General features: G+C 45.0%; 2 protein-coding genes across 5 annotated transcripts; one reads left to right on the top strand and one right to left on the bottom strand.

The window, feature by feature from the left end:
- Positions 1–18446: 18446 nt before the first annotated feature.
- On the top strand, positions 18447–33418 carry LOC133928655 (mitotic spindle checkpoint protein MAD1-like). Of its 4 annotated transcripts, none has more exons than XM_062375081.1 (9): positions 18447–18828; positions 19063–19310; positions 19565–19661; positions 19911–20006; positions 20096–20299; positions 31958–32099; positions 32175–32297; positions 32662–32837; positions 32939–33418. In XM_062375081.1, the coding sequence occupies exons 1-9, from the start codon at positions 18640–18642 to the stop codon at positions 33218–33220; spliced, it is 1557 nt and encodes a 518-aa protein (XP_062231065.1). In that variant the 5' UTR covers positions 18447–18639; the 3' UTR covers positions 33221–33418. The 4 variants fall into 4 exon arrangements, with proteins under 4 accessions (XP_062231065.1, XP_062231066.1, XP_062231064.1 ...); XM_062375082.1 differs by having other exon boundaries at positions 19565–19640; positions 32169–32297; positions 32939–33417; XM_062375080.1 differs by having other exon boundaries at positions 32169–32297; positions 32939–33415.
- A 7679-nt stretch (positions 33419–41097) lies between these two features.
- On the bottom strand, positions 41098–48281 carry LOC133928654 (E3 ubiquitin-protein ligase SINAT5-like). The gene is made up of 3 exons (XM_062375079.1): positions 47799–48281; positions 41817–42203; positions 41098–41675 (listed from the first exon to the last, which is right to left on the bottom strand). The coding sequence occupies exons 1-3, from the start codon at positions 48108–48110 to the stop codon at positions 41316–41318; spliced, it is 1059 nt and encodes a 352-aa protein (XP_062231063.1). The 5' UTR covers positions 48111–48281; the 3' UTR covers positions 41098–41315.
- Positions 48282–72089: the final 23808 nt, after the last annotated feature.

Raw genomic sequence — 72089 nt, 5'->3', positions numbered from 1 at the left:
TGAGTGGGGTTCCAATGAATAGTTTGTGAGAGAGTGTACTCACCGGATGATCTAGTGTTAGTACTACTATTCTCAGTGGATCATCCGGTGCTAACAGGTTTTTAGAGCCATTGGGTTAACAGCTAGTGCGCCAGTTTGAGGCTATAAATACCCCTCTACTCAATCATTTGAGAGTTCTATAGTCTAGAGAAGTTCATATACACCTAAGAAGACATCCAAGCCACCAAAGTGCTTAAAGTGATCATCCAAGGTGATTAAGCACAAGATTAGTGAGTGATTAGTGCTTATAGGCCAAAAGAGTGAGTTTCTAGGTGATTGGTGCCTAGAGAGTGTATCAAGGAGTGATCCAACAGTGTACCGCTTAGTACGTCGGCACCTTGGAGTCTTGGTGACTCGCTGGAAAACTTGTTGACCCTCCGAATTGGTGTGGAGCGGCGGCAAGGTGATTGTGCGGGGATGCGGTGACCCTTGCCTTTGATGCTCAAGCTCCAAAGTGATCACGATGGCAAGGAACCAGAAGAGAGGCTAGTGGTGAGACCTTGCCTTGATGGCTTGGTGGCTCATCCAGGTGGAGGCCTTGTCTTTGTGACTTGGTGGCTCAAAGGCCATGACCGGGTGCCGACTGGGAGCATATCCTTTGTGAAGCTCCAACATTGACTAGGGTTGGCATTCATGCCATCGATACCACAGGAAAAAAAATCCTTGTGCCGAGTTTGCTCTCTCTACCTTATTTATGTTTCTGCATTTACTTACTTGCAATTTACCTCCTAGATAGGTTGCAAGCGCTTTGATCAGTAGAGTAGACATACTAGATAAACCTAGAGCATATTTAGATAGAAATTGATATAGGTTTATCTTGTGTTCTTTTGGAGCCAAAATAGTTTTAAGTATCCTAATTAACCCCCCTCTTAGGACATCACCGATCCTCACAACGGCATCAGTCCACCATGGCAAACTCAGCTGCATAGGACTCGATCGATGGCTCGGGTGGAATGATTGGTGGCGTGCGCAGGGAGGCATTGATGACGTTTGGTGTATGGGGAAGGCCGCGTCGGCACTGGGCTGGAATCCAAAATGCATGCACAAAAGGAGGAGGCTGACCCCATGAAGCTCATCAAGCGTATAGCTGGAACAGAGGGGCCATGGATTGACAGCGTGTTGGTGAGGGGCAGAAGGAGATGGCCAACGGTGGCCTGGCTCCCTGGGCATGGCCGATGGTAAAGAAGAAGAAGGATATGGTGATTTGGTTGGCTGAGAAAGGAAGAAGGTGCGACGAGTGAAGGGGAAGCCGACCAGGGGGTGCTCAGGCCATGGGCCTGGTCGTGGCCTGACTAGTGACGAGCATAGAGGGGTGGTGGCGGCTCAATCACCACGGAATCACGCCTCGGCGATAGGCCAAGACTAAAAAGGCCTGTGCAAAAGCAAGCAAGAGGTGAGGTGAAGCTCACCAGGTGCTCGGGTGGGGTGGAGGAAGCTTGGAGTTGGTGTTTCACCGATTAGGTCGAGGAGCTTGACGCCAAAGTTGGGGAAGAATACGTCGGCGCACAAAATCTGGTTAGGAGAGGACAGGGCATGCATAGGAAACGGGGCAGCCCAATGTGAATAGTGATTGACATAGCAAAAATATCCCCTCCCCTTCTATGAACCAAAAAAAAGGTCTTCACAACCTCCAAAATTGTAAGAAAATTTTTGTGGGATACAATAATTTGAATGCAACCCATTTGATTGGTTTGACCCAAAAATCTTAAGCAAAAAATAAATGAAAAATGTTTAAAGTTGCAACCTTTTACAGCTTGCTCTAGTTTTTAATGCTTCAATTTCAGTCCCTAAAATCTGAGAGAATTCACCAAAATTCTTCATATAACATGGACTACTTTCTAAAATTATTTCAAGCCTTATGTTAGATAGTAATTTTGTGAGTTCCTTCACAACGCATCACTTTTCATTAAACTTAACAATTTATGATTAATTTTAATGGTATTAATTACTTGCTCAAAACTTCAAATATGATGCTAATGATGCTCATGAATGCTTAATGATATGTTTAAGAATTTTGGGATATTATAGATATTATAATGATATTCATCTATGAAGTCACTATGTATTGAGATTGATTCTTGGACTCACCACATAAGTGATATTGGTCTTTTCTTTGGACTAGTCTCGACAAAAGTGGTATCAGGGTCATATCAATCTGGAATGTAGCCTTAGATAGCATGATGAGCCTTAAAAAGATGAAAACTTGAAAACCTCAAAGCTATGCTCAAAGACTTCGTCTTCCTCTCTTCTTTAATGGTTTACTTATCACACCCTATGCTTAAACATATAGATGGCCTCGGATCTCAATGAAATGCGCGACTCCAATGAATTGCACCAAGGGATCCTACCAAGGATGCTTTGGTCCGTGCTCATGGACATGGGACACCAAAAGAAGCCGCTATATGAGGGATCAAGACAAGCCAATGGTACGGAGTGGAACGTCACCGTCTTCATTTATGAAAGTCACGCTCATAAGAGAGAATTCCAAGCACTCGTACTTACTCAATGGAGACAAGAAGGGCTAGCTTTGTAGAAGCCATACAAGATGCCGCACACCAAGCTCTCTATCATGTGTGCTTGGACTATGGATCAACCATCAAGAACTCGCAATACCGCTACATCCCTATCTATAGCATAGATACCAGAGTTCGATGCTACTGCAATGAAGAAAGCACTATGCTCTAGATACATGTTCAACTCACTGTCACCATGGATTGACTCTATGAGAATGCTATGCTAGAGCTGAAGACCGTTTGCCACCACTTGGAAGATGCTAAAGAAGAGAACATGGGACTTCGTCATCACCTACGGGATGCTACACCTACACTAGCCTCACTTCCAAGCAAGAGATCGCACTCTGAGCCTCTCACCGACTCAGGATTAGAATACCATAACAGTGATTTAGATGAAAAACCTGCAACCCCACCATGTGTACCTTATAGAGAAACACCCATTAAGTTAGAAGAGCTCGATCAGTAGTGTTGCTTAGGTCGCTTTAGAGTTCATGGTTTTTGTCACGTCCCAAAAATGATAAGCTATAATTAAGCATCACTTAACCATAATCGCATGTGTTATCACCTGTGTTGTTACGTAATTTTCCGACAAGTTTAGTTCGAAGGTGTTTCAAACACCCTATAGATGGTTTAGAGCCCTTAGAAAATGCCTAGATCCTTTGGAGAAGAAAGGGAAGGGAAAGCGGGAATACTTAGAAAGATTCAGCACAAAACCCCTCTCGTAGTCTGACCGGGATCTCCCGTGGTCTGACCACCAGGTGGCAGCCACATGGGCATGCCACATGTGCTTGCTGCGGTCTGACTGGTACCCTATGTGGTCCCACCGCCAGTACACACAGAGGCTCGACTGAAGGTGGTCCATTGCCTCTCTCACTCTCTCATTTGCTCGTCCCTCACTCTCTCCACCCAACACTAGAAGGGACAGGGTTCCTTTTTCATCGCGTTTGAGGGCCAAAGATCAGAGGAGGGGACTCTCATGAGCTCCCGAAGGACTTCCCCAAGCATCTCCCCATCTTCTCCCTTGCTAGAGACCCACCGTTCACCTCAAGCCACGACCACCCCGGGAGCCGATCTGCAAATCGAAGGCTTCTCGAAGCCAACCCATCCACTAGAAAGCTTCAATGCACTAAGGTGAGGCTTCCCCTATAGTCTTTCCGTTGTTTCTGAGCTCAATTCGAGCCCCCCGTGTCATTTAGGCCCAAAACTCAACTTAGCCTAGATCCAATCCATGGGGCATTTTGAGTTTAGCTTTATGAAGGTAGTCAAAGTCACTTTAGAAATAATCCACTAGTCCCATAGAGAATTTAGGTACCCTCCATGGTCGAGAATCTCGCCGGAGCTCTCGCCAGCAACCCCCAAGGGTGCTGCTGACAAGGCCTAGCGGTCTGACCGCCACTAGGGCTGGTATGACCGCCAGTTAGGACCGGAAGATCTGAAGTGAGGGCTCTATACAGGGGCCGGACCGCCGCTAGGGCTGGTTTGACCGTTGGTGGGTGGTCTGACTATCAGATTGATGTCGGTTCGACTGCCAACCCCTAAAACTCTCTGCTGGCCACCGGTCTAACCGCCACCCCAGGGTCGTTCTAACCGCCAGCCACTGAAGGCTTGGTACATTTTAAGTTGGCTTATCTGGGGTTTCACGCTTTGAAGCCCTAGTCCCTTACTGGTCTTTTGTGAATGTTTTCGAGTCTCGGTGCTCCACTATTACTTGAGCATGCATTTTATGAATCTTTTTTGTATTGTTCATTTATTTATGCAATGCACCCGTGTTTCTTTTAGAGAGCATCGATCTGATAGTTCAGGCGAATGAGGGTGACACCGAGGCACCCACTTCTGTGAATCATGTGCGGGTAGCATCAGGTAGCCGACAGAGCAACAAAGCAAGTATGTAAGCATATTGAACCCTTGTGTTGAATTGAATGAAGTCAAAATTTTGATAAATTATGCTTTTGTATGTTTGCATGAGTAGGGAGTCGATGTCGGGCAAAAATGGGTAGAACCTATGTTGTATTGCATATCCTCTACCTTGAATTGTTGATTATCCTCTTCCTTGTCACCTCAATAATATTGTTGATGTCTAGCCTAAGAGTTGTTCAACATTCTTAGCAATGCATAGATCCTCGGTAGAAGTCGAGCGACGGTGATACCGTTGTTCGCGAGCTTGGGGCTTACTTAATGTTTCACACTATTGATTATGTTGTTGAGATGGTTGAGATGTGAGAATGAGACAAGATGTGGGCTATGTTAGGGGTATCATCTGCCCTACAGGAGGTTCCCGGAGTAGTTCGAGGAGGGAGCCCGGATACCGTAGACCACCTTGCATCAGTTAAGCACCGACCGTTGGCTGCCCTTAGCTTTGGCACTTACCGTACTCACCACATACTGATTTAATGGTAAGGTAAGTCGAATACCTCTTTAGCTGTGATCATTTGGCCCTGAACATCGACGATGTGAGCGGGCAGGCTTGTAGAAGGTATCTAGTTTGCTCCGGGAGTAGTTCTGGATACCTCTGCACTGAGTGATGCATGTATCAAATGGTTGGGGCTTATTGGGAAAGGTTGTCACAAGTAGTCCCTTGTATGGACCTGTGTGGTCATGCAAGTCAAATGGTCCTCGTGTCATATGGGTAAATGAGTATCCCCCTACAGGGTGTAAAAATAGTTCGAACTACCACGCTCTCCGTCATGAGCATGCCTTCTGTCAATGCACAGCATAGTAGAGTCATGAGTTGTGGTTTGTGGTTGGATATGTTGGTCTTCGGGAAGATGGTTCGTGTTACATACATGTTCATGTCGGTTCCAGAAATACATTTATGTGCAGTTGGTCATTGCAGGGTATAATGGTATTGTTGTTAGTTAGGTTTAGGTGCTCACACATGTGTCTAGGTTGCTTAAGCATATTAATGTACTTAACCTTGAGGTCTTTTTCTTGCTAACAGCTCAATGCATAATCCTCGGAGTTGAGCTATTTATATATGCTCTATATGGATTAAGTCTTGCGAGTACCTTCGTACTCAGCTGCTCTACTAGCTTCGCATGTGAGGTGAAAATGGTGTTTGGCTACTTCACAGCTGCCGAGGGTCGTGGAGGGCTTGAGTAGTGCATCCTACTCAGTTGGTGTACTTTTGTGATGGAGCCTAAGGGCATATGGCTCCATCCTCCTTTTGCCGTTTATAGCTTTAGCTTCTACTACGTAGTTTCTTTTGTTGGTTAGGAGTTGAGCAGGTTTTAGTCTCCTCCTAGCTCTCTTTTGTGGTAAATTGTAATAACTTCGTAGTGCTTAAGAACTTGTAATATAATGTTAATTACTTGCTCTTTCTTAAAATATGTTGTGATGCTATATGTTGTAAAAGCATGTGTTCCGATCTTGGGCACAAAACAAGTGCTGGGACTACCATGATGATATTCTGGTTAACCATCGAGGTTGTGATTATGAATAATGATCCTCCTGGTTATTAATTAGAATATTATTTGAACGGTTCCCCCATAGCTTTATGGATCTTATTGCTTGTGTGTGCGAGATGTGAGTTGCATGATCACCCTTATGCACCATCTGCATCCACATCTTAGAAGTAGGGTATGAGGATATTAAGTAATTAATATAAGAAGTGTTTTAAAAGTAGAACAAGTCTTTATCAACATAGACATTCCATAGAATCTTATACTTTTCTCTTTTCTATGTCCTATCCCTGCTAGATGGTCAACACCAGGAACAACCATGGGGGTAGTGACAACCGTGCAACATCCCCACCTCCACCACCACCTCTGGTAACTATGGAGCAGCTCATGGTTGTGCAAACCCCGATTTTACAAGGAATGGCCCAAGCAATGGCCAATATACAACAAGCATCCCAAACTCAATCTCATCATAGCCTCAACTCCACAACTAGTTCAAGTTGGGAGAGTTTATGAGGACTATGCCACCAACGTTCCCCCACACCACTGAACCATTCGTAGTTGATGATTGGCTTAAGACAATTGAGAAGAAGTTGTTTATCGCCCAATGCAATGACCATGAGAAAGTCTTGTATGCTGCTCATCAACTCACCAGTCCTGCTGCTGACTGGTGGGATGCCTTCTACAATGCTCATGAGGACCATGAGTCAGTCACATGGGTGAAATTCAAGGGAGCCATTCACCGCCACCATGTACCTGCAGGTACTATAACCATGATGAAGAAAGAATTCCGTAACTTGAAGCAAGGCTCTATGTCAGTAAATGAGTATGTGAACAAGTTCACTCAGCTTTCAAGGTACGCACCAGAGGATGCAGACACTGATGAGAAGAAGTAGGAATGTTTCTTGGATGGACTAGTCTATTGCATGCTAGCTCAGTTAAGCACCCATGATTACCCGGATTTTCAATATTTAGTGAATAAGGTACTAGTATTGGAAGACAAGAGTTGTATGCTTGGTGAAGATCATAAGAGAAGGATGGCTTCACAAGGTTAGCATTTCGGCAGCAACTCTCATCGTCACATCGTACCACATCAGGGACAGCAGCAACAATCATCCACTCAGTTTAGACCTCAAGCAACAACACCTTATCCATCATATCAACAACCTCATCCCAACAATAACAACAACTCACTAGCCCTAGCTAAGAACCCTAACCCTCATGCTATAGCTGGACGCCCATGCTTCAACTGTTAGGAGATTGTATACTTTGCCAACTAATGTCCTAAGAGAACGAAGAATCAGACACCAATGCCATTCAATTTGAACACTCGAGTAAAGACTCCTGCTCCAGCTCAGAACTGTAACTAGTACCAAACACCTGCTCCACCTAATAGAGTTTAGCAAAACCATATGAAGGGACACATGAACCATGTCACTGCAGAAGAAGCTCAGGATGCACCAAATGTTGTACATGGTATGTTCCTCATCAACTCAGCCCCTGCATCTATTTTGTTTGATTCTAGAGCTTCGCATTTGTTTATTACATCCAAGTATGTGGCCAAGTATAACATGCTAGTACGAATCTTGAAACATAAGATGGTAATTATCTCACCTGGTGGAGAAATGAGAGCTAGTCTCATCTCCCCCAAAGTAAACCTTAAATTAAGGGGGGGGGGGGGGGGCTAGACTTCCTAGCCAACCTTATCGTCCTAGAGTTAGATGGGATAGATGTGATTCTTGGAATGGATTGGCTAGCAAAGTTCAAAAGAGTGATAGAGTGTGCCAGAAGGGTAGCCACCTTGGTTAAAGGAGGAGGAGTTAAGGTAGAGTTAGTGGTAGACACACCGTCAGTAGAAGCATGTAAGTTAAATCATATGGAAGGATCAACAGTGGATCAAATTTGTATAGTCTGCGTGTTCCTAGACATTTTCGTGGATGAATTGCCAAGTATGCCACAGGCTAAGACAACGAGTTTGTTATTGATCTTGTGCTTGAAACTGCACCTATAGCCAAAAGGCCCTATAGCATGCCTGCTAATAACCTAGCAAAACTAAAGAAGCAGATTCAAGAGCCGCTAGAGAAGGGTTATGTTCGCCCTAGTGCCTCACCTTGGGGAGCACCCGTGCTTTTTGTGCAGAAGAAAGACAAAAGCTAAATGATGTGCATAGACTATAGAGCACTCAATGAAGTTACCATCAAGAACAACCCTTACCTAGGATTGAAAATCTGTTTGACCAACTTACTGGAGCCTATGTTTCCTTGATGATAGACTTAAGGTCAGGTTATCACCAGTTAAAGATTCGAGAATCAAATATACCTAAGACAACCTTTTATCACCAGATATGGACTATATGAGTTTACGGTTATGTCATTTGGTTTGACTAACGCCCCAGCTTACTTAAAGTACCTCATGAATAAGGTGTTCAACGACTATTTGGATAAGTTTGTGGGAGTGTTTATCGACGACATATTGATTTACTATAAGTGTGAAGAAGAACATGTGGATCACCTAAGAAAGGTCTTAGGAAAGCTTACAGAGCATCAGTTGTATGCTAAGTTCAGCAAGTGTGAGTTCTGGATAAAGAAAGTGTCATTTGTCAGACATATCTTATCTGCCAAAGGAGTCACAGTGGACCCTAGTAAAGTGAAAGATGTGCTGAATTGGAAATCACCTACAAGTGTTACAGAAGTATAAGTTTCTGGGTTTAGGTGGATACTATCGTCACTTCATATCACAGTTTTCCAAGATTGCCAAGCCTCTTATGGAATTACTTAAGAAAGAAAAGAAATATGTATGGATTGTTGCTTGTGAGGCAAGTTTTAAGGAGCTTAAGAAGAAACTGACACAACCCTAGTGCTAGTATTAACCTATATCTAGAAGAACTTCAACATATACTATGATGCATCTCAACAAGATCTTGGATATGTTTTGATACAGGAAGTCAAATTCGTAGTTTATGCTTTGAGATAGTTGAGAACTGTTGGGGGGAAATAAGCCAGCCTGAGGATAACGGTTCAAGATCACCATCCAGGTCCCTCCGAAGCCTTAATCTCCGAACCCTCTACTAGAAGCTCGATCTCTGATATCATCAAATCCTTTTTCAGTACCCCTTTGCACCTACGAAGCCTTCCCTAGGCTCCGCCAGTTCAACCCCCCGAAGCCTTCCAAAACACGACCTCCCGAAGCCTCGGTCCACCTTCTTTCTGAGGTCGAATATCACTTTGACTTTTGTTTCCAAAGGTCTCTTTTGATTTTGATGCAGGAGCATGCACTCTTAGCCCCTGACTTTTAGTCGAGAGGTGTGCCACCTTTTTTCTGAGGTTGGGCAACACTTCGGTTTTTGTTTCCAAAGGTCTCTTTTGCCTTCGGTGCTAGGGAAGGCACTCTTAACTTTTAGTCGAGAGTTGCGCTGCCTTCTTTCTAAGGTAGGGCAGCACTTCAGCTTTTTCATGCATTAAATAGATATGCAAGGGTGCAATTGAATAACAATTATCTTACTACAAGAGCGAAATGCTACCGAAGGACATCTGATTTAAAATAAAGACAACTAGGAAGTAACTTATATGCTTTGCACTTTTACCACAGGTTTGCACCCGCCTTAAGTCGAAAGGTATGACATCTTAGGCATTTTGTATCTCGACTTTTATGGTGAGGCTTCGGCCCGCCTCTTCTTGTCGATTAGCGTGCTTCCTTCTACTGAAGGCCTGCATCACTTCAATGACGAATTATGCACAGATTCCAGATGTACACACTTTCTTGGTGGTAACTACATATATATAAAATAGGGTTTACAAAGGTCACTGCCTCATTAAAAACATCACTCCATAACGAAGGGTTCCCCATGTGAGGAAAAGGGTACAACACCTGTACATTGTTTGAATTGAAATATAGAATTTAAAATTACATAAATGTAAAACTTTCATAGGTACTTCATCCATTAATACGAAGGCACCCCTTTGATCTTTGCTACACATAAAATTTATGAAGGTTATCCGCATTCCAAGTGGGTGGAAGCTCTTCCCCTTCGATAGTCGCCAGATGATAAGACCGGGTCTAACTGAACTCTTTACCAAGAAAGGTCCATCCCACTTGCTGTGCAACTTCCCCATAGTTGAAGCATTGGGGAGCCTTCGCAGTACCAGGTCTCCAAGCATGAACTCCTTTGGTGATATTTTCTTGTCCCTCCATCTTTTAATTTCTTCTTGATATTTTGTCAACTTTTCAATGGCCTGCATTCTAATCTCCTCCATTGCATCGTTGGATATCCATTCTTTGCTTTGAGCTGATTCAACCATGACTCTAAATGATTTATTTTTACATTCCTCCAGAGTCATTGCCTCTTTGCCGAAGAGCAAACGAAACAGCGTGAACCATGTTGGTCTCGTTGCCATTGTCCTTGCTGACCATAAGACCTTTAGAAATTCTTTGACCCATTTCCCTTTTGACAGGCCTTGTAGACGCCTTGTGACACTAGTTAGGACGATGCCATTCGCTGTCTCCACAGCTCTATTTGACTGTGGGTGATATATTGATGCGAAGTGGACTTTGATTCCCATGTTTTCATAGCATCTATTGTCAAATTGCGTGCCATTGTCGGTCGTCACTTCACGAGGGATGCCGAAGTAGCAGATGATGTTTTTCCATAAGAACTTTTGTACATTTCTTAATGTTATTTTCACCAGCGGCATTGCTTCCACCCATTTGGAGAAGTACTCTACTGCAACGATGGCATAACGCAAATTTCCTGGGGCAACTGGGTACTGTCCGATGATGTCAATCCCCCATCTGTCACGTGATTGGGGATTTGACCATCAGTGGGGCGAAGTGATGGTTTTGCACCACTTTTCCCCAATCCTACCAATCCTGGTATGATTTCCTCACCATCTCTTCTGATTTCCCCCATCTTTTGTTTTTTTTTGCTAGTACCTGAAAGCTCTCTGATTTGTGTGCATATTTGATGTGCTTCGAATGAACGATGAGCTTGTAACCACTGTTGCTATTCTGAGTGGTTCTCAGAGAGAAAAGTGTTGGGGGGGGGGGAGGATTGAGGCGCCCAAAAGAGGAGGAGCATAGGTGACGCTAGTGGGGTGTGGGAGCCAGCAGCGCTACTAGGAAGGGAGGAATTGGTACAATCTCATTGTTGGATTAGGGTCTCGATTTGACTACTACTACTCTGTCTTTTCAAAAGGTATGATACTAATCCAAATGGAGAGAGGATATTATTTGGTAGCACTTTCAGACAAACCCAAATAATCAGATTAGGTTTTCTAACAATTTAGATAACCATATCCATTTTCCATATTGACTCCATGTAATGAAATTCTGTTATTCAGTCTTAGTTGGAAGCATCTCTTTGGTTTTTTTTCTTTTCAGCTTTTGTCAGCAGATGACATCCCTTGATTTAAATTTTCCTCTATGACACATAGAGCTGCATCTCTCCCTCCTATTTTTCAAAAGGAAAAACTCGTAGGATTGGTTCTGGACCATTGCTACTTTCTCTGCTGCACAACATTATTGCTGAATCCTCTAGCATTGACTTCGATTTATTTTATGTCAAGAATATTACACTATAAACCTGGATATCAGAGTCATTTTAATATCACACATACTGTATAATTTATCTGTAATTATAATAAACACATCAGCAACTAGAGTGCCTTCTAAAATCTCAAGTCAAATTATGTAAGATACATGAAACTAGAAAACATATACTATTGCAATCATCTGACCTTCTCTGATTGAAACACAATTCCCAAAAAGCTTAAGGAACTAAACATTCTAATCAAGTGTGAAGTGTAGATTTATATGCCGTGTACTGAAAGTGACATCAAGTAGTAGTGGTAGAGACTCAACATATACCTGTGGATTCTAAATGCAGCTATATGCCAAAAACCATCAAAGAAGATGATGCTAATATACATGTTGCAAGGGCCTGACGACCATTTGGAGCGATAAGTCACAAAGTCACTCAAATCCCCAGTAAATCGTAACAAAAAATCAGGAGCCAAATATTTTCACACATAACATGTATCATCAACATATTTTTAAAGTATTGACTCCTCTAACATTGTTGAAAATTTAAAGTGTTGATTCCCCTAACATTTTTGACTCCTTTAAAACCAGCCATCATCATCGAAGTACCTTTCAAGCTATAACATTGTTGAAGATATATTTAAAGTGTTGACTCCTCTAACATTGTTGAAAATATATTTTCACGCATGTCATCAACATATTTTTAAAGTTTTCATTGGTAATTGAAAAATAGTTCTCTCTACATTTAACCTTGTAACGACATCTGGAATTCAAGAGTTTATCATGTCGCGTGATAAGGCTTTGATCCTCTAGCAATTAAGCATGAACGTGCATTCGATGATGACACCAAATATATGTGTGTCTTTGTAACACTTAGCTGTAATATTATTTTGTTTTACTATGAGCTTTTTCTGTAACATTGTAGGAGTAACATTACTTTTGTGTTACTGATATCAGTCTCTATAACACTTTTTTACAAAACAATCACTATGTGTTACAACCATTTTCTGTAACACATAACTATATGTTCATATGAAACCTCTTTGTAACATATGTTTTGTAGTAGTGTGCCTTGCACTCCATCGTTGTACGAGTATAGTCGGATCGTCAAAGTCGTCTCCACCAAACCAAAGAGTGTTATTTCATCAAAAGATTAGGACACCCAACCCCATATCAAGGGTATATCATGCGCAACTGAGGTTGTGCACAGCTCTATTGAGTTGATCTGTGGTGGTTCTGTAATGACAACATGCCCAATGAGAAGAGGTGCACGGCAGCGGAGCTCCGACACATGTGTGCAAGAACCAACAACGCGCGACGAAGTGGAGATGTCGGTGGCTGGGGAATCCATGTGCACGCAAGGAGGAGGAGGCAGATCCATCGGAGAAGATGCTGAAGATGGCTCTGGCGGCCTCAAGGAAGACATCAATGCACATAAAAAAACGTAAGATCCACCTCCTCCTTTTAGTTTAGAATTAGTGATTGTGAGGAACCGTCCAAATAGTATTCTAATTAATCATCAGGAGGATCATTAGTCATAATCACAACCTCGACGATTAACCAGAATACCATTCCGGTAGTCCCGGCACGTGTTTTGTGCCCAGGATCGGAACACATGCCTTACAACTCAAATATCACAACACAGTTTAATAGAGAGCAAATAATTAAACTGGATTACCATTGTTAAACAAGCAACTGCTTCCACAATTTACAACAAAAGAGGAACAACAACAACTACTATGCAGCGGAAGAAAAACCTATACAACAAAAGAGTATGGAGCCGTATGCCCTTAGGCTCCATACCAAAAGCGCCAGAGTTCGGAGTAGAAGATGCTACTCCTGCCCGCCACCCTGATCGGCAGGCACAAAGTAGCCGAACACTGCCCCTTCTTCGCCAACCTGCGGACCTGAAAACAACTTAAGGGCAGCACCCTTAGTACGAAGGTACTAGCAAGTCTTACACAGTATGAGTATATATATTCTCGACTCCAAGGATCATGCATTTAAAGCTGTAGCAAGGATTAATACATGTTTAAGTTCATTAAGCGGTAAGCAACCTAGACTCTAGGTGTAAGCAACTGACTTAACCAACCACCGACCCAAACCCTGCCAACCAACTGATCAAAACAGATATATAACAACAAGTGTATAAAAGCAAACCATTCCCACCAAACCACCAACCACATACCGACCAAACCACCCCAATCCAACCATGCCACAACCCACATCGAAACTCTACGACCAAAACATGGTCGCTCGGTGGAGATAAGCGATAGCGATGCTCATGACCGAGAGCGCGGCAGTTCGAACTGATTATACTCCTGGACCCACACGACACAGGGACCATACGGCTTGTGCCACCCGCTAAGATGCGCACAAGGGGGTACCCGTGACAACCTTTCCCAACCAGGCCCAACCATGTGGATCAACCATAGCTCGGCGAGGCGGTATTAGAACTACTCCCCGAGCAAACTAATACCGCTAAAAGCCCGGACTCAAACCGGACTCACACCGTCTATGACGAGGCCCACATGACCACGTCTGCGAAGGTAATCAGCTCGCCTACCATTATATCAGCATGTGGTGAGTAAGGTATGTGCTAAAGCCGACTACACCGATGATCGGTGCTTAACCGGTGCAAGCGGTCTACGGTGTCCGGGTTCCCTCCCCGAACTGCCTGAGGACTCCTCGTGAGCAGATGACACCCCTAACACCGCCCACACCTCGTCTCAACTCACCACTCACCAAACCGACTCATCATCAACACAACCATAAGTGTGAACAAGTAATAAGTCCTAGGCTCGCGACAACGGTGGACGCCGTCATCGACTTCTACCGGAAAGCCTAAGTACCACTAAGCATAGCGAACTAAAATTAGACCTCGATGACACCACTAGGCTCCTACGAACAACACATGACACGTGACCGAAATGGGATAATGCATCGGCATAGGTTCTACCCAACTCAGTACCCGACACATGCAATGTATACATAAGCGTAGATAACATATTAAAATTTCAAGTAGACACGGTGCAATATGAACGATGCTTGCCTTGCTGCCCTGGATCAGAAAGGTGGGATGCCTCACGATCGCCAACGGCCTCCGGGATCGACGGATCGGCGTTCACTACAGAGAGCAACGCGTGCAATGTAATGAGCATGTATGAAATGCGACCATGTAAGAAAAATATGCTCCACAATACATGACAACATTATTCCAAGATCGTACTGTCCAAACCAGAATTTTCCAAGTGGTCTCAAAAAGTTTGGAGTTCCTACGAATTAACTACAAATTTTACAAGCTATCAGCTATCAGGAAAGCCTGATAAACCGTGCTCGAGGTGCCCGGGATGAACAGTACTCACGGGTACCGGGGGTGCTCGGGTGAACAGTACCCGGGGGTTCTCGGGATCGATCGTGCTCGGGGCTCGGGGTGAACAGTACAGGGTGCCCGGGTGCTCGGATGAACAGTACCCGGGGGTCGTCGGGTGAACAGTACCCGGGGTGCTCGGGAGTGCTCGGGGTGAACTGTACTCGTGCTCGGGTGAACAGTACCCGAGGTGCTCGGGTGCTCGGGTGAACAGTACCCGAGGGTCGTCGGGTGAACAGTACCCGGGGTGCTCGGGGTGACTGCGCTCGTGCTCGGGTGAACAGTACCGGGGTCGTCGGGTGAACAGTACCCGGTGTGCTCGGGAGTGCTCGGGGTGACTGCGCTCGTGCTCGGGGTGAACAGTATCAGGGGTGCTCGGGTGAACAGTACTCGGCGCTACAGTAAAATCAGCCTCGCGCAGCTCCAGAACAGCAGCCATTACGAAGGGAAAAACTGGGCTAAACTAACCTGGGAGTCTCTCTAAATCAAAAATAAAAATACCTAGAAGGGTGTACAGGGTCTAGACTTTGCTCAACCGCCTAGCAACATGATTCCTAACTCAAATCCACATAAATCCTCATTTGTTCCCAGACTGCAGAACTTTAAGAACTTTGCAACCCTAGTTCCAGATTCAAGATCTATCCAACCAAAAATGAGCATACTTGCTATGGGAGCCTAGCAGACTCACCCAAGGTCCTTTGCTGAGGTTGGTGACCGCCAGTTGAAGGAGGAAACGACGAAAAATGGCTTGGAGAAGAGTGGAAAAACTGCTGCTTCCTTGCTTCACCCAAAGAACACCAAACAAGTTCAGAACCAGCTCGAATTCCTTCGGGGAAACTGAAAATGAATTGGATGGACGGGTAGTCCTTGAGCTGGTGGTCACGTGAGTACCACATACGTACCTTGATCTTGCTCCCAGAGGTAGGGATCCAAAAGGGGAAAAAGGGAGCCTAAGAGAGAGAGTGAGAGACAGCCAACTCCAACTTGCTTCTTCAAAAAGCCTTATCTGGTGGAGTGGGTGAGTAGTACGTATGGGCAAGCTTTTTAGGGGGAGAGAGAGTGTTGTTGCCCACCTATAGAGAGATATTTTCCACCCAAGTGGGCCCCATTTACCTAGAGGAAAGTCCAGACTTGCTTCTAGCTCTTTTATTTCTCTTAGTTTTTCCTTCTCCTACCTCATTGATTCAAAGTGAGGTGCTCCAGTGACCCAAACTGGAACATGAAGCTGAAATTGCATGTTTTTTAGGATTAAAACACACAATTACGGATTTTAGGACGTGACAGTGATTTGGGGATTTTGTGGGGTGTTTTGCTTAGGGTTTCAGATATGCCTAATTCCCCTCCTTCTCTATGTAACATGAGATTAAAAGCCCCAAAACCGAACCCAATTCGACATCAACATGCACATACACTCATGATAGAAGCCTACTTATGAACATGGAAGCATAAAAGCTGCCTAATGCACTAAGCCCAGGTCAATTTGGGCTAAATATCACTAAACATGAACAATTTGCACTAATCTATAAACAATTAAGCCCTAATCGTCATCAATTTGTGCTAATCTATGAGAAATTAAGGTTTAAACATCGATGATTTGTTCTAATAGGTCTGACCCAAGACTAACTAATCCAAATTGGATTCAATCTGGGCTACGTTGGCTCTGATGCTAATAGTTAGGAGCTAAATTTTATCTATTTAATATAAAGACATAGCCCTAGAGTTGAACACCCATAAAGCGAAAGCATTAGGACTTAACAGGTCCCAATGAAGCCATTAGAGGGTTGGTGATGACGTCTCGGGGCAGAGCAATGGTTAGAGTTGATTGGTTGGTGAAGATGTTGCCGACATCGGAGATGAAGGTGTTGACGACTCGGTGAAGTAGTTGATGTAGTCATATGTTGATGTAGACCACATCGATGATGATGGTGATGTGATCGCCATCGTCGGTGCATGATGAAGTAGCTCGGTGTAATCATTGTGGGTGGCGGTCCTTGCTCTATTGCAGCACACGTTAGGATCATATTAGGTTTAACGAATGTGCAGGGCGAGGCTAGTCCTCATGGGAACCATGGTCCCGTGAGGTGCCAACTCCCCCTTATGTATGCATGCTACATGGGAATGGAACCGCAACTAAGGTTGGTTACACCCCTGATCAGAGCATGAGGTGAGGATGGACTCCCCCTTATTTCTCAGTGCTTGGTTAGTCACTGAGATCAAATCCAACATCTGTTTCCTTCAATTTTGGGTATATTTGAGCTTTCAGTAATGAACTGTCTTGCAATGTTCCAAAATCAGTAACATTGTTTTAACAACCCTCTCCATAGATGATTCAATAGCTCAGGTAGAACCGATACAAATGGTATTGTTACGAATCAAACTAGAATTAGGGATAGGCAACAAAGAATGGGGAATTGGAGAAGGATCAGATGTACATCAGGAAGGAGGTAGAAGGGAATCTAGAGAAGGAAGAAGAACGGTAGAGGAGGAGGAAGACCAAGGAAGAAGAGTTTGTTTCCGGTTTGGTTGTTCGATGCCTCTCTCGTGTGTGGTTGCTCCTATCTTATATTATTCCTTAATCAATACACGCATCCAGCCCACACTTAGACCAATAATTATAGACCAGGGACGCATAAAGAGGCTCACCAGGGAGAGGAGGCAAGGGCGTGCTCGCTAGCGCTGCACGTTTCCAATGAGTGAGGGTTGTTGGCTCAACTCCAAAGGAAACACAACCATACACTCTCAGTTGCATTTAACCACTGGGTGGAAGTTGCTTCCTTTTTACTATCTGGCCCGACAGGCAACCATGGACAAGTAAGACATTAATGGTTTCGAACAACAATACACGAAAGTTTTCTCTTGATTGTACTCGTGTTATATCTATATATCTTTTTTCCATAACATTACAAGATCTTTAACTAATAGTTTTAGGTCCACATTAATATCATTGTTAGGTTGTCTTAACACTTAGATAAGTAACAACATCATAATGAACTTTCACTTCATACAAAACCAAGGGAAAATGTTGTATATACATAGAGTTATGGATCAAGTGTCATTTGTACTGAAATCAAACCTTATATTCATGACCAGTTCCTTGTTGAAGTTCATCCTAAATACCTTGTCGATGTTTCTCCAATGGGAAAATCTACGTGGTGCCTTAGCATTTCATATCTTTTACACTCTTTCATGTTTTCGTCAATTATGGTTGACGATATCCTTGTAGTTTGTCATTGACGAAGTTATCACCTTCATGCGTAATCTTCTGCTCAAGGTGCTTGGTCTAAGTACCCAGGTATAGAACCCTAAAACAAACAATTATTAATTATTACCCATGCATTAATTAACTCAAAATCAATATTTAATTAATGCAATTTTTTGGAGGGAATTTAATTAATGCTAGTTAAAAAATCTAATCGTGCACCCGCGCTGCGGTGCGGACGTGGGCTTCGATCCACTCGCCGACTGACCGTCTGGCACTTCATTTCCTTGACTGCAAAGGGGCCCCCGTCTCACACCCGGGCCGACTGTAAGTGGGACAGGCGAGTATGTGGGCGGGTACTACACGTAGAGTGGTCTCGCTCGCCGCGACCGAGAGACCACTGCGAACCGCTGGCGATTTCAATTTTCAGTTTCAAATCTCCTCCTCTTCCTCCTCCGTCCCCGACTTCGCGAGCAGTTTAGTTCTCCCCAACCCGCCCGCTCCATTCTGCTCCCCTCCATACAGCACCAACTCCGGAAGCCCTAGCCCTATCCCTTCCCCTCGTCTCGTCGCCGACGGCGGCCGAGGATGAGCGGTCCGGACTTGGGCACCTCCGCCGCGACGTCGAGCTGGGCCCGCTGGTCGGCGTCGGCCATGGTGGGGAACGCCGGCGCAGGGCGAGCCAGGGCGGCAGCGCAGGACGAGAATCGCGTCGCGCTCGGGGACCTCACCAACGTCGTCGTCGGCGGCGGCGGGAGGTTCGGCGCGGCCGATGCCGTATGGCTCCTCCAGCGATTGGGAATTTGGAACCTTTCTACCGTGCAATCCATTTCCTCACACGATGTTTTATCAATGTTTCATATGAATGGGATGGCATTTTCTTACATTTACTACTTCTTAGCGCCTGTTTCCTTCTGTTTTAGGCGCGTGCCCGAGCATTCATTAATGAACCGCGATGCGATTTTTTCAAAATCAGTGACACTGTTTACCCGTATGATTTTATATATTTAGGAAAAGGATGTGGATGAAGCTAGAAAGTTGAAATCGGCCTATGAAGATCTTGAGTGGCTAAAAGGAAAACTATTGGAGGAGCAGCGGCGCAGGGAAAGAGCAGAGATGGAACTATCAAGGCTGCAGGGTATTGAAGCTAGAGCACATCAGTTGGAGCTTCAATTAGCATCATGTAGAGCGCTGCTCAGCAACAAGCCTAATGGCTCTTCTTATGTCAACATACCTCAACACCTTGCAGATTTGGAAAAGTATGCATTCGCTGTCACTATTCCGATCCTATTTTTACTTCAATATTTTGTTATTAACACTGTACAGCGTATCATCTCATCTTATGAGCACAACCACAAAACTAGTACATTTCACAACTTGCAAAAAAAACTATAAATTGTTCACTTCTTTTGCTTAAACTTACATGAAAGATTGGTACTTTTGTCAAACACATTCAATTCTCGCTAGTCTTTTCTTCAGATAAAATTTATGCAGTCATCTGAATTGTTAACAGGCAAGCAGTGACAAATTTGAACAAAGTTGGTGAAGCAACCCTAGCTAAGGAAAGGGCTGAAAGTGCTACTTGGGAGGTCAGCCGACTTGAACATATGGTATTATTGTGTCGTTGCCTTCCATGCCCGGAATTTTCATATTTTTTCAGTTTTTGTTCTCTATGCAATGTCGTGCAAAAATTCCACCCGAGTCCCATAGCAGTTCCCCTGCCTAATATGTCTTGAGAGAAAATCTTCCGATACTAACTCGTCCTGTGTAGAATTTGTATATATGTTGAAATTCCATCTTGCCATGTGCCACCAATACATTATTTGACTTTCCTCTCTGTGGCGTGTTTCTTCAAACAGGTTGCTGCCGTCAGCGAAGAAAGTGATAGACTAAGAAATGACAATACTATGATGACTAAACAAGAACCTAGAGATGGAGATGATGTACCTTTGAAGGTTGGCAAATTTTTATACATTCTTAAAATTAGTAGCTTTGTGTCCATATCTGTTGCCTTCACAACATTTTTTCCGATGGAATACCACAGGATATGTTGTCATGTCTACCTGGAATGGATAATGTAGTGAGTGAACTGGAGAGTACTATAGACCAACTGAACGAACTGATTACTAACCAGCACACTAAACTGAATATGATGAATGAAAGACTGAGCATTGAAGGAAGAGAAACGGCGTCTTTGGAGCGAGAGCGAGATCAACTGAGCTTGCAGGTAGCCATACTAGAGTCAAAGGTAAGGATATCTGACATATGGTTTGCTGTGCCAACTCTGTTATTTGGAGCAGTTTCAGAAAAAAAAGGAAGCCTAAGATGCTCACCATGTTTCTTAAAATATGGTTTTTGCATGTATTGCTGAAATCTGTCTAAGAAATCTCAAATATGGTGTTAGAACCGATGTCCCGAACAAAGAGAACCTTTGCTTGTAGAGAAAGCCGAAGGCTTCTGGGTATGACACGTGTTTGGAGGTTAATAGCCTCAATTGATCCCGCCCATCTCAGGTACAGTATGGTCCTATTTATAGCCCATGTTCAACCACTTCACGCTAGGGTTTACAGTTTTACCCCCTCACCTGCTACATTCCTGGAATATTCGGGGGCATTATGGTACAATCAAATGTATTTACATAATTACAACTCTGCTCTGGGCAGTTAAGTGGGCCTCGACATCCAATCGTGGTCTTCGGCTAATCCCATAACTGCGCTGAAGGCTCTTCAGCTATCAGCTGGAGGTTCACCACGAGCTTCGCTCCTCCACTTAGGCACCATGAGTTGATCTTTGGCCTCCGGCTGAAGACACGTTGGTACCTTCGCCCACTTCGGTCAGCAAAACTGCCGGTGTAGCCTTCGGCTTCCGACCGAAGGCCCGTTGTCGCCTTCACCAACACGGGTAGTTGGGACCGCGGACGCACCTCTGGGTTTCGACCGAAGGCTCGTTCTGGCCTTCGCCCGTGGATGAAGGATTTAGGCCAACCTTCGGGCTGTGACCGAAGGTACGTCGTGATCTTCGCCTGCACTCCCTGAAACATCCCTGCAACACCCGAGTGCGTAGCCACCGGTAGACTTCTAGTTAGCCTACAAAGGGGGAGGGCGAGAGATCATCCCCAATAGTAGCCCCATACGGGTAATAGGTGTCTCAACGCCGTCCCCTTCGGTCCGTCGAAGGCTTGCGGCGGCGTATGCACTTCGGGAAACTTCTGGGTGAAGTGTTGGTTGCGGTAATAATCTACATTTAATATATATATATATATTTGGTATGACTATCTTGCCCCTGAACAACTGTTTCGTTTATGGGCACTAAATGTCTTCGCTGGACATCGAGGCGTCATTTCCCACTTTGTTTCGAATTCCGATGCACCTCGTTTTAACAGCTCTCCTAATTGCTATAAATACAGGTCCGTGGTGGTTTCTTTTTATCGCGTGCCATTGCTTGAGCTGCAGCTCTCGTACGAAGCGTCGCATTCTCACCTCCGAGTTTTTTCACCATCTAAGATTTTTCAACTCAGCCTGATGGCGCCAAAGGCTAGGTCTAACCGCCCAAAGACATTGGATTGGGCAATCGAAAGTGGATGACGAAGTGCTGGTCGGCCTGGTGAAGGAAGGACTGATCAGCGACGTCTCAAAGGTTAGGCTCCCTAGGAACCACAAGACACCGGAGCCTGTTGAAGACGAAGCTGTCGTTTCCGTTGCCTTGCGATGACATGGTGACCAAGGTACTGAAATTATTCGAAGTGTACCTACACTAGCTCACGCCCAACGCCATTGTGAGGCTGGGGCTATTTGCCTGGACTGCTTGATCTAAGGGGGCAAAAGCATCGGCCAGGGCCTTCGCTGCTGCCCACCGACTTCATCACCAGTCGAAGCCCGTATTCGCCCGAAGCATGCAGAGCGAAGCACATTACGGGTGCTTAAACTTCGCTTATCGCGCTAGGTTGTCCACTCCTGCCATCATCATGTATTAAAATAAATGGCCGAAGGACTGGACGTAGTGGTGGTTCTACCACAAGGTAGATCAACAGGAATTTCTCGTTTCGAAATGCGAAGATGTGAAGGGGAACTACGCCCCTGACGTGCAATTGAAGGCGTCCCAGCGGATTGCTCTCGAGGCCTTCGCGAGATGCACGAAGTATTTATCCACCCGGGACCTCGTAGAAGAGTTTATAACCGCCGGAGTGTAGCCCCTTCGCCGGGATTGGAGCATCCTAGAGTTCGGAGAGAAGGGGCCTGAGGGGCTCTGCTATCCCCATTCTTCCGTGCACGGCTTCACGGGTACACATTCATTTACTATTATTAATGTTTCTAGATGCACCTTCGTTTTCGTTTGCTTATGTTTTTTGATCTTCGCTAGACTTGTCGGTGGCCGAAATCGAAACGAAGGCTATGATGCGAAGCCCAGTTGTGTGCTGAGCAAGGTCTTGGTCGAAGGCTCAATCGAGTCTTGGAATACAAGGGCCTTTCCTATAGGGATAGACCGAAGATTAGCGCGCTCCTGCAAGGTCCTGGAGAGGGCTCCCCGGCAGAAGATATCAGCGAAGAACTTCCCACTGGTGCTAAGAGAAAACGAAGACACTCGGAACGCTTGCCGCAAGGAGACCGGAAGAAAAAGGCTCTGGCCCTTTGGAAAAGGCCGCGCGAGGTTGCCGTCGACGACGCTCGCGAGGAGGTAACTCCCGAGGGTACGGTGGCACTGCGCATCGTGCCCTTAAGGCAAGAGGTGCCCGAGGGCACCCAGGATCCCCGCCCCTCCCTGAAATCGGGGTTCTGCTCTCGCATGGACCTTCCCACGCTGATCCTGAGCAATGACGAGGAGGATCCGGCGGAGACACAAACCATCGTTGAAATTGCTGCCAGGGATGCCAAGGTCGAAGGGGCTGAAACTATCGAGGTTGTAGCCGACTCTTCGCCCTCTTTGTCCTCGAGCTCGTCCTCCGACATGGAGGAGTCCACGCCCACTGTGCCCCACCGTGGTGGGAAAGGGCTGATGAGCCATGGTGGGCTGATTGACGCGAAGGCTATCGAGCCTGAGGCGTTTAAGATTTCTTCGTGAACTAAGCTCTGGGGAGGTCAGCGATGCCAAGAAGATTTTTACCACCTTCGTCCTGCCCGAGCTTGAGATTTCCCTTGCCCGGAAGCCCGCCGCCGAACTTCTTGACATTTCCGATGTGACGATTGCGAAGGTATATCTGTATGTTCTATTATGTTTATGCTTCCTTGTCATTTTATTACTCGCTCTTATATCTGTGCGACGTCCCAGGCTGTGCTTATCTCGTGGGCTCAGTGCAAACCAGCGGAAAATTACGAAGCCCGCGCCCGGAACGCGAAGGCACAAATAGATATGTTGCAGAAGCGTGCGGAAAAAGCCGAAGGCCACAAACACGAATTTGCGCGCTGGGCGAGGGAAGCCGAGGCGCGCCTGGGACAACTTGAGAAGGAACTAAGCGCCCTCCGCTCGGAGAAACAGAGCGCCGAAGTAGAGGTCAAGTGCTTGCGGCAAAATTTACAATCATTCGAAGCGCAAGTCTCTGACCTGCAGGCGCTCTGCACCGCTGAAATCGCTAAAGCACAGCGGTTGCGCAAAAAGCTGAACGAGACGAAGGCTTTGTCCAAAGATGCCTTGAATGCAATTGGGGAGCTAGAGCCGAAGGCCGTTGCTGCATGCAAAGCCATTAGCAGCACCTTTGAAGGGATTGGTGCTTCGGCCATGCCCCGAACACTTGATATTGTCGGGCTGGGTGGTCTTATAAGGTGGATTAATGAAACTAGCGAAAGTCTTCTCCCAGCAGCTCAATTGTATGGTGACTTCTGCGCAATGGTCTCAGCCTGAAGCCTTGTACAATCAATTGAAATGACTGGCTGTGACCATCACATTGCACTCCAGAAGCACACCTTCCGGTATCCAACAGACATGTCTACTTCGGCCGTGTCGAGGGCATCGAAGGCCACTGCCCGATCATTCACCACCAATTATTGGTGCAGATATGGCCGCGATCTTTCCCTCCGGGAGGCGGAGATGAACCGCTAGTGAGTACGTTGTTTCTTATTACTGTTTTTATTTAATTGGTTCAGTCGCTTGCGCTTTTAAGAAATCTTTCTCTTGTAGGCGAAGGCGAGGGATGACCCTTTAGCTAAGGCTACAACCGCGGCGGCTGAAGAGACAGGGAAGGTGTGACGAAATAGCGCGAAGCGTCACATTGTCTATTGAAATTTTGTTATAACCTGGGGCGATGTAATATATATTAGCAATGTAATATATACTATTATTACTTTTTGCGAAATGTTTTTGACTGTTTGCGCTCCCTGCGCAGGTCCTCCCCTCGGACACTGCGCAGGTAGCCAAAGAGGCTATTCTCATTACTATGATGCGGGATAATTTTTTTGTGTCTTGGTCTTACTGGGACTCCTTTCGCCACCGCTATCCAGATATCACCGCTATCCAGATATTGAATTCGAGCGGTATTGGAAGGCGAAGTGTAGGGCATACGATGCGATGAATAACAGAACCAAAGCATTTTGGAGATCTTTTAACCCTTCAGCTTTGGTTACCCGCAGAGCTGAGCGCAACTCACGTCGGATTGCGCGCGGAGACGTCGAACCTCCACCTACTCTCATCAATCCGAAGCCCGAGCTTGAAGATGACGACGAACTCCTGCCTCACCAGCCTCAGCTTTGCTACCGTCGACGACCCTCTTCGCAGTTAGTGCAACACACCGAAGGCAGGGGCGTCCTTCATGCATCTCCCTCTGCTTCATCTTCTTATGTTGGGTCCCCACTGGACCCAACTATGCCTTTTCATGCTAGTCAAGGCATAACTTTTCAATTTGGTTTTAGTCGATGGTATAAGGATTTTGTTGATCCAGATATTGATCGCTTTGCGGAATAAAAAGTGTTTTTTACAATTAATGTTACTTCGTTTATGGGCGGTTGAAGTTGCTTCTTCGGCGGCACCGCGCTTGAAGTGTGATTTTAATAAAGACGTTTCGCAATGCTTTCAAAGGATAGAAACACTTCGCAATGACTTGAGCAAAGTCTCCCTCGGCGAACGCTATTCACCCAACTTTCTAGGGCCGCAGGAACCGAGTACCGTCTGCGAAGCGTTTACTCGAGTGTCATTCCCGATAATTTAGTTGGGGTGATGCTTTGGCGGTGATGGATGTTTAAGATTTGAGAACGCCATCCCCTCGACTTTTTGCTGTTGGTACCTTCGGCAGCGATGGAAGTGTTGTTCCGAGAACGCCCCCAACTTTTTGCCGTAGGTATCTTCGGCTGATGGAACTTTATTCTTCGGTGCGGCAGCATGCATTCTTAGCCCCCGACTTTTTGGCGAGAAGTGTGCCGTCTTCTTTCAGGTCAAGCGGCACTTCAGCTTTTTCTTTCGAAGGTTTGTTTTTCCTTCGGTGTGGGGGTAGACACTCTTATCCCTCGACTTTTTAGCGAGAAGTGCGCTGCGTTCTTTTAGTCGAGCGGCATTTCGGCTTTTCCTTTCGAAGGTTTGTTTTATCTTCGGTGCGGGGGCAGGCACTCTTAGCCTCTGACTTTTTAGTGAGAAGTGCGCCGCCTTCTTTTAGGTCGAGCGGCACTTCAGCTTTTCTTCCGAAGGTTTGTTTTTTAAGGTCGAAAGGGTACGATGTCTTGTCTTGACACTTCGCACCTCAAGTTTTGCCGTCAACTTTCGCCGTGCTCCCCGTCGATTGGTGTGCTGCCTTGTTCTGAAGGGCTGGCATACTTCGACGATGAGTTATTCGTACTCAAACCAAAGTGCATTCTTTTTTGGGGTTATTTCCATATATATTGATGTTTACAAGGGTCCCTGCCTCATTAAAAACCTCACGCCCTAACGAAGGGTTCTCCCTGTGAGGAAAAGAGTGCAGTTCTCGTACATTTTTTATTACATGAAAAAAAAATTACATAAACGTTGCCTTGGCACGGGTGCTTCGCCCAGAGGTGCTAAGACCTTCACCGCTATTAACGTAGAATTTGCGAAGGTTATCCGCATTCCAAGTATGCGGGAGCTCATCGCCCTCCAGAGTAGCCAAGTGATACGAGTTGGGCCTTAACGACCTTTTGACCAAGAAAAGACCGTCCCACTTGCTCTGCAGTTTTCCCACTAATGAAGCATTACTGAGCCTTCGTAGCACCAAATCTCCAAGGACGAAGTTCTTTAAGGATATTTTCTTATCTCTCCACTTTCTTGTCTCCTCCTGGTACTTGTTCAAATTTTCGGCAGCCTGCAATCTCACTTCCTTGAGGGTATCTTTTGATGTTAATTCTTCGCTTTGCTCCGGTTCATTTATGACCCTAAATGATCTGTTCTTAGATTCTTTCGGAGTCATTGCCTCCTCTCCGAAGAGCAGACGAAACGGTGTGAAACCGGTTGGTCTTGTTACCGTTGTTCTTATAGACCATAAGACCTTCAGTAGCTCTTCGACCCATTTTCCTTTCGTCAGACCTTGCAGATGCTTCGCAACATTGGCGAAGACCGTTCGCTCTTTCTACGGCTCCATTTAACTATGGGTGATATACAGAAGCGAAATGGACTTTGATTCCCAAGCCTTCGCAGAAGTGCTTGAATCTTGCACTGTCAAATTGGGTGCCATTGTCTACGGTCACTTCGCGCGGGACTCCGAAACAACAGATGATGTGCTGCCACAAGATTTTTTGGATATTTTTCGATGTTATGTTTACGAGCGGCATTGCCTCCACCCACTTGGAGAAGTATTCGACTACAATGACAGCATACCGCAATTTCCCTAGAGCGATTGGAGCTGGCTGTCAATGTCGATTCCCCACTGTGTTAACGGCCAAATTGGTGGGATGAGCTGTGTCTTCGCTGAAGGCCTGTTTGACCCTTTCGCATAGTATTGGCATTGTATACAACTTCGGACTATATAATCCGCATCACTGAGCGCCTTTGGTCAAAAGAATCCCTGTCTGTATACCATTCCAACTAAGGCTCGTGTACCTACATGCGAGCTACATAGTCCACTGTGTATTTCTCTCAGCAAACTCTGTCCTTCTTTCTGAGATATGCACCGTAGTTAAGGTGCATAGACTTCGACCTTGTACAAATTGTTTCCCACAATTCCCACAACTTTGTAATTTCTGGCTCTTTGGGCCACGTGCTTCGCTTCAACATTATCTTCGGGCTCGTGATACCCACGAATTTAAGCCATTATTGGAGAGCGCCAATTTTCGCTTTCAATCATAGCAACTGAACGTGCTGTTCGCGAAGAGTCGTCGATAGTTGGCATGCTCAACTTTTAGTAGAATACATCTGGTGGTATAGGCAGATTTTATGCTGCGGCTTTGGCGAGGTCATCTGCTTTGAAGTTGTCAGTCCTCGATATACTCTTGACCGTGAACCCCAGCAAGTACTTTTCCATGCTTCGGACTGCTGTCTTGTACTTAACAAGCTCTAGTTCTTTTGTCTGAAATGTCTTGTCAATCTGGCTTGTTATTACTTTGGAGTTCGTTTTAACCAGCCCACACGAGCTTCTGACACGTAGTATATTGGGAACTGCAGTAGCTTGTTGTTTACGTGCCTCTCCTGCACAAGTACAGCGCTTACTGCTGAAGGGGATGTCGCTATGTACAACAACAAATCAGCCCTGGGATCGCGACTGGATAGGGTTGTGAGCTTCGTCAGATAGTTTTTCAGTTCATCGAATGTTTCTTGCTGCTCTGCACCCCATCTGAATGGGTCGGAGCTTTTTAACGTTTTGAAAAAAGGTAAGCTTCGTTCTGCAGATTTTGCAATGAATCGATTCAGCGCCGCCAACCTGCTTGCCAAGCGCTGTGCTTGCTTTCTGTTCTGTGGAGGTTTAATGTCTATTATTGCCTGGATCTCTTGGGATTCTACTTCGATGCCTCTCTTCGACACTAAGAACCCTAATAGCCTCCCAAACTGTATTCCAAAGGCGTATTTTTCTGGGTTTAGCTTTAGTCCTACCCTTCGCAAATTTCCGAAGGTTTCCCGTAGGTCTTTGAGATGTTGGCTTCTTCTGTCACTTTTGATCACTATATCGTCAACGTATGTTAGGACATTTCGCCCTATTTATGCACTTAGCACTGTTTGTACCAATATGGTGAAGGTTGCGCTAGCATTTCGGAGGTCGAAGGGCATTCTCACAAAGCAGTATATGCTGAAGGAGGTTCTGAAACTTGTCCTCTCCTCATCTTCCTTTTCCATCCAAACTTGGTGATACCCCGAGTATGCATCTAGGAAACTCAACATTCACAACCAGCCGCGGAGTCCACCAACTGATCAATTCTAGGTAATGGGAAATCATCCTTCGGACAAGCCCTGTTTAGGTCCGTGAAGTCTACGCAGATTCTCCACTTGCCGTTGCTTTTCTCAACTAGCACTGGATTGGCCAGCCACTCTGAGTGCAACACTTCACGTATTACGCCAACATCAAGCAGCTTCTATGCCTCAGCCTTCGCTGCTTCTTCCCTTTCATTTGAAGCTTTCCAGAGCTTTTGCTTCTTTGGCTTCGCGCTGGGGTCTACATTTAAAGTGTGCTGAATGATTTCCCTACTGACTCCATGCAGGTCTTTTGGAGACCAAGCAAAGACATCCTCATTGCTGCGAAGGAACATTATCAGTTCTCGCTGGTCTTCCTCTGGGACCTCCGCCCCTATGGTGATTTTTTTATCTAGTTTTTCTGGATGTAGCGGCACTATTCTGGTTTCCCCTTCCGGTGTAGCCTTCGCCACCTTATTTACCTTTTGCTGGATCTCACTTTCCTCACGATCTGCCGAAGGTTCCGTCACCACATGGACATTTCGCCGACCTGGAGTGATTCTTACTTCGATTCTGCAGGCCACTTGCTGATCTCCAAGCACTGTTATGACGTCTTTGGGACCCGGCATTTTCATGCACAGATATGCGTAGCGCGGTATTGTTCCGAATGTGTTCAGGACTCCCCTACCGAATATCACATTATATGGATAGTTGATGTCGACCACATCGAAGGTAATATCTTCTGTCCGGAAATTTGTCCCTTCGCCAAATGACACTGGGATTATTATCTTTCCCAAAGCGTTGATTGCGTTTCTGCTGAAGCCTAGAAATGGAGACCCAGCCTAGTCCAGGTCGCTTCGCCGTAAACCCATTTTGTCAAAGGCATTCGTAAAAATGATATCCGCGGAGCTCCCACCATCTATCAAGATTCTATGCATTTCGTTTCCTGAAATGTTTGCTGTGATCACGAAGGCATCCGTGTGCAGGTAATGTAGAATCCTCAGGTCATCTTGTGAGAATGTGATGGGCACATTGGACCATCTTGAGTGAACGTAAGTTGACCATACACCAACGTGGTTGACTCTTCACACATATTCTTTTCGCTGCCTTTTAGACTCTGTCTCCTGATTAGATCCTCCTGAGATCGCTAACACCACATTGTATCCACGATTTACTGTGTTCATGGACCTGCTAGTCTCCGGTGGTTCTTCGATCGCAGGTCTTGGTGGAGGCGGAGGTAGCTCCCCTTGGAAGGTCAGTTGCCCCGTTTTTTGATCCAGCTGAGCTGAGGCCGCGGGGGCATATTGTTGTGGCGCAAGTATCGGTCGCCACTGGTTGGCAAACGTCGTGCCTGGGCTGGGGTTTTCCCATACTTAGCCTCGCCTGAATTGTGCGGCATGGTGTATGGTTCTTGCTTGATCGAAGGATTGGTTTGCTAAGCTCTCTTTCATGGGTATGACCTTCGCCAGTGTTGCATCGTCTCCTCCGGCTGATTTGACTGCCGCTTCGAAACTCATTACGAATTCCCTTTGATCTGACTCTCTGTCGAACATTACTACTCTAGGCATCTTGAAGCCCGTGGGCCACGGCTGGTTCTGCAGGCCAATGGATAGCAGGGATTCCGGGTCTCCCGCGGATGGCCGTCGCCGAAGGTCCTGCGCAGGTCGGGCCGTGCCTTCCGACGGCGTCACGTGGCGAGCTATTTCCTCCGCACGATGCAGCATATCGATTTCTTCTTGCATTTTCTCCAATGTCTTCCTAGCTTCCTCCGCTCGCCTGCGATATTCCGTAGCTTTTCGATTTGCTGCCAGGCTATCCAACATGCGCTTTTTTTTGCGCAATCTGCCTCTCCAGCTCTTCGGCTTCCAACCTGGTTGTTCTTTCCTCCTGTGTTTCGTCTGTCTTCGTACTTTGCGAAGTCATCCAGGTCTTCCCACTCTTCGTCTCGCGCCTTTCCTCCTTCTGCCGAAGGCTCAAAGCGTGCGAGATCGCTTGTTTACGCGACCCACGTCGGTGCAGCATTTTCCTGGACGGTCGCTCCGTGCCTGTCCTCATTGCTTCCTAGTGGTGCAACATCAACACCGTAGTGTTGTTCGCGCCCACCCGAAGCTCCTCCGGTCGAAGCATTGCTTGACCCTGGTAGCGTCGAAGGGGGTCTTTCGACCAAAGCTCCGGCTGCAGCGGAAGGCTCCGACAATGCCTTCGATGTACCAGTTGGCTTCGTCTTCTTCTTGGGTGGCATGGCTTCTGTCCGTTCGGTATCCCCACGGACGGCGCTAACTGTTGGAACCAATGTCCCGAACAAGGAGAACCTTCGCTTGTAGAGAAAGCCAAAGGCTTCTGGGTGTGACACGTGTTTGGAGGTAAATAGTCTCAATTGATCCCGTCCATCTCAGGTACAGTATGGTCCTATTTATAGCCTGTGTTCAACCACTCCACGCTAGGGTTTACAGTTTTACCCCCTCACCTGCTACATTCCTGAAATATTCGGGGGTATTATGGTACAATCAAATGTATTTACATAATTACAACTCTACTCTGGGCAGTTAAGTGGGCCTCGACATCCAATTGTGGTCTCCGACCAATCCCATAACTACGCTGAAGGCTCCTCAGCTATCAGCCGGAGGTTCATCACGAGCTTCGCTCCTCCCTTTTGGCACCATGAGTACTTTCGTCCACTTCGGTCAGCAAAACTGCCGGTGTAGCCTTTGGCTTCCGACCGAAGGCCCGTTGTCGCCTTCACCGATGTGGGTAGCTGGGACCGCGGACGCACCTCCGGGCTTCGACCGAAGGCTCATCCTGGCCTTCGCCCGCGCGGATGAAGGATTTAGGCGAACCTTCAAGCTGCGATCGAAGATACGCCGTGATCTTCGCCTGCACTCCCTGAAACATCCCTGCAACATCCGAGTGCGTAGCCACCGGTTGACTTCGAGTTACCCTACGAAGGGGGAGGGCGAGAGATCATCCCCAACATATTGATTAATTGCTCCTGGGCAAGCCATAAAAGACCTTTGTGACCACTATATTTTTTTAAGGGGAACAGTAGGGTATGCCCATACAGTACACAATATGGAGAATAAGGTTTATGTACATGAAAAGGAGGAAAGAGTGTAGAGGTCCCGATGAGGGCAATTTAGTTAATAGTGAGGGGCAATTAAAAATGATTTTCTTGTCTTTCACCTTATGCACATTTAGGGCACGTTTTCTCTGTGGCTATCGAATTGATGTAGATTTATTGACTTAAGTGTAAGATTATTCAAGCACAAGCACATTCATATGTCGTCTCCCGATAGCACACCTGAGCCCTTTGGTATGGGAGCTTCTGCTGTAACTGTGCTTCCTATGTGCTGAAAGCCGGAAACGTGATAGCTATGAAATGTTATTATCAGGTCAGCCTCAAATGACACATTTGTGAATTATTTTTCTCTGAAGATGCCATTTATGTTGCTATGTCAAGGCTTGTCCTTTGTTTTAGTGTTTTTTTAATGTAGTTTGATATAATCAGGTAAATATACATAACATCTTCAAAATAAAGTTGCTTGAGTGTGCAATCAATTATTAATAAATACACCGTGAAGAATACTAATTTAACATATGGTATCTTTTCTGTGTTCCATGCTTCTAGTAGCTTGAAAGTTCTTTTCATATTTGACAGTTAGGTCATGGAGATTACTCTGCCTCAGGCACAGAAGTACCGTGTATGGTATTTACTCTTGCAGTGGACAGTGAAGCAAAGCCCGAGCTAAAGAAAACAAAAGAGTGGCTGCAGGCAGTTGAAGAACTAAAAGGACAAGCTGGTAAGTAATCTTTTACTTGAACTGATCATGATCCACATATCTGATTTGGATGCCTAACTTCCTGTGTAGTGTCAGGTTCTGTAAAGAAACAGCCTGTTGTTATTGAAATCTGTGACGATGAGGAAACATCGATGTGGTGTGATGATGATGATAAGAAGCTTATTCTTAAATCAAATCCCTCTAGCATTGGCGAACCAGGTATGGATTAATGTCTGTAGGGAGTATGGGAAAGGCTTTGCCATATTGATAATTATGTCTTACATGAGACTATTACTAAGAAAGTTGGAGAGTAATGAACAAATTCAATTGGATCTTTGATGCTCTATGTAATATTGCCTTATCTTATTCCCTGAGCTCTAGGACATTCAGATTCATCAGGGACTTTCAGAGGTAGTGTTGTTCCATAGATATTGACTGGTTATATGGTAGATGTGTAGCGAAATAAGATGAATGTTTGATGCTTTGTGTGATGCATTGTCTGATCTAATATTAGACGCATAGGTTGATTCTCTGGTGCATGTATTGCAGAGATGTTGTATTTTATCATCTTTGTGTATGGCAGAGGGTGAATCGTGCCAGCAAAGGGGGTCTTGTGAATGGTTCTTCCGTGGCAATAAACTAATGCTTTCTTCTGGAATGAAGAAGTACATGGAAGAGCTTTGTGGTTATGTTCCGCCAGAGATCCCATTTTACTTGTATCAAATGAATAAATCAAATTTGAAGAGTAAAGGAAAGATGGTTAGCTTCAATCGTTTCTTATTTGGACTTTCTCGTTATTTGCTTCCTGTCCTATAGAAACAGTGATTTGGTTGGTAAATTGTTTCATTTTTTTCTGGCAGAGGCTCTCGGCAAAGTACATCTCTAAGCCCTTTCTTTCTTGCTTGCACAATGGGGAGGGCTATGCTCGGTTTGAAGTTGATGGTGAAGATCGTGGTACGGTTAGAGTGAACCTGTCAGCAGATGGCCGTGCCAGTCTCACATCAGGTTGGGCAAGTGTGATTGAAGCTAAGGATATTAAAGTTGGCGACATATGCGCCTTCCACTTCAAGATTTTTGATGGTGCTCTTAAGCTGTCTGTCCATGTGTTCCATGTGGTACGGTACTTGGTGAGTGTGAGATAATTGCAAGCCGAGTGTTTTTGTGCGGTGTAGGTAACATGGCTAGGACTTTAAACTATGCCCGTGGAAAGGGCGCTAGTTTAATTCAAGAACTGCGCTTCTCGAGTTAAAAATTTTATGTGCAACTGGGTCAGTATAAAGTGCCGAAGTAGCAGAAACTTACCATTTGGTAGTGTTTATCTTAGGCAGAAGCTTTGCAAATACAATCTTATGGTGGGTGTGGCATGCAAGTTGTTTCGTACGCTATCGGTCCATAGCACGCGGAATAGTAGAATCCTCTTATATTGTATAGGATCGATGGCTTTGTACTTTTACAAAGTTTTTCTGCACAGGTATTTGCGTTATGTGGGTCGGTGCAGGGGAGAGAAGTTACTAATGGTCTCCTGCGTAGGGGAGTGACTAATATGCGGCTGTCCGCATTTTCCATACCTGGCGGTCGATTTCCAACAACCTGCTGAAGGTAAGAGTGAGTTCTTGTGTCTTTTTTTAAAGTTCATCTCAAATTAAGAAATGTTCAGTTGAAAATCTAAAACGCTAGCCAAATCAAAATGTTCATCTGGGAAAATTTTGACATAAAAATTTCTGCTCCAAAATGTTTTGATTCGAAAAATTCAACTATAAACCAAAGCATTTCAATTTGATAAAATTCAACTCAAATGTTTCAATTTGAAATTTTCATTTCGAATTGTTCAACTCAGAAAAGTTTTATCTAAAAAATTTCAAATTAGGAAAAGTTCCATCTCAAAATTTTCAACTAAAAAAAGAAATGGGAACCTAAGGCTATAGCAGGCAAGGTTTACAAAACCATTTAGGTATGAAAACCGAGACCTGGTGGTAACCTAAAAATTGCGGTTATCGGGATAACCGCTTGAAATTCGACGAGAATTCTCTTAAAATTCACTCGGCCAAATTTGAAATTCAGCGAGAATTCGGACCGAATCGACCGAACAGTAACCGGTTGGTTTGCACTGGCAACCGAGAGAATTTAGCAATTTATCGAGCGCATTTTTCGCATTATCAGTAACCGTTCTGTTTTAGCGATTTATCGAGCGGTTTTCTCAAATTTTAGTGCAGTTCAACCAAAAAAACACAAAAAAAAAGCGCAACCTTGTAATATCAATAACTAATTCATCTTAGCTTTAAATCAAGTGACACAAATTTAGTTGGTTTCCTTGTAACATGATCTATGTGATAAAAGTATTTCTACTCATAAAAAAGTTAACTATTTTCTATGAGAAAATGTATTAGCTAAACCAAGTTGAATGCATAGTTTACTCTTTGCTAATCCAAAAATCATTAAAGTTTACACTTTGCTAATCCAAAAATCATTTAACCAATTTTTTAGTCCGCTAACATGATCCTATGTCTTTTAAAAATACATGAACTTATGAAATAGTTATTGTTACATGCAGGATTATGTAAATGTGTTGTAACTAGATTAATTCATAACTAATCCATCACACCTTCAAAATTAGTGAAACTACTTTTATTAGTTTACTTATGCCAGAATGTGGCAGGAACTGACGCTGAGCGCGGCGGGGGCAGTTGGAGGTGACAGGCCACGCACGCTCTTTAAATGCGGCCTTGGGCCTTTGACAGGCTGACACCTCATCGGTGGGCCCCTCGGGGGCCACTGCCAGGGGGCTCCCTGGGTCGTCGGGGTACCGAGTGCTCGGGGGTTGCTGTTCGCCTCCCCGAGCACTCTCTCCCGAGAATGCCCTTTCTTGTCGTCAGGGTACCGAGTGCTCGGAGATACTGTTCACCTCCCCGAGCACTCTCTCCCGAGCACCCTTGTATGGATCCTCGGGGAACCGAGTACTCGGGGGCTGCTGCGCGCAGCCCCGAGCACTCTCTCCCGGAACTTCCTTCGGTGGGTCCTCGGGATACTTGGGTGCCCAGGGGGCCACCGCTAGCGATCCCGGGCACGTTTCTCTCGGTACTTAGCTTTCCTGGTCGTCGGAGGACTTGGGTGCTCGGAGATCACCGTACACCTTCTCGAGCACTTTCTTCCTGGCACTTAGATTTCGTGGATCATCGGGGAACTGGGGTACTTCGGGGGCCACCGACTGTGGCCCCGAGCGCCCTCTCCCGGGACTCGATCTTTTTTACCTTGCGGGAGAGACTCCGCGGGATGGCGCCATGTGGCGGATTGCTGGCCTGGCCTCGGGATTCGGGGACCCCCGATTCCTGATACACCGACAAATCCATAGCAGACCAGCCAGGCAGAAGAGTCTTCAGCGCAGCGGAGCGAAACGACGATGCAACCCAATGCCACAGACAACTCGGGTGCGGACGTGACCTTAGACTTCTTCTCTTTGACTTCATCTGGGTTGAGGCTGATCTCCAACTCAACAATCTGAAAGCAACAAGACTGAGTACGGAAGGTAATCAACAAGTCCTATACTACTTCAAGGGATTGATAGATGCATAATGAATATTTGAAGGATAAGACTTTACGGCATAGTTTTAAGCATAAAGCAGGTTTTATGCAAATATCCAGTTATATTCTCCATTGTTAACTTTTGAAATAAATGTAACAAGGCTTTTGAAAACAACTACATGCATCTTCTGTTGGTACTGAGTATCACCTCAAGTCCCCAACGTATTAGAAGGTGACCTGATAGTAAAGCTATCGAAATAGTTTTAAAACCAAAATCAGGGCAATAAGTTATATCTGGGGGTTTTCGGTCCTAGAAGGGGCTATACCTCACTCTACAGTCCCTTTTATCACATCTGGTACATCTAGTCTACGCACTCACTCATTAAACTCACACACACGGAGTCTATTTAAGCGTGACCATGCCTTCACATGTCCATGACCGTGGACACGGCTATTCGAATAGATTTACACTCTGCAGAGGTTGTACAGCTTTACCCATACGATATGCTCAGCCTCCAACCGTAGCTAGCGGAGGAGCGAATCATACCGAGACTCTCCAAACACCTTTCCTGTCGGGCTTTTCCACGAGACACGCCAAGTTCCAGAGCTGCATGTTCCGAAGGCTAGCCTCCCTTTTTAAGCCTAAGTCGGTCCCTGAACCTTCAAACAGCGGGACAGATAGACCCTTGGCTGCTCGTTGTTCTCAGCCTCCTAGAATGATGGCAAACTCAGTCCAGTGAAGGAAAAGTCAAGTCCTGCCCATACAGGATGCATGGTTGCACGAGGTGGCTAAGCATGATGGCACAAGACTCGGTCCTTAAGCGGCTGGGCTAGGCATCTTCATGGGCAATGAATACTATCATGTAACTCAAGCCCCCAAGAGCATCCTTCCTGGAGGACTACTCTACCTGCCCGTGCCAAAACGGTTTTCACCCATTTTTACACATCACCTTCCATGTCCCACATAACATCAAGGATTTCCTGACCATCACGGAACTCACAACCATCAAGGAATCATGGTATATGAGTTATCATTGATAACAGTAAACTTGTCTCCGAAGAGAAGTATTTTTAAAAGCGACGTCTCCGAGGAGACGTATTCTATCCTAAGCATGCTAGATATCAAGACGTCATCTATTGTTAATATATTTAACAACAGGTATTCCTAGGGTGATATGTATTCTGAATGATGACATGTATGGCATGACAGTGTTGGTAGGATTAACTACTACAAGTAGTTCGAAAGGAAACGTGATATATAGCATATGCGATAATAAGTCCAGTTTTAGTCGATCAGGTATATTATTTGAAAACATAGGTTCAATATGATCAAGAAAATAGGACTGGCCTTCCTGAAGGGTCATTTCACGATTGGTCTTGTCGCTTGAGTTTCCCGGGGTTCTTCTTCATCGTTGGATCTTGCCTTCAGTTCCTTTCTCGCATTCATGCTTAGAACCATGACTTTGAGCCTATGCAGATTAACGACAAAAAGCGCACAACGACTAAGCAAATAAACACCAGAATAAAACCAAGAAATACCAAAGCGAAAGAAGAACGACCGAGGGAAAACGACAAAAGCTAAACCTAGCGGAAGACGATCGGTAACTCTAAGGAACACGAAGCTAATACATAAAGAATAACGGGATCATCTAGCGAAGCTAGACTAGGCTATTAACCTAGTTGTTTTATCAACTTAATAGAAAACCTGAACAGATCACGATTAACTAGGTAAACATTTATTAGAGTAATTACCGGAAGGAGACAACTAGAGATTCTATGTGTAGGTGAGTGCACGTGTACTAACATGAATGTATGTGTAATACTTATGTCTATATGTATACGAGCAAGTATACATATATGCATAAGTATAACTCTAGACGATTATATGTGCATAAGTGTGGAGATTAATTATTCTAATCTATAGCACTAAATACGGTTATTTAGCGATTAATCTTAATTACTTACTGATGTTTAATTGCCACACTACTTAAGTTATATTCTATTACTATCATAAAAGTATACATGCAATTAATTAATTAGATTAATCTATCCTTTGAATCTAATTAATTAATTATTAAAAGGGTATTCAATTAATTAACTATTAACGTGTAAATTATTCTATCATATTATATTAATATGTATTTATTTATTTAACAGCTACACTAGTTAACCTATTACATTAATTATAACTAAGATTTAATCTACAAACTATCACTGAAATATCAATTTATTCTTAAACATTTAATTGAAACAACATTTAGTTATTCTTTTTAAGAAGAGGAATTAACCTACTTAAGCTAGGTTATCATAAGTGACTAATCTACGATTACAACCTAAACATCATTATCGAATTATTTAACTTCAACTTCATCTATTAAAAAACGAGATCTAAATCTAGATTAAACGCCACAATACAAATAATTACCAAACAAGAAAATTAAACGAACTCCAAAATTTACAAGATTTGGCATGGAGGTAGATTATGATTTTAGAGGAATATTGGCTAAAGAATCGCCGAAATCGGAGTTGAAACGGATGAATTACGGACATCAGAAGATTTGCGAAAAAAGGAAAATCCTGGAATTTAGAAAATGCTACTGTTCTATAGACTTGGTCTACGGGATTCGTGAACCGGAGGGAGAATGTGAGGGGAGTTCATGGTGCACCAAATTTTGGTGGACCGAGCCCATGGTTTTTGTGGACCGGTGGGGCTTCGTGATGGCAGTCCATGGTGGTCCGGATTTGTGGACACGCTGGACCGACCCGTGGGCCCACATGACAGAGAGGTGGGGGGCTACGGATAAGGCTGGCCGGCTCGTTGGCCCGTGCGGCGCAGAGAAGAGGGGGAGAGGCCGGAGAGAAGGGAGATGGGACAGCCGGGCAGGGTGGCTGGCGAGCGATCGGTGGGGAGAAAAGGGGTGACCAGCTGGGGAGCAGGAGGAGACGGCCGGCCGGAGGGAGAGGTGGTGCCGGAGATGGGAGAGAGAGCGCGGCGCACCAGTGAGAGAGGAGGTGCCGGAGTTCAGGTAGGGGCAAAGACCGGCGGCACGGTGGCGTTTGCAGCAGGGCGGTCGGGCTTCTTGGCCAGGCGCAACAGAGAGAGAAGGCCGAAGATAGAGGGCTCGCCGGCGGGATGGTGGCCGGCCGACATGGGGAGCTCGACGGCGGGACGGCCAGAGGGGCAACCGGGGAGATGAGAGAGGGAGGCTCACCGGGGTGGCGTGCGGGTGGAGCTAGGGGAGATAGAACCAGCGGTGACGCCGGAAGGGAGGGGATGACTGGCAGCGGCGGAGCAACGAGATGGCGCGCCGCGCGTGGCTCGGCTGGCGATAGCACAGCGCGCAGAGGAGCGCGCGGCTCGGAGGACGCACACGGGCCTGTGGCTGCACGATGAACGCCGCGCGAGCGCGCACAGCAGCGGCGCTGGGAGCAGGGCTCGGCCGGCGACAGCACGGCGTGCAGAGGAGCGCGCGGCTCGGAGGACGCACACGGGCCTGTGGCTGCACGGTGAACGCCGCGCGAGCGCGCACAGCAGCGGCGCTGGGAGCAGGGCGTGGCAATGCGCGCAGGACGGCGGCGCGTCAGCTTGTGGCCAGGACGCGGGAGGATGCACCAGCGCGGTGCAGGAGGTGGCCGGGCGGTGCAACACAGTGGAGCATGCTGGGACGGCAACGCTTTGTGCACAACTTGAGGAAGATGGCCGGAGGGAGCAAGGGTGCTCACCGTGATGGATGGTGTGGATGGTGACGACCAAGAGTGGCACGGTGGAGGCTCGGCGGAGGAGAGTGTGGCACGATGCCATGTGTGTTTGTGATGTTGTGCTTGTGCATTTGGTGGATGAGGGAGGGTTGCTTGCTGGTGGGTGTATGTATGCAGCCATGCAGGTGTGGATGGGGGAACCTTGCAGATGAAGCTTGAGGAGGGCAATTGGCCAATTTGGTTTTGCCTGCTCGGGTGTGAAGATCAGAGGAGAGGAGGATGGGCAGGAGAGAGCAGGGCATGGGGATGGGCTTGCGGTGGCCGGTCTGATCTTTGCAGGGAGAGAGAGAGGAAGGAGCTGGAAAGAGTGGTGGCCGGTATGGGTGCTGGAGAGAAGGAGAGATGAGAGAGAAAGAGAGATATGAGAGATATCTGCATGAATATTGATTCAAATTGGAATGGAATGATTCAATTTGAATGCAATTGAATCGAATGGATTTGTGATAATTCAATTGGATGTATTTGAATGTGTGATGATTCGATGAATGTAGGTGGGTTCAAAATGAATTTATAGCAATTCAATTTGAATAGCTCGAATTGAATCGGATTGGTATGAATTGACAAGATATTGCAACGAAAATGGATCGGAGTAAATCAAAATGAGATTCAATTGACATGATTTTGGAATGAGGATTTAAATATGAATTTGGCTTGGAGATATTTGGGATTAAATTCAAATAGGAGTATTTGAATTTAAGATTGATCAAAAAGAATATTTGAAGTTGGATTCGAAATTGAGTTTGGCATTATTCAAATAATGGTATTTGAATTAGGAATAATATTTGAACTGGAAGCATCGGGATTTGGATTAGGAAATTGCCAAGAAGAACTAAAATAGATTCAAATCACCACACAAAAAACCATAAGAACAACTAAACCAACAATGAATATGATCCATTTATTGTAACAATTTATTTAGAAATTAACTTGGTGCTTTCTGGAATACTTAGCTCAAAATAATATATTTGAATATATACATATAAGTATATATACATCAAATATATACTTCCTTGATTTTATATTAATTTAATAATTAAAAAAAGTTTTAATTTAGAGTAAATTTTGCTATATTGTTATATGTTAAAATTGAAGGTGTTACAGGCAGTAGGTAGACGAGGGAGACAGAGGAGACGGTTGTGCTGAGGGAAGCAACACGAGGGAGGTGGAGCCTGAGGACTAGATCCGGGTCGGGTGGATCGCGATTGAGAGAGAGGACCAAATTGGAGTTTGACGATGAGAAGCTACGCGATTTGGAGTACCCAACCGAGCAGCCAAGATGATGCGGGGCGAGCTCAACGTATCCGACAACCATGAACTGTTGCGGGCGTAATCCGACGGTTGGCTTCAAATGTGACCGCGTTTATATATATACACAAACACAGCCGCAGAAAGTGGTACTGCTCGCAGTAAAAATTACCACCCACTACCAGCGCACTGGATCTTGTCGCAGCCGCAGAAAGATATCCATTTTGTACTCCTGTTCCTGCCACATGCCCATTCCAGAAGAAAGGTTCTCCATAAGTTACTGATGCAAAGATTCCTTATTAGGCAAGTTTATCTTAATTGTGCCATCAATTTTCTTTGCCACCACTTTGGTAAATCAGGTAATTATTTTCTGGTAAATTTAGAAACCCTCTGCCATAGGCTATTTTTAACCGAACATGGAGCTCTTCTTGCAAAACTGTTCATCATGCCCTCCTAAGAAAACTGCAAGAAACAAAACAGAGTCCAAACACCGGAGGAATGTAACAGACATTTTATTGGCCAACTTGTAAGATTTCCTGGGTTCGTTATACACAATTACTTTACAGAGAACATTTTACACCCCTAAAATTTTCTTAAGGTACAACACTGCAATAAAACGACTACATTAAAAAAACACATGGCAATGGAGAAACAACAAGCCAGCCAAACAGCGCAATCTCTTCTTTTTTTTCCTTTTTCAACCGTCTCCTTTGCTCAGCTGCAAAGGTTCGGTATGCAGGCTCCGTCCAGGTTGGTCTGCTCCTTCCAGATCCGGCCGGTTACCCTCAGCTTCAGCTCCTTCCTGTCACCTCCGGAGAAGAACAGCGCCATGTTCCTCTGGATAATGAGGCCATCATGGCTGTCCCGGACCTTGCGGTGGCTGTCACGGATGCTTCTGGGAGTGCCTTCCCATACCATTTTCCTCCCGTTACCGCCAACCTCAAGGCTATATGTATAGTTCCTTGCTTCGTTCTCATCCCCCATGAAACGGAGGAAAGCCATGTAAACCGGTGCCATTCCAAGCTGGAAGGCCTCAAAGTGCAGGCAGAAGTACTGCCCAAAACAATGAAATACCTGCCCCAAAAGAAACATCAAACCAACCAGATTATTTTGCAATTTAGAACAAATATTTTGCATTTTAACCAAGGATCATAAGAAGAGCAAGAGAAAATAGACATCTGAGATGGAACTATAGGGAGCTAGTTTAAGACTTACTGTTAGCATCCAGGTGGCGTTTTCAACCTCTCGCGGATTAGATTTCACATATCTATGGTTGAATGTGCAGCCACTGTGCATGTCAACTTTGTGATCATCCCTCAAATGTGCAACGAGGAAAGGAATATCACCAACCACAGCACATTCAGAGCCAGCATAGGGGCAGTTATATGGCCTGAAGCTGCACTGTGCTTCATGCTTTATCTTGCTGTAGTATGGGAATATCTCGGGGCAACCTAAAGAGCAGTACTTACAGGGAAGCTCAAGTGACTCCGCTACTTTTTCCAATGCCAAGCATCTGATATCACCAAGCTCTTGTCTGCATGTCGGACACCGGTTGTGCACCCTGGCCTTGCATGTCGAACATAATGTATGCCCATTTTGGCACTGTAAAAAAACAAATCAATGTCAACAATCAAATTACAAAAACATGCTACTGAATTATTATAGTTGATGAATGATCTCTTTAGCACCACAAAACAAATAGATATCAATAATCAAACGTCTGTTACTGTATTATATATACTTCTAGTACTAGAAAAAAACTGAAAGTTTCTTCTGAACTAAGCTGGTTCCACAATTCAAAGACAAGTTACATAATTAAAATCAATATTCTAAAAGGTGGCTGCCTAGGAGGGCACATAATCACCACCCACCCTGCCCAGGCGGCAATTATGCGATACGCACCACCCCGCTTCCCTCCCAGCTCATTGGCACTCAGCCTAACAAGAATAACTATGCACTGTTCATTTGTCCTTACTGCTTGTGAATGTATCCATTAAAGAACATTACGGTAATAGCACATACAGGGAACTGGTTCTAGACAAATTTTCACGGCAGAGAAAAAAAATTGAAAAGCCAAAAATCAATAACGGGCAGGTCAACATTTATTGGATTCGAACAATGCTGGTAGGTGTGCAGGTGGGAGGTCTCCCCCCATGGTGGCAACCTGATGCCATGGTGAATGGTCAATGGGGTGCGAGTTGTAGTGCTGGGGGACGATGTGCGCAAGGAGGGGAGGATACAAATAGATGGGGAGGTTGAAAGACAACTTTGTTCTTGATTCTCAAAGCAATTAACCTTATCTCCTTATCTTTTATATAGATTTAGGCTCCTACAAACTCTAAAAGCAAACCAAACTAATATCTGAAGGCAACTGGTTAAGTAAATGATAAAGGAATAAGTCAATTTCTATTTCTAACCCCCCCCCCCCCCCCAAAAAAAAAAAAATCTTGCCTGAGTTCGAAAATCAACCCCTTATTTTCAAACCAGGTATTTGAAACCCTTGAACTCTCAAACCGTGCAAAATAACCCCCTTGCCCTAGACCACTGTGGTTTTGGCTGGCTTGCCTGTGTTGATGTGGCGTCCCAATCAGCAAGATAACAAGCTTGAAAATCATGACATGACTGTTATATTTTTCAGGAAAGGCCAAATCTCCCGCTTCCCCATCCAATCTACCATCTTTCAAGCATGATAGACATATTTCTCAATGGTCCACATAAATATTCAGATTTGTTGCTGATGATTAGGATGCATGTCAACAATAGTGTTGCCTACTAGGATGCCACATCAGCCAAAACCATGGTTGTTTTGGGGCAAGGGGGTATTTTGAATGTTTTTAAGAGTTCAAGGGTGTTGAATGTCCGATTTTAGAGTTCAAGGGGGGTAAAATGGAACTATCCCAATACTGAATATCTAAAACTGCTTTGCGCAGCCTGAAGTCAGCTGGTTATTCCATCCATGTGAATTGAGCTAATCTGATTAGTACTTCTAATATAGACATTTTATAGCATGCCTAACAATACGAGTTCATTTTCAGGCTCCTGGAAACTAGAACAATTGTAGCCAGCTTACAGAAGTAGAGGTCTCATCGAGGCTAAGAGTCTATGTAAACTACAAATAAGTCCATGTTGACAGATATAATAGACATATTTCTCAAATACAAGTATCAATTCAAATATGTCCCACCATGATTATCCACCATGTTCTGTGCAGGCAACCACCAACCCATACTACATAAGTAATGCTTGATTTTTGTTTATCGAAAAATTCTGCCACTAAGTGTGCAGTTAATTGTGGTTGACACTGCAATCAGCAGCCTGGATTGCAGAATTCAATCGATAAAACAAATACGCACCTGGGTGCAGTGCATATGCACCCCTTATCCTACACTATTGCCAATATATTCGGATGTGCGATATAGCATTTGACATTTGAATTTCAAATGACGACATAGGCCCTGTTTGGCACAGCTAAAACGTATGAGCTTTTGCTGAAAAGCGGCTTTTGTTGAAAGTTGCTTATGGCTTATGCCAAAAGCCGTTGGCTTTTATGAGAAATTTTTAAGTTCTCATCACACCGCTCTCAGCCAGCTTATCAGCTTTTAGTTCATTTCATCAGAAACCAGCTTTTCAGCTTTTCAAAAGCTAGCAATGAGTTGTGCCAACCAAGGCCATAGCAATAAGCCAGCCTGTTTGTTTCAGCTTATAGCTTTTGAGAAGCAAGAAGCTAGCAATAAGTTGTGCCAACCAAGGCCATAGTGTAACACACATATGTATGCACTATGAATGGTGTAGGCAAATGGCCCATGTGGCATGCGCATCTACATACACAAAATCGATGTCGTTTCATGCCTTTAAAGCACTAAAATTCGAAAGTTTGCCTACATATTAGTTTTACCATGGTAAAGTGCCATGTACATGCATCCATAGGACACAAAACAATAGATTGACTAAATGCGCATGCTTCACATATATACTCTCACCTTCCAAGGTGGACGTTATGAATATAAAACCACTCTGAAAAGTGGCACCTCGTATACAAGCATAGATACAAAGGAATTTCCTATATTAAGCTCCCTAATGTCCTAACAAAGCTGCTATGCATGAATTATATATTAGATAATCAATCTAATGGACTGACCCAACAGCTAAGAACCATAAGTCAACAGTATGTGCTCAGCCACACAGCAATGCAGGGCCATCCAGCACAAGCAGACAACCACAAACATCATATACCCAATCTATTTATCCCCTACCTTACTCACTCCAGTCACAAATAAATGACATTTTGGGTTGTGTGCGGTCAAAGTATCTAAACTTTGACCATCAATACACCTTTACATATTGAGATTGAACAATTCAATGATATGAGTATATTTGTCTCGAATAGTAATTTCATAATATTATAGGTTCACTATACTTCATAAGTATATTACAATTGAAACTAATGGGGAAAAGGTTTGTTTTGGAGACTGTGTCGATGTCCAAAACGTAAATCATTTGTGATTGGAGGGACTACATGCTAGTACCACACATATTAAAACAATAGTTATTCCAAACTATACCGATACGAGACAGCTATTGAGGTCGAAACATAATTATGTATTGATGCTAATTTGAAGTTAGCAAAATAACAGAGTTATAATTGTATACTGCATGGGTGATATCTAGCTTCTACTATTTCTTGTTTTGCATATTCTTCTACAGACCCTGAAAAGTTAAGCCAGTGCGTGGGAGCTGCAGCTCTTCATTCATTCATGTTGCCAAGGAGAGTAAAGATCGAATGGATAAAAGAAGGAAACAGATCAAGCTGCTTTCAACTAATATGTTTTGTAAGCTGTCTCATTTAAGAAGATAAATCCGGTGCCTAATATACAAAATCGTGGATAATCAGTTTCAGTCTCAGAAAATTTACATAATGAAGCAACTTCTCTCCCTCCATTTCTCTAAGCTGTTATTTCTTGATTACTAGATCCACTGGGGCGAGTAGAAATAATGGTTTAGGGGCTAGAAACTTACAATATCCAGTTCATCCAAAATAAATAGCAGATCAGCTAACCAATCAAGTATATACTAAATAGAATTGAGACTGAGCACAGAAACAAATAAACTTGCTAAATAAACTCAACAGCAGGGTCATCCAAAACCACATTGAGAGAATCAAGCATGCTAAATAGATAACCATGCCATTTCTATTTTAAGAGACAAGTATACTGCTGTTCTCTTCCAATCCCTGTTCTGCTCCATCAAAACGAACCCTCTATGTTTTCAAAATTCTGGAGCCAATCAATGACAATAGAAACATCAAATCCAACTAGTTCTGCAGTACAACATTTCCATGCTAGGCTACAAAATTGCCAATGTCTCACATAAGCATCTCAATAGGCACTGAGTAACTACGAGCATCAACTATTATGAATACCACGAAACTAACAAATAAGCAAGTCGACACCAAATCATTAAGCTTGGTAAAGCAACGAACGCAATAAATTATCCCTGGAAAAATCAAAATAAACCCTCTGATGGGGAGAGACTCCACACGCTATTTTTTTTCGGAAGGACGACACCAAAGATACTGATATTATTATAGAAGAAGAGAGTTGACCTAGTTTATGAGGGAAACTGGGTCCGAAAACCTTAACAACTGCATAGTTGATTTAGGACTAACTGATGAAAGACCCAACGACTTGAGCGCCTCGACAACAAAAGACAAACACCACAACATACCGGTAACAACAGACGCGGAGTCAGATGATGCAGCGGGACACAACATTAACGTTGGCCTCAGCAAGACAGCAACAGGCCAGCTTCACCGGCAGTAACAGCACACCACAAGCAACAGGTCGACGACAAGAGGGCGGCAACGGCAACAGGCCACAGGGCATTGATGGCCAACAGCAGAGGACAGCATCACCAGCAGTGAGCACAGAGCGGAACAACATTGATGGCCTTCACAACAGCAAGCATCAACATGGCAGACTGGTGGCGAGGACTCGTCGAGGGGCACAACAGGCGCTTCGCGCACGGTGGGGCTTCCACATCGGCGGCCACGGACAGGCCCCCAAGGGGTCGCCGTCAACCCGACCCGCCCCCTGACAGAGGAGAACCGCGCGTGGCGCCAGATCTGCGCAGAGCCGGCTGCCGGCGCACAAAACCACCGTGGAACCGAGACACCACACGCGGGGGCACGCGAGGAACACGTGGATCCGGGGGTGCCACGCGCGGGAAACACAAATCTGAGGTCTCCGACCCGGCCAGGCGGCGCCGCAGCTCATCCCCGCGTGTAGGGCGGAGCACCGCGAGTAAGAACTAGCCGCACGCCCACAGGACCGAGCACAGCTGAACAAGGTGCACCGCCGAGCCACACCCAGCACCGCACGGCCTAGCCCGGTGCAGATCCGAGCCACCAAGCACTGGAATAGCTGGGAGACCAGCGGCCGGGCAGATCCGGCTGCTGCCTACCAGGAAACCGGCCGCTCGTGCCCAGGGGGAGAAGCCGACCACCGGCGCACCAGACCAAACCACCAAGGAGCAGGGGGAGCAGATCTAGCCACCTGGACGCCCACGAGCGGAAGAGGGAGACAAACCCCGGCCGTCGCCACCTGAGACAGAACGGGGAGACGAGGAGGGCGCGGAAAGGAAAACGACCCCGACGGAGGCCGCTTGGACCACCGCCAGCCGGCAGTGGCGGCGGCGGCCACGCCAGGCCGCCCGACGGGGAGGTTAGACGGGCAGGACTTCGTCGCCACCGAGTCGCTCAGACGAGCGACGCGGGTGCCCCCTCAGTGTATTACTCCACACGCTATCACATCCCAATTCAGATCCAAAGCGAATGCACGATTCATTTCAAATCTAACACAACAGAAACGAAATCGTCGCAGAAGCTAACAAATAGCCCCAATTCGCAGATGATTTTACGGCTCATGAATCGAAGCGAACCTAATTCACACTCCCAATCCCAAAAACCAAAAGTTGGAAAATTCCCAATTCAAACGACAGATAATCCGCCGACAAGAATGCGTCGATTTAATTCGATACCTGAAAAAGCCCGCACAAAGATCCCACCTTAAATTCCAAAATCTGCACCGACCGAATGTCATCCCAGGTCTAAATCCGCACGCAAACCAAACCCATCACAAATCGAAGCGCGTCCGAACCGAAATGGAGAACCGGGAGCGAGGCGACGGCGGAGGCACTCACCTGGTGGATGGGCGGGAACATGGAATTGGTGCAGACGGGGCACTCGAGCAGCTCGTGGACGCTGGTCGCCGGCCATCCGCCTGCGGCGCCCGCCCCGGGCCCCGCTCCCACCGCCCCCGCAGCACCGGGCCCGACCCCGGCATTCACCTTCGGGAACGCGCGGGCCACGCTGGCCCCGCCGGCGCCAGCGGCGAGGTGGGTGGGGTGGAGCGGGAGGCCGAGGTGGTGGTGGTGGTGGTGGTGGCTGTCAACGTCGTCGACGTCCATGGAGGCGTCGGGAAGGGAGAGGCACTCCACGCTGTCCACGTCCATGGAGGCCCGCCGCGCCGTGCCGCGGTTGCGCTGGGATTCGGGGTCCGCGCGGCCGCGGTGGGTTGGGTCCGCGTTAGGGTCGGGTTGGGGTTGGCTGGGGGAGGGAGACGAGGACGCGGTGGCCGCGGGCGCTCTGCCTCGCTCACCTCAGCTCGCGTCACGCCGTTTGTTTGGTTGGTTGGCACCACGGTTGAAGTTACCGAACCAAGCGGCGGTAACCGAAAATACGAGATAACCGTAATTATCGATTAAAAATTTAAAAAAATTAGAGAAAATTTATTTAGAAAAATTTGAAATTTGAAAAAAAAATCGCGATTTTAGCCGTTCGGTAACCGCTCGGTTTTGGTCGGTTACCGAGCGGTTTTGGTCGGTCACCGAGCGATTTTCTTGCATTTTTGAATTGGTCGGTTACCGAGCGATTTGGGTCGATAACCGGCTAACCGCTCAGTTTTCTCGATTTATTGAGCGGTTTTATCGAATTTCAGCGTAGTTCAACAAAAACCCAAAAAAGGGCTCAACCTTGTAAAATCAATAACTAATTCATCTGAGCTTCAAATCAAGTGAAACAAATTTTATTGGTTTCTTTGTAACATGATCTACATGATAAAAGTATTTATAATCATAAAAAAGTTCAAAATTTTCTGTGAAAAATTGTATTTGTTAAACCAAGTTAAATGCATAGTTTACTCTTTGCTAATCCAAAAATCATGAAACTAATTTTGTTAGTCTTCTTACATAATCCTATGTCTTTTAAAAATACATGAACTCATGAATTAGTTATTGTAACATGCATGATTGTGTAAATGTGTTGCGACTAGATTAATTCATAACTGACCCATCACACCTCAAAAATTAGTGAAACCACTTTCATTAGCTTATTTATACTATGATTTACATAGGAAAAATAATGGTAGACATGAAAAAGTTAATTACAGTGCTGTTTCTTAATATATTCACTTTATGCTTGTGAACTTTGTAAAAATCATAGAGAATTTAATAAAACTCTAAATAAAGTGAAATCAATTTTAAAGATTCTCTTAAAATAAGTTTACACAAGAAAAATATGTGTTTGCATGTTACACTTATCCTTAATGTGAGTTAATAACTGAGCTGCACGTTTCAATATTTTTTAAACTTTCTCCCTATAGAATATGATGCAAACGATATTAGTTTTGAAAAAAAAATCACAGAAGGTCTTAGAATTGTGTCTAGTTTTTTTTTAAGATTTTTTTTGAATTTTTTGAATTCAAATTTTGGTTACCGTTCGGTTTCTGAAACCGGACCGGACCGAGAAGGTCGGTAACCGCGATTTTTGGGCGGTTACCGACGCATTTGTGAACCGTGGTTGGCACTCGGGATGGCAATAGGTTATCACGAATACGGGTAATGCTTTCTAGTATTCGTACATGTGAATTTTAGGTTGTCACTGGGCATGCCTGTAAACATTTGTGAGCAAACAGTGGGGAACAAACCTATCCGTGGGTACTTATTACTCGTGCACATACCCGATTACTTGCGAACGGGTGATGATGATACCTGTTTGCCCGATATTTTGAAAGGTAATATGATAAATTGATTGGTGGAGTTTCGACGTTGATTATCTAAAAGCTCCGAACATAATAAATCGAAAACTCTCGCAACCACTATACCACTACTCCGTAGTTATCAACCGTGCCAAGACACGGTTGACCTCGCTAATATGTGTTTGCCCGATCTTCCGAAGGTAATATGATAAGTCGATTAGTGGAGTTTCGACGTTAAGGATCCAAAGACTCCAATCAGAACAGATCAAGAACCCTCGCAACCACTACACCACTACTCTGTAGTTATCAATAGTGCCAAGACACGATTGACCTCGCTAAGAAAGTTTTTCCTGCAAGCGAATCGAGAACACAAGCAAAAACAGATAGATACAATCTGAATATTGCTAATTACCAATGAAACACTCGAGTTTGGGATTCAACAAACCGATAAATATCGAAACTGTATTAAACAGAATAATCTAAACTAAATGCAAACCAAAACTACGATGGCTACTGCGTATATATAGGAGGGTGTGAGGAGATCGACCTAGGGCTGTGCAACCGTGGAGAGAGGCGTGCACAACTTGGACTCCGACTCCGACACGATTACAAAACCCAGCAGGGTTCAAAACGATGGCGCAACACCTTATTCCTTTGACTCTAACTAAATTATAAGCAATATTTGGTCGAGCTCATATACATTGAAAAGGGCTCATCGTAAGTTTTCCCGAATGTCCAAGATTGCCTAAAATGGACTTCGTATGAGAGAGTTATGCCCGTTTTACTGACATGCTGTCCTGAAACTCGACCAGGACCACGACCACGACTTCGATCACGATCACGACCACAACTAGAGCTCAGCCTTGAGTCCGAGTAGACTTAGCTTTCGAGGGGTGACGTCCGAGTAAGGTTGTGGTGCTTCTTCCACGTTCCTATGCAATAAAACATCACAAGAATTTAGTAGTAATTCATCAAGGAAACACGAACAACAAGGAACGAATTCACCTGGTGGTCTAATTGTCATGCACGTGCTCTTGTAATTAGACCTTGTATGATTTGAGGATTATTGGTGGTATTGATCGTATCCAAAGGAGCCATAGGCTCATTATCCTCCCCCTCTTGAATAAGAGTCGTCCTCGACTCATGCTCATCTTGTTCTCCCTAATATGGCTTCAAATCTGAAATGTTAAACATGGGACTAACCCCAAAATCTACAGTTAGGTCCAATTTGTATGTATTGTCATTGATTTTCTCAATTATCTTAAATGGCCCATCAACTCTAGACATTAACTTTAATTTTCTTAGTTCTGAAAACCTATCCTTCCTCAAATGCAACCAAACTAAATCATCCTGTTCAAATTTTATTTCCTTCCTACCTTTACTTCCAACAATCTTATACTTTTCAGTCATGCTCTCTATATTCTTTTTAGTTGTGTCATGCAACTTACGAATAAACTCAGCACATTTCTTAACATCTAAATTAAGTCTTTCAAAAATAGGCAAAGATAGTAAATCAATAGGAGCACGAGGATTAAATCCATATACTACTTCGAACGGACTTACCTTAGTGGTGGAGTGTACCGACCTATTGTAAGCAAATTCAATATGCGGTAAATACTCTTCCCACATCCTCAAATTCTTCTTTATAACTGCTCGCAACATGGTCAATAATGTACGGTTGATGACCTCTATTTGACCATTTGTTTGGAGATGATATGTAGTAGAAAACAGCAGCTTTGTCTCCAATTTATTCCAAAGTGATCTCCAAAATTGACTCAAAAACTTTGTGTCACGATCCAAAATGATAGTATTAGGCACTCCATGTAGTTGAACGATTTTCCTGAAAAACAAATTAGCTATGTTTGTAGCATCATCGCTCTTGTGACAAGTTATAAAATGTGCCATTTTAGAGAATCGATTCACAACTACAAATATGCTATCCCTCCCCCTCATTGTCTTAGGCAATCCTAAAACAAAATCTATAAAAATATCCTCCCAAGGTACATTAGGAATAAGAAAATGTATGTAAAGGCCATGTGGATTTAAGCGAGACTTAGCTTTATTGCAAATGGTGCAACGTGACACGTAGCGCTCGACGTCACGTCTCATGTTTGGCTAAAAGAAGTGACCGGTCAGCACATCTTCAGTCTTCTTTGCTCCAAAATATACCATCAATCCTCCAAAATAAGCATATCGTGCAACGAGAATTCCTTGTGACAGCATTCCTCAGAGCACCGCATCCTCACATCAAGTCATCCTTTGATATGCGACGTCCACACTACCAAGACTATGCAATGCCTTCTAAGACACCCTGGCATAATTTACCCTTTGGGTGACCTAGGCATACTGTGCTACTGCAGGTGTGTGGGCTCCACTGCCTACCAGGGCAAAGTATACCCTTCCAGAAACCTTTTTAGGTGACTTTGGGTTTAGGCAAGCAATGCTTACAAGTGTGTGGGTATGTCACGCCTCGCGAAGAAATCCTCCGGGGGTGCCGCAACTACATTACCAAGGAAGTCCCTTGATAACCGACATCTACACACTATCCAGGCTATGCAATGTCTTCCAAGAAACCTAGGCTTAATGCCTCCATGGTGACCTAGGCCTGCTGTGCTCGCTGTGTGTAAGCATGTCATGCAACTAGGATTCCTTACGGCAGCATTCCTTAGAGCACTACATCTCCACCTCTGAGGACAACCCCCGGAGCGTGGCTTCGACACCACTGAAGCTATGTGATGCCTTCCAGGACACCCTGGCATAATCTGCCCTATGGGTGACCTAGGCATGCGATACAGCTGCAAGTGTGTGGGCCTCACTATCCGCTGAGACAACGCGATACCTTCCAGGAAACCTAGTCAGTCTCGCCTCCCAGGTGACCTAGCCATGCTGCGTCTACAGGAGTGGGCTTGTCACGCCTCCCGAAGAAGTCTAGCGGGTGGCACCACGACACTGTCTATCAAGGGAGTCCCTTGATACGTGGCAACCACACTGCCAAGACTACACAATACCTTCCAGGTCACCTAGGCAGTCTCGCCTCCCAGGTGACTTAGGCATACTGCGTCTGCATGAGTGTAGGCATTTTGCATGGTTATGTATTAGTTAAGTTTTGCGTTCTACTGTTGGAAATAAGCAGCTAACTGCAGTATAAGACGCAGTTAGGTTGGATGACTATTCATAACTCATGTCAAATGAAGATGTAACTTAAGTTCTACTGTTTACTGCTAAATAGGGACGTAATCTAGATTTAGCATTTCTACCTAATGGCTATTTGTTGCCATAGGTTCATCGAGAACTTCTCTAAGGTCACCAAGCCCATGACTGAATTGTTAAAGAAGAATGTCAAGTTTGAGTGGTCCGAGGAGTGTGAAACGGCTTTCTAGACTTTGAAGTCTCGTCTCACCACAGCGTCAGTCCTAACACAACCGGATGTTCACAAGAGCTTTGATGTCTATTGTGATGCCTTTCATATCGGGCTCGGTTGTGTTCTCATGCAAGAAGGACGTGTGGTCGCCTACGCTTCATGCCAATTGAAGCCACATGAGGAAAATTATTCCAGACATGATCTAGAACTTGCAGCCGTAGTACACGCCCTGAAGATTTGGCACCACTATCTCCTTGAAAATGCGTGCAACATCTATACTAATCACAAGAGCCTCAAGTATATTTTTACCCAAGCCAACCTCAACATAAGGCAAAGGAGATGGTTTGAATTGATCAAGGACTATGAGTTGGAAGTGCATTATCATCCTGGCAAGATGAATGTTGTCGCTGATGCCTTGAGTCGGAAGGCTCAGTGCAATTACCTTAGGGTTTCGTCCGAAAATGCCACGCTTTGTGATGATTTCAGAAGGCTTGGACTTGAGATGGTTCCAAAGGGGTTTCTTGAAAATTTTGAGATTAAATCCACCCTCCTGGATGAAATCAAAGTAGCTCAGAAGGATGACAGGGGCATGACCCAAATCCAAGATAAGATGAAAGTAGGCAAGGCCACATGTTTCTCTGAAGATGAGTAAGGTGTTATGTGGTTGAGAGCCGGCTAGTGGTCCCAAAGGTCGACGCTTTGAGGAAGAAGATTCTTGATGAAGCTCATGATTTGTTGCTATCCATCCATCCAGTGAGTACTAAAATGTACCAGGACCTTAGGCCCAGATTCTGGTGGACTCGCATAAAGCGTGAAATCTCTTGATATGTTGTTGAATGTGATGTTTACCGGAGAGTCAAGGCCAAACATCTCAAGCCGGCCGATACACTCCAGCCTTTACCCAATCCTCCTTGAAGTGGGAGGAGATCGGCATGGATTTCATTACCAGATTGCCAAGGACTTCTCAAGGTTATGACTCGATTTTGGTCATTGTGGACCGATTGACGAAGTCTGCTCATTTCCTTCCTGTGAAGACCACGTATTCGGTCAAGCAATATGTGAAGTTGTACCTCACTAGGATTGTTTGCCTCCATGGGATTCTGAAGAAGATCCTCTCTGATTGGGACACTCAGTTCACTTCTCATTTCTAGAGGAGCCTTCATGAAGCTATGGGAACTGAGCTCTTCCACAGCACCGCATATCGCCCCCAAACTAACAGTCAAACTAAGAGAGTAAATCAAATCCTAGAAGATATGTTACGAGCTTGTGTTCTCACGTATAGCAAGAAGTGGAAAGTTTGCTTGCCATTTGTGAAATTATCCTACATCAATAGTTATCAAGCAAGCATTGAAAGTTTGCTTGCCGTTTGAAGCTCTCTATGGCCAAAGATGTCAAACGCTGTTGAATTGGTCCAATTCTGACGGATGAGCTTTTCTAGACCCAGATTTGGTCAAAGAGACAGAAGAACATGTCTTAACCATTCGCCAGCATCTACTCACAACTCAGTCTCGTCAGAAGAGCTATGCGAACTGTTGTTGGCGTGAGTTGGAGTTCAAGATTGGAGATTTTGTCTATCTTAAGGTCTCTCCTCTTAGAGGAACACAACATTTTTAGATGAAGGGAAAGTTAGCGCCCTATTATGTTGGCCCTTCTCGAATTATTGGGCAATGTGGTGAGGTGGCTTACCAACTAGAGCTACCTCCATCCCTCTCCGCCGTGCACAACTTTTTTCATGTCTCACAATTGAACAAAAGTCTTCGAGTCCTGACTGAAGTCATTGAGGTGGCGATTCAAGGATTGCAACCAAATCTATTTTATCGTGAGCATCCAATCTATATCCTTGATGAAGCCAAACGGAAGACGCGACGCAAGTCTATTAAGTTCCTCAAGGTTCAATGGAGTAATCACTCCGAGGATGAATCCATGTGGGAGTGTGAAGATCGGCTTCATGTTGATTATCCTGAGTTCTTCTCCAACCTGTGAGTGTACTTTAGTATTATTCCTCACAAGGTGGCCTATTGACCAAATCTTTTTGTTAATGTGCAAATCACGAGGTTCCTAGAGTCACCATACTCTTCCACAACTCATACCGAATCTCAGGACGAGATTCTTTTAAGGGGGGAGGTTTGTCACATCTCGAAAACCGTAATCACGTAATTCAGTCTAATTATGCGTCATTAGTGCCATGAATAATTTTGAGGCAATTTATTTTGGAATGCTAGTGCAATTCATTTAAAGTCAATCAGATGAGAGAAAGAAATTCGAGAGAGACAAGAACTGAATTCGTAGTTAAAACGGAACTCCTTTCTCTTCCGCGTGGGCCCCACGTGTGGCCCCACCACCCACCACTCCAAATGGGTAGCACCACCTGCTCCCTCTCTCTCTCTCACTCCCCACGCTCTCTCACTCTCCACCCGAGCAGACAAGCTGCTGCTCTCCCTCTCTCTCAAGCTCTCTCTCTCTCTTTCTCCTCGGATTCCTCTCTCTAGAAGCAAAGCCAAGGTACGCATGTGGTATCTATGAGATCACTAATTCCTAAGCTACGCATCCATCCAATTTGTTTGCGCATTCCCGAAGGATTCGAGCCAGATTTAACGTCTTTTGGTGTTTTGGTTGAAGCAGGAGGAACACTAAATTTCTCCATCTCCCAAGCAGATTCCTCCATTTCCTTCATCCCCCGACAGTCACTAACCTCCACAAGCACTGTGGGTAAGTCCCTTAGGCTTCCCCCGACGTGAATGCATGATTTGGTTGGTCGATTTCGAGTTAGAGTGAAGTTCTAGGGTTCTTGAGCTTTAGAGCTAATTTAGAGAATTTAGATGAGATTTGAGTTAAAATCAAGTTGCTAGGTTGATGAGCAAGTTCTAGGCTCTCTAAACTATCTCAATCATGTCTCTATTTGGATTGGAGAAGCTCGCAAATCAAATCAGCAATTTTTTCCCACGAAGAACTGCTCCCTGTAGAAGTCGGAGACTCCACAGTGCAGAGTGTCGGCAGTATTTAGTGGAGACTCCGCAAGCATGCGTAGTGTCCGCAGAAATTCTGCCGAGACTCTGCAGTTACTGTTCATGAGACTTTTCTTTTTGTGTTGATAGCTTGTAAAATTCATACAAACTCCAAAAGTTATGAAACCAGTTGCGTTAGCTTCGTATGAGTATGAACTACATGTTAAAAAAGTTGTAACTCATTAAATGATTTGTGAGAATTAATTAGTTAAATAAATATGGAGAATTCATTTTTAATTGATATCATGTCCTAAAATTGTGAAACCACTTGGAAAATTCATGTTATGATTAGTGCCGTCTAGAAAAAATGTTTTCATGGATTATAAAGCATAGTTTTATGAAATTTCATCTTATGCATATTGTGGCATGCATCGTTACTCTCCATGCATGCTCATCATTGCACGCGTTCTTGTTTAGTGAATGAAGAACCGGTACGTGACCCGACTGTGGCGGAAGGCAACGCCCATCTATCGAAATTCTGCGAGTGTTGCGTAGGTAGCATTAGGCGGTCACCGGAGCAGCAAAGCAAGCATCTAAGCATATTTCTCCCAGTACCTTGGATCATATGTATCTAATGTGATAAATTACGCTTTATGTATGTTATGCATGAGTTCGAGTTGATCTTGGGTTTATGATGGGTAGAACCTATGTTGATGCACTAATTCTCGGGTCTTGATTAATTGTTGATCTGTATCCTTGTAGCCTATGTTTAATATGGTGTTGTCTAACTTAAAATGTTACCCGTGGTACTTAGCAAGTGGTTAGGTCCTCAGTAGAAGTCGAGTGATGAAATATTTCATTGTTCACGAGCATAGACTTTAATTACTTGCACAATGATCATAATGATGGATTGGTTGTGTTGGTTGGTTGAGTGGTGAGGATGAGACGAGATATGGGCGTTGTTAGGGGTGTTTCTCCTGCCCGAATGTGGAGTTCCTCTGGGTAAGTCAGAAGAGGAGTCCGGACATCATAGGCCGCTTGCATTGCTTAAGCACCGATCATTGTTTGCTTTAGCACTTTCCGTACTTACTACATGTCTCATATGAGAACGATAAGTCGATTACCTTTGTAGCTGTGGCTTTTTGGCGTGCGGGTTGATGGTGTCAGGCATGAGGTCAGTTGGGGTATCTAGTTTACTCTGGGAGTAGTTCTAGATGACCCTCGCACCTATCGGCGTATGTTCAAATGGTCGGGGCTTATTGGAAAGGGTTAACATGATTACCCCTTGTATGGACCTGTGTGGTAATGCAAGCCGTATGGTCTTCAAGTCATATAGGTAAAGGAGTACCCCCTCTGCAGGGTGTAAAAATATTTCGAAATGTCACACTCTCGGTCATGAGCATGCTTTTGTCCATTTGCAGCAATCGTAGAGTTACGAATGTGGATTGGTATGGTTGAGATGTTGAGATGGTTCATTATAGATGTTACTACTATGATTCCGTTTACGTTATGTTCAGTTGATGTTTATGGGCTAGTTTGTTACTTTGGTTTAGTATAGATGCTCACACATGTTTATGTTAAATTTGATTTCGCATATGAAGTTTACTTAACCATGTGGCCTTTTCTTACTAATATTCAAATGCATAATCCTTGGAGTCGAGCTATTTATAAGTTCCCCTTTATGGATTAAGTCTTGTGAGTACCTTTGTACTCACGCTACTATTTCAAATGCTACAAGCGAGGAGGAGTTGGTTTTTGGCTACTTCACGTCTGCCGAGGATGGTGGCAGGCATGAGTAGTGCATCCTACTCTGTTGGCGTGCTTTTGTGATGGAGCCTAAGACCATATGGCTCCATCCTCCTTTTGTTGTATAGTTTTAGTTTTTCGCTGCTTAGTTTCTTTTGTTGGTTAGGAGTTGAGCTGGTCTTAGTCTCCTCGTAGCTCTCTTCTGCTGTAAATTGTAATAACTTGTTGCATGCTTAAGAACTTTAATATAATATTAATTATTCACTCTTTCTTAAGTTTTGTTTTGATGTATATGTTGGAAAGGTATGTGTTCCGATCTTGGGCACAAAACACATGCCGGGACTACCGGGATGATATTCTGGTTAATCATCGAGGTTGTGATTATAAATAATGATTCTCCTGGTGATTAATTAGAATATTATCTGGATGGTTCCTTACACTATCAAAGAAGTTAAATGGCATTGTCTTCCCTCAAAAAGAAAAGAGAAGCGGTATGTAGTCACTCAATAGATTTAAATTGATTTATTTTTGAATTTGAGTATAGGTATGCCGTACTATCAAGAGGGATTCATATAGATAGACTTGAAAATGTTTCACTGCTCAAAGTATCCATTTAGACCAAAGAAGAGAGACACAAATCACCTCATGAACACCAAAAAGTTCTAAGTCTTAGTCTATACCTGAAGTCTTCGGGCTGACCCGGATACTCCAAATTCTGGTGTTTTACCCGGAGTCTCCGAGTCCAGCTCCGGTAGGAGGTGTTCAGTTAGGGCCCATCTATTTTACCCGGAGTCTTCAGGTTGACCCAAATACTTCGAGATCTGTCAATCATCTGGACCCTCCGAGTTGGATTCCAGACATGGCTCTCAGTTACACGTTAAAGTGCCAACCCAGAGTATTCGGTCAGTACAAAAAACACTGTAACAACTAGTTTTTTGGGGTATGGGTGTAAATACCGCCTCCCCCTCTCCATTTAAGTGATGTTGTTGCTGAACCAACTCAAGACAAATACATTCATAGCCATTCAATAACCCTCCTAGCTCCTTTAATGTATCAAATCTTGCAAGGTTTTGAGAGTTGGGTTGGAAAAGTGATATTAAGTACTAGTGAGCATTGTCGAATATCTAACTGTGAGGCATATGCGCATAAGGAGTATATCATACACAGACAGGGTACGTACAACACATATTAGGCTGCTCCAGATATCACAAAACCAAATCAGCGGTAATACACCCGGAATCAAGGAAATACATACTAAGAAGGTTTAGATTGGTTACCCAACTTGGAATGATTAGTATCCAAAACAGATCTATCTACTTGGACATCAACGAAGACAACTCCCTATCGACTATGGTTGGATAGGAGTCGGTACCTCACCTCTATATAAGGCGGAAAGGCTGGGGGAGAGGAGAAAAAGAGAGAGAGGCAAGCATCAAGACCCCAACAGAGGAGCTACTCGGCAACTTTAGCCCTAGGTTAGATTATATCTGATCTATTCCTTGTAATAGTCTTAGCCACATTGCCTGTACTCGAGATCATCAATATACAGTAGGAGCACCCCCACAGGACGTAGGGTATTACTCAAATCGGAGGTCCAAACCTGTATACGTCATGTGTCACGTCTCATGATTAATCCCTGCACTCGAAGGTACCCAGTCAATTTACGGACATATTGTCGGAAACTAATCTTCGACAATTGGCCCGCTATGTAGGGGCCTTCTTCTATTTTGTAGGATTAATCATGCCTCGGGCTCACTTTTGCGTTGGATTCTCCGACACTGGCTTCTATGACCACTTCAAGTCTATGGTGGACATTTTTGAGTCCCCTTGAGACGATCAAGGTGGACCAATCCACACCTGTACCCTCGAGTCTAGACCATTGGATGCGTACTGCGAGGTGGGACTTCTCGAATGGGATCCCATGGAACCTAATGTTCTCCACTTCATGGACACCGATAGCGATGAGGGTGGAGATAGTGACTCCAATGCTAGCCAGAGTAGCCAAACAGATCAATTCATGTTTATGGCCAGAGGCGACAACCCCCCACCGGTTGACCCAATTGTGCTGGATCCAAATGCCGTGGTCGACAACGGCACAGAAATTCTTGAAGATCCAGTGACAGCCGTCACTGCCGATGGTACTGGCGTCAAGTTACCACCCGAAACATCCATAGCTGGAGCCTTACATGCACCTAACACGACGCTCCACCAGCGAACCACAGGAAGGCAGATGCCTTCTGGCCTTTCCTGATGACTTCTGGTGGGTGTGCCTCCTCCCATGACAGTCCACAGCTCAAGGGACAAGCTCCCTCCTAACAGTCACCATGAGGCTTCATCGACTCAATTGCAATCGAGCCTCAGTAGCGACATATTCAGTACTCTGGACGCTAACGTGCAAGGAGCTCATCTGATTCTCAAATCCCTTCCAGAATTGGATACAGTGAATCCACTAACTCTTATGGTCAATCAAGTCAAGATCCTACTTGATGCGGCTCAGATCCATGTTGGTCGAGCAAATAACTCCCACAACTCCAGGCCCCCAAGTCGGTACTTGTTGGGGATGATCTCCTACCCCCCCCCACTTCAGAGGGAACCGCGAAGTCTACTGGAAATACTGCGTGCTTGCCGTTGTGGTTTTGTTCCAGGGACTTCATCTGCAAGCGGCGAAGATTGTAGAGCTGCGTCGGTCGAAGGGTGTAGGCGCGCCCGCACCTTCGATCTCCCATATCGGTGAAGACGAAGGAGACCTTCGGCTAATGGGTGAAGTTGGGACCCCGTAGTCTGCAGCATTCGCAGCGGGCGAAGATGCAAGCTGACCTTCCCTCGAGGGACAAAGGCTATCCGACAGACATCCGAGTGGAGGAGGCTTCAATGCCCTTCGGAGACAGGAATCACCTTGAGACAGTGGGCCCAATTTTGGTCGCCCGGGGTACTGCTGTAATTATGTAATTATGCTCCCAGATATTCCGAGAATGTAGCAGGTGAGGGGGTAGGATTTGTAAACTGCACCAGTGATTGCCGGGTACGGGCTATAAATAGAGCCACAGTGTACCCGGAAGGGGTATTGAAAAACCGTTCCTCCAACACGTGTCGCTCTGAGAGCCCTTCGATATCTCTGTATCCGACGACTCACCTTGTCTGGGATTTCGGTCCCAACAGTACTGTCCCGGCTCGAGGAGCCACGGGCGGGAATGCTCTCGAGTAGAGGAATCATAGACAGGAAGCTCAGGTGGGCCCGAACAAGACACTGCAGGTCAAACTGTAGCTGCCCTATCCATAGGTGTAGAAATCAGGGAGCCCTTAGAAACTGTATGCCTCACAACCGGCATGATCTACATATAGTGATCAAAAACCGTCATGAGGAATGCCGTGAAGATGATCATCGCTACTATGACCATAGATCTACAGGACGAGATGGTCGACATTACTCCCCTACTCGAAAAGACAAGCATGACAGTCCCCCACTACCAAAGGTGGTTCAACGGGGCTGCGAGGCTTTCGTACGCAAACTTTAGCCAATTCAGTGGCCTGAGAAGTTCAAAGCGGGCCTGATCCAGCAGGACAACGGGAAGATCAATCACAATGAGTGGTTGCAGATCTACACCACTATCATTCGAGCAGCCGGTGGTGACAACCGAGTAATAGCCAACTACCTATTAACCACCCTTGATGGACCCGCAAGGTCCTGGTGGCTAAACTTGCCGCTCACCTCGATTCATTCGTGGGAGAACTAAAGGCTCCGTTCGAGCACCCAAGAATGGAGAACGACCTCCACCAGTTGCACCAAGGCGACGATGAATCCCTTCGAGATTTCATCTGCCGGTTCAGTGACAAGCATAACACGATATTGGACATCTCCGATGAGCCGGTAATCATCACCTTCAAACGAGGTGTTCATGACACATATTTGCGTGGATAGATGGCTACTTGGAAGATCCATATGGTCAAAGAGGTTTTCGAGTTGGCAGACAAGTGTGCAAAACAAGCGGAAGCGTAGGTGCGTGCTAAAATCTTCAATCTGGCAAGGACAAACCCGAGTCCTCGAAGAGTGAAGGAAAGAAGAACAAACCCGGTGACAAGTGTAGGGGTTCTGATACAACTATAGCTGCAGTTGACAGGAGCAAATCACGCAACACTAGGGACAACAAAGGCCTCAGTCGAGGTGGTGGAAAGTGGTGTCCCATCCATCGGAGCAACCAAGATGACTTCGAAGAGTGCTATGTGTTCAAAATAAAACTTGGTGAAAAGATCAAGGCAAATGCTGAGCGTGGGAATAAGTAGGTTAAGGCAAACGTTGAGGGTGACGAGCCCCAGTTCCATGAGCCTGACCATAGCTTGGCACACATCTTCAGAGGATCCGCCACATATGAGTCCAAAAGGCAGTACATGGCGGTCGAACGAGAAGTCAACCTAGCCCTAATTGGGCCCACTTGGTATCTCAAGTGGTCGAAATAGCTGATCAGCTTTGATCAAACAGACCATCCAACCATGGTACCACATCCTGGTCGATACCCAGTTGTGGTTCAGCAGGCCATACTCAACATCAAAGTTTCCAGAATTCTGGTTGATGGTGGTATTTCATTCAATCTCATCTTATCCAAAACCTTAGACAAGATGGGAATTCAGAGATCAAAGCTTAGGACAGGAGTTGAGCCTTTCCACGGCATAACTCCCAACTCATCGACCATGCCTCTCAGCCAGATCGAGCTACCGGTCACATTTGGCACGCTCGACAACTTCCATACAGAAAAGCTGATCTTCGATGTCATGGACTTCGAGATGGCGTACAATGTGATCCTAGGCTAGCCAATGCTAGGCAAGTTCATGGAGGTAGTTCACTATGCCTATCAAACACTTAAGATCCCAGGACCCAATGGGGCCATTATAGTTAAAGGAGATCAGCGTGCTGCAGTCAAATGCGATAAGCAAAGCTTGGATATGGCTGAACACTTTAGTCGAGTGACCGTCACTCCTAAGGACGCAAATTCTAAGCATCAAAGGCACCAAGGTGTCATCGAGGACAAAGATTCCAGGCTCGTAAGTGTTGCTGGCACTTCTAAATCCGACGACGCCAAAGGTAAGACCAATGATGGCGCCAGTAACAAAAAGACTGATGGTTGCATCAAGGTCATGCCCCTCGACCCGTCTGAACCATCCAAGAAGTTAAGGTTGGGGCTAATCTTGACCCCAAATAGGAACTCAAGCTGATCACCTTCCTCCAGGCAAACCAAGACTTGTTCGCATGGCAACCGTCCGATATGCCTAGGGTCCCCAGGGAGGTGATCAAGCATCGACTAGCTGTTAAACCTGATGCCAAAACTGTGGTGTAGAAGTAGTGAAGATTTGCGAAAGATAGGAAGTAGGCCATCCAGGAGGAGGTCGATAAGCTCCTAAAGGCAGGCTTCATTTGAGAAGTGTGTCATCCTACATGGCTCACAAATCCCGTCCTCGTCAAGAAAGCTAATGGCAGATGGAGAATGTGCGTTGACTTCACCAACTTCAACAAGGCTTGTCCCAAGGATCCTTTTCCTCTCCCACGCATCGACCAGATCATTGACTACATGGCAGGCTGTGAGTTGCTATGTTTTCTAGATGCCTATTCAAGGTACCATCAAATTAGCATGGGATTAGAGGATGAGGAAAAAACGGCCCCCTTCGGTGTATTTTGTTATGTAAAGATGTCTTTCAGTTTAAAAAATGTTGGTGCTATGTATCAAAGGTGTATTCAAAGCTATCTACAACCCCAAATTGGGCGCAATATAGAAGCATATATCGATGATGTTGTAGTCAAACCGAAAACCAGAAACACATTGGTTGACGATCTCAAGGAAACATTTGACAACCTCAGTAAGTATCACATTATGCTCAATCCCAAAAAATGCATGTTTGGTGTGCCATCCAGCAAGCTTCTCAGCTTCCTGGTGTCAAGTCATGGCATTGAGGCTAACCCGTGTGAAATTGAGGCTCTCGACTAGATGCGATCACCTCGAACACTGAAGGAGGTCCAAAAACTGACAGGTTGCATTGCTGCTCTTAATCGATTCATTTCCAGGATGGGCGAGCGTGAGATGCCTTTCTTCAAGCTGTTGAAGAAATAAGACCGATTCGAGTGGACAAAAGAACCAGAGCACGCCTTCGAGGACTTAAAAAGGTACTTATCGTCTCCAATAATCCTTACACCGCCTAACAAAAAAGAGGAGCTCTTTTTGTATATTGCAGCTACCCCACAAGTTGTAAGCACAGTACTGGTGGTCAACGGGAATGTCTCGAAAAAAAGACCAAGTCCAGAAAACTGTTTACTATGTGAGAAAGGCTCTACATGATGCTAAGCTATGATACCCGCAAGTACTGAAGCTGATATATGCAGTCTTGATGTTTTTTCGGAAATTACGGCACTACTTTCAAGTGCACAAAATCACCGTCATGACGACATACCCGTTGAAGGATATAATACACAAGGGAAGCTACTGGATGAATCGCGCAATGGGCGGTAGATCTAAATGAGTTCGACGTAAGCTACGCACCACTCATAAGCGTGAAATTCGAAGTGTTAGCGGATTTCATTGCTGAATGGATAAGCATTGAAGAAACAAGGTCAAACATGGTCGAAGATCACTGGATGCTCTTCTTTGATGGATCGCTAACGCTCTAGGGCTCAAGGGCTGGCATCATACTCAAATCTTCAACGGGCAACAAACTTACATTTTTCAATCAGACTTTAAAGCTTCTAATAATGTTGCAGAATATGAAGGACTGGTAAATGGGCTCTGCATAGCTACATCGCTTGGAATTAATTGACTTCTTGTGAAAGAGGACTCATATCTAGTCATAAACCAAGTTCAAAAGGAGTACAGTGCTCACACGACAACATGGTGGCTTACTTACTTGAGGTACGAAAGCTCGAGCAAAAGTTTGAAGGTCTAAAAGTAACGCACATTAGAAGGAGTGATAACTCTGGTGTGGATGAACCTGATAGACTCGCTTCTTCTTGAGCACCGATACCCATAGGGGTCTTCATTGAGAAACTACTTAAACCATCTATCTCGACAGTTCAGCGAATGGATGCTACCTAACCCGACTAGCAGTCTGGCCAGGTCAGCGAGGCAGAACCTGCAGACACTGATGCTGCACTACTCGAATGCAACTCAACTTGGATGACTCCATACCAAGCCTATCTTGAGGGTCGAGACATCCCTGATGATGATGCGTCTGCAAAGAGAATTGCTCATAAATCCAAGCTCTACGTTTTGGTAAACGGCAAGCTCTATAGAAAGGGGATTAACAGAATCTTGATGAAGTACATCACTCAGAAAGAGGGAAGTAAAATATTGCTCGATATCCATGGAGGAATGTGTGGTAATCATGCGTCTTCTTGCACCTTGGTCAGAAAAATTTTCCTCCAGGGATTCTATTGGCCAACTGCACTCCAAGATGCTTCCGAGCTGGTCAAAAAGTGCGAGAGCTGCCAATTTTTGGAAGATAGACCACTCGACCAGTTCAAGCTCTGCAAACAATTTCTCTTTCTTGGCCTTTCTTCGTCTGGGGCTTGGATATCCTGGGACCATTCTCACGGGCCCAAGGTGGTTACAAGTTCCTATCCGTGGCTATCGATACGTTCACCAAGTGAATAGAGGCCAAACCCGTAGGAAAAATAACTGCAGAAGCGGCCAAGAAGTTCATGAGGAGCATAATTACTCGATTCGGCATTCTGCATCGGATAATTATGGTTAATGGTAGCTAGTTCAGAAGTGGGACCTTTATTGCGTTCTGCGAAGAATTCACTATCAAAACTTGTTTCGCCTCAGTAGCTCACCCGCAGAGTAACAGTCAAGTTGAGCGTGCTAATGGTATAGTCTTACAGGGCATCAAAACTCAGGTCTTTGACAGGCTAAACAAGTTGCAGTTCGACCAATAGGGCCATTCATACTTCGACCAATAGGGCCATTCATACTTCGACCAATAGGGCCACCGGTGAAACTCCACTCTTCTTCATTTATAAAGCGGAAGCGATGCTCCCAACTGAGTTGCAATTCGGATAACCTGAGTGAAAGGTTACTCCAAAGAAAGGCAGGAGCAATTACGAGTGGATGACATAAATTTACTCGAGGAGTACCGAGATCAAGCATCTATTCAAGCAGCTAAGTATCAGCAGGTGTTGCGTAGATATCAAAGCCAGAGAATTTGGCCTAGCAAACTTGCTGCTAGGGACCTCGTCCTATGAAAGGTGCAAAAATAGGCCCAGCACCACAAGTTATCACCTAAGTGAGAAGGACCTTACATAGTAGTTGAAGCCACTCGACCTGGATCAATACGACTATCTACTCCAAACGGCGAGATACTGAGCAATCGTGGAACATCGACCAACTCTGAAAGTTTTATTCATAGAAAAGGTAGGTTACAGGTAAATCGATTACATTCGATTCGGTTAGCTACTCGATGACATAATCTTTCCCTTTTCCTGTAATCCATGTGGCTAGTGCAAAATTGGCACAAAGGATCCGCCTAGCTCTTGCAAATAATGAAGATCCACAACCTCCAAAACTTTGGAGGCGTATGGACCCTCATTCGGCCTTGAATGAGTTGAGGAACATTTTATACTCCTCCTTCGAGTGGCAGCTGATCACTCCAGGAACCGGCCACCGACCAGCATAAGGACTAGAAAAAGTGGCCGAGGCGAAGACCCTGCTAGAGCTGCTGACCCGCGCTAGTGATGTCGAGTGGTCTTCTACGTGGCGTGAAGGTGATCTGGTGGTTGTCGACGGAGAAGGCGGTCGCACCTCCTTAGCCGGTGATGACTCAAGGACTCCACCACCGAAGACCTCTATGGCGGCTTGGTCGATGATCTGGTTAAGATCACCACCATCCTCATTCCTCTTCGGTGCGGAGCGCTGCGCCTTTTAGCTTGAAGCATAGGTCTTGTTATAACGGTGAGCACGCTGAATGAGGGGACGGTGATGTTACGGTGGGCGCTTCTTCCCTCTCCTTCTCAGGCCTGCCACTTGATTCCTCGTCATCAGAGGAAGTGATGATGATGACCTCAGGAAGTACCATGGCGAGAGGCCTAGGGGAGACGACTTCTGGGATTGGCTCAAGAGGCGGAGATGGACTGGAGCCCATGGCTTCAAGCTCTACGAGTCCTAGGAGGCAATGAGCAAAGGAAACAAAGGAGATGACAGACAAACAGCTTCGAGTCCCCTCTATTTATAGCGGAGGAAACGGGTCATACTGTGTAAATGTAGCCATCAAGATCCGAAACGATGGCATCGCCTCAGGCATGTAGCACGTTCGGTGGAAGTTAAGAACGTCATGATGGCGTTATGGCTTGTCTCATCTTTGCAAAGAGGGATGGGCGGCCATTACGACATGTCAAATCAAGGTTGCGGTGAAAACGAGCACAAATGGGAGTGGGGTCTTTTAATGCCCACCTACCTAGCGGTTCGAATTTACTCGATAACCACATTGCAATTAAAATCATAATGCTCAGGGATTACACTCTAGAGTATTAAGTCGAGAACAAGCTTTGCTCTTTATCCGACTCCGTCATCGAGTACATAGTCGAGAACAAGCTTTACTCTTCGTCCGACTCCATTATCGAGTACATAGTCGAGAGCTATAACACTACTCTCCGATCAATGGTACATGTATGTCCTTTTCTACTCTCTGATAGAGTAATTTCTTCCTCGACCATAGAGTCAGGGGCTACATCGCAATACCATATTCCTTTTATATGTTTGTTGCAAAATTTTATCTGGCTCTGCGTCGATCCCGTTAAATAGAACTAACAGAGGCATGTGTTGGGTCGATGACAAACAACTATACCTAAGGAGGTATAACGGCATAGAGATCATCTCATGCCTAACGGCCAAAATGATTCTGAAGTTCTAGTCTACCTCGCGTGTGCTCTCTATGTTGATAAAATGCACAAGTTGATAAAAGTTCAGAAAAAATTCGATATGATTTTTCTTTTTCTAGTTCTATATTAGTCTTTTTCTCATTATTACGGTCTTCTCGAGTATTCGAGGGCTGCACATCTAATGGCTTATCTAGTTAAGATTTCAGGTGTTGACAAATGCGTAATCGTATGGTCTCGAGAATGATGACAGCGTGCACCTATCAGTTATTGCATCTACCTATGCTAATCCTACTATTTCATCGACAAGTGAATATCAGACAAAAGCATAATAGACTGGCAAAATGTAGTATTATTGCGGGCATTCTCAGATCGTAAAATAAGGGAATAAGGGAAGAGGAAAAGAAAAAACTGCTAGTCGAGATTAGGATCCAGGTCAAACCTCTTTGAAATTGGGAAGTGCAAAATGATGCTTGACTTTGGCCTTTTGGTGGTCACCTTTTTCGTTCTTGGACCAGCAGATGGAGCCGGTGGAGTTACACATGGACCAGGCAAAGCCAAAGCATCTATAGCCTTCAAAGAACCAGATGATAAAACTTTATTATCGAGTGGAAGTATGACCAACTAAAGAGCGATAATTCAACTGAAATTACCTCTCTGGTCGAGTCATCAGGCATGAAGATCCCTCGAGTTGACCATTGTGAGGACACGCCAAACGTCCCTAAAAAAAAGCCACCCACGCAAATTCCTCATTAGTAGAATTACCGGGAGAAAATTGATAACTCGAGAAGAGTTACCTTTTCGGCTGAGTCATTGAGTGTGGCGATTGCTCGAGGAGGTGATTGGGTGGGTACGCTCGCTGTCCCCTAACACAAGGGCACTCATCCAAACCGAATGAATTCAAGTATCCACTTGATAATTTGAAATGAAATAAGAAGATTATAAGAATTTCAATGTCAATACATGTGGGCTCATTCGCTTGCGCTTGAGAGGGCTCAGATCGGGCAGCATGTGAGAAGACGAGGCCAATCTCTTCTATAGAAAAGACCCCTTAGCCTCCTCATTGGCTTATCCTTTCCCCTTGTTGATGAGCCCATGGCTCCTTCAGATATGATCAATACCGTCAATAATCTTCAAATCATACAAGATCCAATTACAAGAGCACGTGCATGACAATTAGACCACCAGGTGAACTTGTTTCTCGCTATTCATGTTTCCTTGGATGGATTACTACTAAATTCTTGTGGTATTTTATTGCTTAGGAACATAGGAGAAGCACTACAACCTTACCCGGATGTCACCCCTCGAAAGCCAAGTCTACTCGGACTCAAGGCTGAGCTCTGGTCGAAGTCGTGGTCGTGGTCGAGTCCCAGAACAACACGTCACTAAAACGGGCATAACTCTCTCATACGAAGTCCGTTTTAGGCAATCTTGGACATTCTGAAAAGCTTACGACGATCCCTTTCCAATAGGTATAAGCTAGACCAAATATTCTTTATGGTGTAGTTAGAGTCAAATGAATAAGGTGCTACACCACCATTTTGGACCTTGTCGAGTCTTGTAATCGTGTCGAGGTTGGAGTCCAGGTTGTGCACACCTCTTTCCACGGCTGCACAATCATAGGTTGACCTCCTCATGTTCTCCTATAAATATACGGTAGCCGTTATAGTTTAGGCTCGGGTTTAGCTTATATTATTCTATTTTAGACAGTTTCGCCGTTTATCGGTTTGTTGAACCCCAAAGTCAAGTACTTCATTAGTAATTAGCAATATTCAGATTGCATCTACCTGTTCTTGCTTGTGTTTTCGATTCGCTTGCAGGAAAAGCCTTCTTGGCGAAGTCACCCACGTCTTGGCACAGTTGATAACCATAGAGTAGTGGTATAGTGGTTGTGAGGCTTCTCGATCTGTTCTGTTCGGAGCCTTTGGATCATCAATGTCGAAGCTCCACCAATCAACTTATCATATTACCTTTCGAAAGATCAAGCAAATGTGCATCACTTGTTGATAGCATCAGCAGAAGATGTGGCGTCGAGATCAAAGACCTCACTCGAAAGGATGTGCTCTTGGCGGAAGACTAGAGCCTACAGTCATATATATAGGTCCGATCAAATAGATAATGATCAGTCCTACTTTTTTATTAAGAAAATCCTTACATCTGGTCGAGGATTCGCTAAAGAATGAGGCAGAATGCCACATTTTGGTGCTTTGGGAGAGAAGTGCTTGTTCAACCAGGCAGTGACATCCTATGTAGGTAGGGCTGAAAAAGAGAAGAAAGGTTATTTGACAAAGCTAGAAGGTCATAGCAAAAAGAAAAGGGGTAAAGTGCTAACTAAGACATACATCGGCCACGTCCCTAAAGGCCTCCTCATCCCCACTATATTCCCAAGCCAGGCGCGTTCGTGCCTTCAAGGGGCTCAATCTCTTGCTAATAAAATCTCTGGCCACATACCACCAAGTTAGGCCAAATTGCCTCAGCATGCCAATTCTGTTGGCGTAGTAGGTGGTGTTAGTCGGACTCTCGGTGCTCTTGTGTCCAAGATAGATTTTGGATAGGGAAAAGGCCTCTATACACTGAAGGAAAACCAATTGGATCTGGATTGGAGACATAAAACCAAAGTTTTTTCAAATCCTTCGACCAGGAGGAGGTTAGGGGAACCAAGATATAGGACTTCTTCATTCCATTCCTAAATTGGAAATAACACCCCCTGACATATTTATTCTCTGTAATCCTCTTTAGTTTATAAAAGTACTGAAAAAGATTCAAACTTGGCTTAATGCCAAGGAAAGCCTCACACAGATGAACAAAAACACTCAACATGGTGACGGAGTTGGGGTTCAGGTGGTGAAGTTCAATTTGATATCGATCGAGCACATTGAGAAGAAATTTGGAAGGAAGGATGTTGAATCTGCAATGGAAGAAAGATTAAAAAACTACAAACTCGTGCTCGATCTTGGAGGAAGGGAATCTCTCACCAGATGTTGTCCTCCATTCAACCAGGTTGTGTGGCGGCACCACTCCTTCCGCTTCAAGTTCCGCCAACCGAGACTCTTGCATCGCCAAGGGTGTCCAGGCCTCGATCATGAACCGCACTTCGTCATACTGATCGGGTGAGGCGCCGATGGCTGTTGCGTCTGATTGCTTCTCCAACGAGGAAATCGGGATCTTCGAAGAAAAACTGGGATCCATGGATCTAAACTTCTTTTGGCGGTGGTGCGTGCTGGGGCGGAGAAAGCCAAGAGGCTTGTGTAGGAACATTAGTGGTAATGACAAGAAGGGCCGCTACAAGTCCGGGTCATACTAGTAAATAACAAAAAAATTACCATCTCTTCGACCACTCCCACCTTTACAACGCTTCGGCTGGCGCGAAAAGAGGAATGATGATGATGTGCGAATCTCTACACACCCTTCTACCCGCGTTGAATGCGTCTATACCCGCCATTTTAAATTTCAAAAGGTTTTTTTAACTCTACTCAGAGTCGAGTGTCGATCAGTTGAATTCTTTAAATCTTTTTCTTCAAGTCCCGTGCGTGGTTAGACGCAGGGCACTCGACCCGACTGAGCTTCCACTCGATACTCGAGGAAGGATCCGTCCATACTCAGTTCTTTTGACTATAAGCCTTATCCACTTTACTCGACCAAGCTTAAATTTGGTGGCATTCGACTGGGCGCTTATGGAAACTCCTCCTAGGTAGTGTTAGGGGGCTACTGTTGAATTTTTAACTATAGGGTATATGCGCATAAGGAGTATATCATACACAGATAAGGTATGTACAACACATATTAGGCAACTCCAGATATCACAGAACCGAATCAGCGGTACTTGATACACCCAGAATCAAGTAAGTACATACTAGGAAGGTTTAGATTGGTTATCCAACTCGTAATGATTAGTATCCAAAACAGATCTATCTACTTGGACATCAACGAAGACAACTCCCTATCGACTACAGCTGGATAAGAGTTGGTACATCACCCCTATATAAGACGAAAAGGCTGGGGGGAGAGGAGAACAAAGAGAGAGAGGCAAGCATCAAGACCCCCAATACAGGAGCTACTCGACAACTTTAGTCTTAGGTTAGATTAGATCCTATCTACTCCTTGTATAGTCTTAGTCACATTACTTGTACTCGTGGTCATCAATATACAGCAGCAGCACCCCACAGGACATAGGGTATTACTCCAATCGGAGGCTTGAACCTGTATACATCGTGTGTCATGTCTCGTGATTAATCCATGCACTCGAAGGTACCCAGTCAATTTAGGACATATTGTCGGGAACTAATCTTCGACAAGCATAAATTCAACTTTTGAGCACTTGAGTTCATCATCAAGCCGTCGATTCGTATTCACTACTCTTGCAGCTTAGAGCTCCTAAACAGCTAGGCGTCACCCGGAGAGCACCCAAGCTTGTGGAGTGCCCTGGGAAGTTTGTGAAGGTCATCATCACCTCCGTAAGGGAAGAGAAAGCTTTGAGTAAATCCAAGCTCGATCTTCGTGGTCGCTTGTTGAGGATATGGGTTGAAAGAGACCCGACTCTTGTGAGCACCTCAA

This window comes from Phragmites australis, chromosome 9 (assembly GCF_958298935.1).
Source record: "Phragmites australis chromosome 9, lpPhrAust1.1, whole genome shotgun sequence".
NCBI lineage: Eukaryota > Viridiplantae > Streptophyta > Magnoliopsida > Poales > Poaceae > Phragmites > Phragmites australis.
This window is presented reverse-complemented; position numbering and strand designations above follow the sequence as displayed.

Coding starts and splice junctions, on each gene's coding strand:
- LOC133928655 (XM_062375080.1), top strand. CDS start 18,640: ATGAGCGGTCCGGACTTGGGCACCTCCGCCGCGACGTCGAGCTGGGCC. Junction 19,311..19,564: donor CACCTTGCAGATTTGGAAAA/GTATGCATTCGC, acceptor AATTGTTAACAG/GCAAGCAGTGACAAATTTGA. Junction 19,662..19,910: donor TCAGCCGACTTGAACATATG/GTATTATTGTGT, acceptor TTCTTCAAACAG/GTTGCTGCCGTCAGCGAAGA.
- LOC133928654 (XM_062375079.1), bottom strand. CDS start 48,110: ATGGACGTGGACAGCGTGGAGTGCCTCTCCCTTCCCGACGCCTCCATG. Junction 42,204..47,798: donor TGTTCCCGCCCATCCACCAG/GTGAGTGCCTCC, acceptor GTTTTTTTACAG/TGCCAAAATGGGCATACATT. Junction 41,676..41,816: donor ACGCCACCTGGATGCTAACA/GTAAGTCTTAAA, acceptor CTTTTGGGGCAG/GTATTTCATTGTTTTGGGCA.